General features: G+C 41.0%; 4 protein-coding genes across 4 annotated transcripts; 2 read left to right on the top strand and 2 right to left on the bottom strand.

The window, feature by feature from the left end:
- Positions 1-33,840: 33,840 nt before the first annotated feature.
- On the bottom strand, positions 33,841-35,693 carry LOC127755754 (uncharacterized). Its single transcript, XM_052281412.1, has 5 exons — positions 35,636-35,693; positions 35,468-35,554; positions 35,279-35,389; positions 34,119-35,194; positions 33,841-34,044 (listed from the first exon to the last, which is right to left on the bottom strand). The coding sequence occupies exons 1-5, from the start codon at positions 35,691-35,693 to the stop codon at positions 33,841-33,843; spliced, it is 1,536 nt and encodes a 511-aa protein (XP_052137372.1).
- Positions 35,694-38,080: 2,387 nt separating this feature from the next.
- LOC127755158 (uncharacterized) lies at positions 38,081-39,424 on the top strand. Its single transcript, XM_052280802.1, has 3 exons — positions 38,081-38,692; positions 39,023-39,204; positions 39,313-39,424. Exons 1-3 carry the CDS (start codon positions 38,081-38,083, stop codon positions 39,422-39,424), a joined length of 906 nt encoding a protein of 301 aa, XP_052136762.1.
- Positions 39,425-51,779: 12,355 nt separating this feature from the next.
- LOC127755157 (E3 ubiquitin-protein ligase BOI-like) lies at positions 51,780-53,802 on the top strand. The gene has a single exon (XM_052280801.1). The coding sequence runs from the start codon at positions 52,233-52,235 to the stop codon at positions 53,226-53,228; it is 996 nt and encodes a 331-aa protein (XP_052136761.1). The 5' UTR covers positions 51,780-52,232; the 3' UTR covers positions 53,229-53,802.
- Positions 53,803-56,743: 2,941 nt separating this feature from the next.
- On the bottom strand, positions 56,744-62,243 carry LOC127755156 (UPF0481 protein At3g47200-like). Its single transcript, XM_052280800.1, has 2 exons — positions 61,481-62,243; positions 56,744-57,677 (listed from the first exon to the last, which is right to left on the bottom strand). The coding sequence occupies exons 1-2, from the start codon at positions 62,165-62,167 to the stop codon at positions 56,946-56,948; spliced, it is 1,419 nt and encodes a 472-aa protein (XP_052136760.1). The 5' UTR covers positions 62,168-62,243; the 3' UTR covers positions 56,744-56,945.
- Positions 62,244-72,089: the final 9,846 nt, after the last annotated feature.

Here is a 72,089-nt window from a genome sequence, read left to right as displayed (position 1 = left end):
TGATGGAAAAAGTTGAAAGTTTGGATCCAAAGTTTGGATCTAAACATAGCCCTTTCTGTTCTAAAAAACTCCCTCCATCCCATAATGTAGCAATCCCAGATTTGTAGTCCTAGGATGGGTCTCATCCCATTCTAGATTGCTACATTATGGGATGGAGGGAATATCTTTTTATTTTAAATATTTTAATATAAATTAAGGTTTAAGTAAAAAATTACTATAGTATCCTTATTAAGTAATATATATAAGTTATGATCGGATTTTGGTAGTTAAAGGGTAGTATAATAGAAAAAAATTAAACGAAAGGAGAGACAAATGAAATAAGTAGTACAGTACTTTAGAGTAACACATATTTTAAGGTAAAATTTAAATAGTAGAAAGATAACTATTTTGGGACAGTGGTAACACTCACTTCCTTGGTTTTTAGGGGCTGGTTGGATCTATACAGAGGTTGCCGCTATGTGCCATATTTTTATGTTTGCCTAAATTGCGATTAACAAAAGGACACTGTTACAATACATTCTACTACAAACGGTGTGGTAGGATTTAAATCTAACTATCGATTTTCATGGGTATAAAAGTATTTTAATCTATACGCACTATCAAATGTAGGGTGTGTTAGTTCACGCTAAAATTGGAAGTTTGGTTGAAATTGGAATGATGTGACGGAAAAGTTGGAAGTTTATGTGTGTAGGAAAGTTTTGATACGATGGAAAAATTAGAAGTTTGAAGAAAAACTTTAGATCTAAACTCGGCCGTAACAGAGTACAATCAAATCAAATCCATTGGATCTAATAATAAAAAATTGGATGGCTCATAATTATTTATACCTTAGAAAACCCCTGATAAAAAGCAAATCACAAAAGAATATTGTGCCTCACATTTTCAAGTTGATGACATATATGCTGGAATCCTGCTATAAATATAGCTAAGTACGGCTAGGAATGAATTAAAGAATTAAAATGGTATGATAAACTTAGCAATGTTTGGAAGTAAACCAAACATCCCCTTACCATTTGCATGGCACCTTTGATCGGTATGGTTTAACTTTAATTTGGCTGTCTCGTTTTATAATTAGAAAAACCAATTGCAAAACCTGCCGATCCACTACCGTCTAGTAGGGATGAAAGTGGTTCGGATACTTTCCGTCCGTGACCAATTTTCGGATTCAGAAAAATTCGGTCGGAAATATCCGGAATTTCTCGGATTTGGAAACGAATTCGGATTTTTTTTTCTTGGATACGAAAACGAATACAGTAAGGGTGATATCCGACGGAATCGGAAAACGGTTGGAAACTATCCGGCATTTTTCATCGGATATCCGGAGATATTTTTCAGCAAAAAAAACCAGAAACCCTAGCCGGCTAGCTGGCCGCGCCAGCTGCCCGCTGCCGCCGCCCGTCGCCGCCGGCCGCGCGAGCCCGCCGCGGCTCCCACCCGCCGACGCCGTCGCTAGCCACAACTCCCGCCCGCCGCCACGCGGCGCGCCGCTCAAGCCCGCCCGCCGCCCGGCGCGCCGCTTGCCCCGCCCCGTGCCGCCCTCAGCCAGCCGCCGCCCGCCCCGCCCTGCGTCCTCTGTGGATGAGAGGAAGTGTGAGAGAGAGAGAGTAGAAAGTGTGTGAGAGAGAGGAGAGGAAGAGTCAAGAGAATAAGGTTGGGGTGAAAAAAATGGTGGATTTTTTTAATGTAAAAATCAATTTTTATTTTACATGTGGCTCTTTAAAACGAATTTAAAGGCACTAAATTAACTCATATGAAAAAAGTTGTTAAAAACAAAGTTGTATAAATTATTGAGATCTATCATTTTTATTTTGGTCATTTCTCCATCCGAGTTTGATTAAACTATATAAAATTTGAATTTAAAAATATAAGAAATTCAAATAATTTTCCGGGTAGTAAATGATTTCAAATGAAAAAATTGTCAACAACAAAGTTGTATAACGCATCAACATCTACAACTTTTGTTTTGGTCATTTTTCTATATGACTTTGTTTGAACCGTTTGAATTTAAATTTTAAAATATGACAACTTCAAACAATATTTTGAAATACTAAATGATTTCAACTGAAAAAGTCATCAACAACAAAGTTGTATAACTCATCAAGATCTATAACTTTTATTTTGGTCATTTCTTCATCCGACATAGTGATAGTAACATTGTTTATAAAATTTATATCTATATCATTTGGTTCTATAAACTATAAGAGAGATATGTAAACTTTGTAAACAATACTACTATCACTTTATCGGACGAAGAAATGACCAAAATAAAAGTTGTATATCTTGATGAGCTCTACAACTTTTATGTTCATGACTTTTTTTAGCTGAAATTAATTACAGCTTCAAAATATTATTTGAAGTTTTGAAATTCAAATTTTTAATTGATAAAACAAAGTCAAAAGAAAAAAATGGCCAAAATAATAGCAGTAAGAACACAATAATAATAATAATATGATAGAGCATGATTTTAGAAACATTTAGGAAAAAATCATCCAATTTAGAGTTCATATGACTGAGATAAATTAGTTTCAAATTTTCAAATTTTATTTTTACATACAGCTTCTTAAGTCACGCGTGTGGAAAAATCAACTTTTCCATGCGGGTCCTTAAATGGTCTACAAATAAACAAATGAAAAAAATTCAATTATGAAAAATAACTACTCAAATTTTTAAAACTTTCAATTGAAATGTTCAACCCAAAATTTAAAATATTCAACAAATTTTCAAAAATTTCAACGTGCTTACGAAAATTTCAGTGATACCCATTAATTTATTTGTTTCATGATAATATAAATTTGTATGGAAAGTAAACAAAACATTTTCTATCTCCCCTTGCCCTTATAAATAGAGATAAAATTTGAGAATACTGATGTTTTGTTTTTGAAAACTAATGGCTATATCTCTTCCTCGTTTTAAGAAGCTTATTTTGTGGGGTCTTGATATTTTGATAATTATTCGTTACTGTATTCGTTTCGATTCGTATTCGTTCCGTATCTGTATTCGATAATATTCGATTCTGTTTTCGTATCCGGGTTTCCGATTCCGATTCCGATTTCGATTCCGAGAAAAAAAAAATAAAAACGAATATGATAGAGCTAATTTCTGACCGTATTCGATCCGTTTTCATCTCTACTACCGTCTCTTTCAGCTGACATAAGTACGTCATGGACAAATTTCTGCATCCGTTCCATGCGTTTTGCTTGCGTGTCTGCAACTCCAAATGTCACACATGCATGCACTACTTCAACAGTCAAATCGATGATCCACAGGTCCAGACAAATCGATCGAGACAAAACAAAATTAAAGCAAATACGAAAGCAACGACGTCATGCATAGTAGACATCTATACCAATTCAAATACGTGCATTTTGAATTCTTCCGGTTATCATCCATCTTGGACTATATAATAATACAAACAAAAATACTTGGTCTCTTGTGAGGAAAACAATACATACATGATACATCTATCCATCTGCTTACGTAGATGATAGGTACACAACGACGATAAGTATATATACACGAACTTGTCCTTTGAATATGAAGTAACCCCCGTTTGAAAATATAAGTCAAGTATATATAGATAATCTTGGCTTTACTGGATAACAAGACCATGAAAATAATTTAAAATTTTGCGTTTTGCTAGTACTACTCTATTGTATACGTATATTGATTGATTGATTGATTGTTCAAATTTGACCTCGACTTCTTGGAGTTATATAACGTTTTTTTTCTCCATTGGACGTACGGCTTGCACATGTTACAGCGACATCTCTATGGGACAACTACTATTCATATACATATTGTACTATACTATGCATATACAATTTAAAAAATGAATTAATCAAAAGAATTGAAAATGAAGTGATCGAAACGGATCGACTGATCGAGATGGCTACGTACATTGAAAGCTACGTGCATGTAAAACGACGTCGTCGTCTTTGTGAATTGTGACGAAACGGACGGAGATGGAGACATGCATACATTTAAGCCATAATGTTTATTAGCAACCAACAAACAAAACTTTTGTATACTTGTTTTTAACCATAATTAATATTAAAACGGAGTAATATCTAATACATATTGGTTCGCAAGTCTTTATACGTATCGAATTTAGCAGCCGACACTAACTTATAGCACGAATGATATAAGTTATCGGTGAATGCTTATATTTAACCGATACATATAGGAACGTCCTTCATTAGAGTTCTATGCTAGTTTGAAAATCAAAATACTACACTACACGAAAGTAAATAAAAAATCATCTTAATTAAGATATACTAATATTCAATTTCCGTCAGCATCTGATGAATTGAACGGTTGTATTCTTCCCCCTCCTTTTCCAACTCATAAACTCAGTTTTTCGTACGACGATAACTTCACCTTCCGAACATAGCCATAGGCCGTCAACGTGTTCGTCTCCATGTACTGAAAGCGTCATGAGTCACTGTGTCAATACAAAAGTTGGAGTAGGTTTGCTTGGTTTGATCTTTTGATGCTTCTCGACAGTTCCAACACCGGTTTCCCAAAAATTCAGCTGTCCATATGCATTTTCCATCTTCCAACTAGCGTGAAGACAATTTGCTGGGACTTGCTCGTATGAATCCAAGGCGTGCATGGTCAGAACTTCAACGTGTGTTTCCGTGTTCCTCTCTATCTGCCCAGCACATATATATCCATGGTTATCTAGAAAAACATGCACATCACTCTCGTTTTCATCATTTGAAAATAATATGAATAACTAGTATTCTCTCATGTTTCAAACTTATCAACTTAATTTCTTTGCCATCATCCAAAAAATAAAAACAAAATTATCAACCATACCCTGATGTCCACTAATATAACGCACATATGTAGGTGGATTTTTAATAGGAATTTAGTGAGATTAAGCGGATGTGCTGTCGGTTTCCGTCTCTTAAAGTATGTGTTAGGGGACTATTCGCGAGAGAGTGTGAGTGTGGTGTTGCGTGTGTAGTGGTCTAACGTGCAATCTTAAAAATAAAGCTCACTAATGTATTTTGCCTAATTATCTTACTATTTTCTCATGAACTTTTAAGAAGATTTGGATGGGATTTAGGAGCTAGACTGCCTAGACTTGGCTCCGTCCTGTTTATAGACATTTGGATTTGAACACTAATAATGGTGTCACTAGTCTATCATATCAATTATGTCTCCTCGCTTTTTTTTCCCTTTCAATTATAAGTTAGTATATACACGCTAAGGGTCTGTTTGGAAAATGGTTAAGAGGGGTGGGATTGGGATAGGGACAGAGATAGGGATATGAGTGAAGGATTAGAATGAAACAATATATATGAAGAATGGATGGCTAGGATTAAAAAGTTGCCTTTCAGAAGGTGGGATAATATTTTCCCATCCATTATCAAACAGAGCCTAAAATCTCATGCTATATTTGGCTATAAATATTTGACGTTTAAAATAAGATTTATTTATAAACTTTTGAATTCTAACAAGCAATAATTCTGAAGTAATGAGTTTCTTTTTTAAAAAACAGTATACATATATTTGCCTCGAAACTACTACATTATATCGTAGACTTATTATTTTTATAAACATATTAGTACGAGGACTAGAGTTTTTAAAGTTTGACGAATTAAATTTTTGTGTATTTATGAGTAGAGAGAAATACTTAATTACAAATTACTCTCCCTCCATACCCAATCTACGACAATTCAAATATTTTCAGCTAGTCAGGTGCTTAAGAGGAGAATTCATGCAATTCAAAATTTTAAAACTGACCAATGAGATGGCTAAAAGGAATTGTTTTCGCATAACCTTTATCTTTGCAAAACAACCTATAGATGTTTACATTGAAACAGAGTAAGTAAGTAATGTATATTACGCATGTTAACAATTTGATTTTATCTAGATAATGGATAGAATTATGTCTTCTATATCCATACATGGATATATACAACCAGTTAACGATTTGATTTTTAATGGATAGAAATCCGTAATTTTCTTATCGGTCATCTGACTTCTTTGGCAGTAAAAAATACCCACCAAGTTTAGTCATTATCTTGGCGGTTGAAATTAACTAGTTGCCAAGCATACACATATTTTCTTGGCGGCTATGTAGAAACCACCAAGGTAAAGTGTATTCTTGTCGGTCTAGACCGTTAAGGTTATATTTCTTAGCTTTCCGAAAATTTGATATTCTTGATAGTTTTCTTGGCAGTTAGACCACCAATAAAACTTTCCCTTACGGTTAACAGTCAAGAAAATCTAGATTTCCCTGTTACCTTAGACTTGGTGGTTTTTGGGCGCTAAGAAAATTACGGATTCTTGTCATGTTAGAAAAGGAAAGCAAGTGCTTTCAGACGAAATTTCCCTGCCAATACTTGGCAACCAAGGAGCTAAGCCATAGTTAGCACCAGCTGGAACTCACTGATGACTTGATTCATCAACAAGGAAAATGCCGTGGTCTTTCCATTGATTTGGCTAGGTGGTGGTCAATCAAGCAGCTAACGCGTGCGCATGCATTTGCCGGTATCATCAAACACACAATGGCGTGGACTGACTGTGTGGATCAAGCGTGTAATCCTTGACCCACACCGAGAGACTGATCATATCGATCGATATGATGATCCGTATCATCACTGCTACTCTACATATCGGTCGGTTGATCGATCGGTTGGTCCACACCCACTTGTCTCCTGTATGCTCCTCCTCACCTGCAAAGATGCATGGAATCAGCTTAGTAATAATCAATCGCCAGCAGCAGCAGCAGCAGACAGTGCGTGTAGTAGAACAGTAGAGGCGTTCACATCACGTCGCATGTGCAGGTCGTCGTCGTCGTCGTCGTCGTGGTGGTGAATCGTCCACTGCTGATCCTGCAGCTAGCCTCACTGTCCAATGTCCATCCAGCTCCAGCATCGTCCAGCCCCAGTAGCGCCCTGTAACTGTACAGTAATGGACAAGAACAAACAGTACAGCAGTGTCCTGATCTTGAGAGAGGTTGGGGTCCATGAATGCATGCATATGCCTCTCGATCGATCCATGGCGATCGACATGGAGCAATCCGTGTGGGCTCACGGGAGCTGAGCTAGCGGCTGGCAATGGCTAACTTTCAGGGAATTGAAGAGGAAAGCCAAAAGGCAAAAAGCTAAACCCTAGGACAGTGGCAAAAGCGGCTCACCTTGAAATAGATTATTAAAGGGATTACTAACGAATTATATACTTAGTTATATAAGTAAATGAAATATTTTGATAAATAAACTTAAATAGCTTCCAATAAGTAGTTTAAGGCTGCGTTCGGACGAGGGGGTTCCCAACCCCTCTCTCGTATTCCGCGCGCACGTTTTTTAAACTACTAAACGGTGTATTTTTTTATAAAAAGTTTATATACGAAAGTTGTTTAAAAAAATCAAATTGATCCTTTTTTTTAAAAAATAGCTAATACTTAGTTAATCACGTGCTAATGGATTGCTCCGTTTTCCGTGCGAGGAGATAAGTCCCAACCCCATATTACAAATACACCCTAAGGCTGGGTCTGGTAGCTTCGGTTGAAAACTTTTCTCCCGCACACGTAAAATAGAGTGAGTTATTAGTGCATGATTAATTAAGTATCAGTAAAATTCACTTTTAAAATAGAATAATATTATTCTTAAAATTAACTTTGCTATATTTTTTTTTAAAAAAACAAACTGTTTAGTAATTTAGGAAACGCGTGGATGAAAAACAACAGTACTGTAGATGTTGTGAAAGGAAAAGAAAAAAAAACGCAGCCTAAGTACATTAAAAGAGAAACTTTCTTTTCGAGAAAATGTGATTTTTTGAAACATGAAGCAAACAATTTATTTCAACGATCCAATAAATAATCTGAAAATCAACTTAGGCCGAGTTTAGTTCCAAATTTTTTCTTCAAACTTTAAACTTTTCCATCACATCAAAACTTTCCGACACACACAAACTTCCAACTTTTCCGTCGCATCTTTCCAATTTCAACCAAACTTCCGATTTTAGCGTGAACGAAACACATCCTTAGCACTGGTCGGAGTACAAGTACAACCACCATCTAAGGGGCAGGACTGGCTACTGTGCGGCATTGGCATCTTGCTTGTACCATGGATCGATCTTGCCAAACATTTTCTCCTCCATCACCTGCATATATCCATCGATCCATCCATATCATGCATGGGTACTGTACTGCTACCTTTTCTGGTTGTCCATGGCCATCTCTCTCTGTTCATCACACGCTAGCTAAGCTATCAGCTGGTTAGCTATAGTCATCGAGATGATATGTAGTACAGATGGATCGCACGTCAACTTTTGCATCGTTGTGCCGGTCTGATGGGGATCGAATATGTATGTGTCGATGGTCAGTTCGTCACATGGTCGGTTCTATAGCTTGGTTGAGTTGGCCGCCTGCCTGCTTCGTTGGTTTGCTTGTGGTTTTCTTTCTTGTCAGTGTCGGAAAACCGAGACTTCTACTAGAAAGTTGTTCATCGGTGATTTCAGATTTAACATGTGGTTTTGTTAATTTATTGTGTCGGCTCAAAAGAATACTAGTACTAGTACTAGTTATCATCTTTCCCGTGGAGTTCCCAACTTCTCCAAAAGAGAACATGCCTAATACTTAATTAATTATTCAGTAAAAAGTTTTTGCAAAATTTTTTTTTATAGCTAATACTTAATTACTTCCTCCTTTTCATATTATAAGACTTTCTACATTCATATATATGAATGTGGACAATGATATATGTCTAGTTTCATTATCTCATATATATATATATATATATATATATATATATATATGTGGGTAATGCTAGAAAGTCTTATAATATGAAACGGAGGGAGTAATTATTTAGTAAATATTAAGATTTAAAAAGAAGTAACCATAATACCCTCTATTAAATGATGTATGGTTGAATGTAGGTGTGAGGACAGAGGTTGACACAAGTACACATATTTCGAAAATGCTATGCATATGATTTATGTCATTATTTGTACGATTGCTAAAGGATGAATATACATATGTTTCAAAAATGCTATGTATACGATTTATATATACGATTAAATGATGTATGCAGCCACACTAAACTATTTTCTCTATTTATAAATATAAGAGATTATTTTAAATTTTTGAAGAGATTAAAAATAAAAGGAAAATACTATATGCCTCTTATATAAGGGATGTTGAGAGAGTAATAATTGTCGGGGACAAGATATTAGGTGAAAATTAAGTCCTAAGTGGTTAATTGGTAGGGAAAATTGTACTATATAATCTTCCCTTGTATTTATTAACAAATTTTGAATCCTAAAATCTCTTATATTTACGGAATACCTAAAGAGCATACGATAATTTTTTAACACAAAACTTTTGAATTGTTGACCGTTAGATTGTTTCGAGATTTGTGCGCGAGGGAGAAAAAGACACAGCCAGAGTCGAACACATGACCGGTTAGATGCATATCATCATTGCTACTCCTACCCAATAAGGCGACATGTCGTATCTATTAGTTATGTACGAGTTACATATTAGTTACAGTGTAACTACAATAAAATTGTAATCACACAATAGTTATTGTTGAAAGTTTGTTTTAAAGAAAAACTATCAAATGTTCATATAGCTACATAACTATATGGTCCGCGCGCGTTCGTATAAAAGGGTGTTTGTTTTGATGACTAACCTTGTAGTAAAAACCAAATCTTAGGTAGGGAATATGGTCCATAAATGTGGTTATAGTAAAATGCTGGCCAAACTTAGGAAAACTTAATTTGCAATAAACGAGTCTTTGACGTGTGTGGGGGCATATACCTACAATTGAAAAGCGATGTTAAGTTACAATCGTGGAATTGCTAATTAAAGAAAAAAAATTATAGCACGACTAGGAATATTGTTAAGTTGGACAAACCACCACTACACATAGTACACTTCCACGTAAGTACGACAACATTATTCCATCTACATATAGAGAGATCATCATGAGAACTTAGATAAGACATTGACATAGATTTTTCACCTCAGGTCACCCGTGAGAGAACAATGATGTCGTACCAAAATGCGCACTGTATGTCCTCCACTGTTGACCTCACAAACTAAACGGATCCATCAGACAGCATCACACACATCTCGTGCCCTTCGCTCCAAAAGAAAAGCTACTACACGCTAAATCTTTTCGTCCACGATCTCAATTACGCGTTAAGTGAGTGACGTTTGTAGACGCACAGCGTAAAGGGTAGGCAAATGAATCATAAAAAAAAAAGGATGCATACATATAGCTTTTGTTTAATTCCCCTTTGCTCTTAATTTTAGTTTTGATGATTAATTTCCTTTTCTTTATTACAAGTTCTTTGCATGGTGCTTTCTTCATTCTCAAAAACCAGTACTACATCTGTCCCAAAATAAACGTAACCATGCATGAGTTTCCGTGTCCAACTTTGATCGCTCCGTCTTATTTGATTTTTTAAGATTAGTTTTATTAGTATTATCATTATTATTAGATTATAAAACATTAATAGTACTTTATGCTTGACTTATGTTTTTTAGTTTTTTTAAATTAAATAAGACGAACAATTAAAGTTGGATATAGAAAGTCATGGCCACGCTTATTTTAGGATGGAGGGAGTAACATATAAGAAGGTTGGACATATCCTACTACTGGTACTTAAGGGATAAGTCCAATTCAATCTTAAGTTAATTACTCCCTTCGGTTTTATTTTAATTGACGTTTTGGACAATAACACGGTCTACAAGATATATCTTTGACCTTATTTTACTATTATAATATATATAATAAATAAATGAATGTTTACTTTTATTATAGTACTTTAAAACACAAATCTACATATGTTGGTCTTATTTCTTTAAACTAAATATTTTTAAAGTTATTGATGTTCAAAGTTATAAAAGTTTAATCTTAACATTGTCCAAAATATCAATTAATATGAAACCAGAGGTATATTTTAGAACAAAGGGATTAGCCGTGTTTAGGGACTAAAGCACATATGCAAAGCTGAATGATGCAATCAATCATCAATCCATCAATCAATTAATGGTCCTAGATCTACACAAACATACATGTCGTGCATCATCATTGCCCTGTTCTTTTCACATTGTTTTCCCAAAGACGAAATTTGGTGGGCATTTTGATGCCTGCCTGCCTAGCTAGGTAGGAGTAATTCATCATCATCGTCGTTGTCGTTGCCACGATTGTTCGTTTCTCTCCGCCGGTCTTTTTATCTTCTTTACCTGACTACTCTCTTTTAGTTTTCTCCATCCTTTTGACGTTTTCGTGTTTGACGATCTTGTCACGCTTGTGTTTGAGACGTGTGAATCCACTCAAATTAACCAAATATATGCATCTACATGCACTGACAAACCACACACATACGATATGATAGCAACCTGCACATTGCAAAGGTGGCGACATGTGCATTATTATTACTAATTAATCGTCTTCGATCGTGTGCGTGACCACTTAATTTGCATCGCATGCAGCTAGCACCGTCTCTTTCGTTGATGTTACAATCAATCGATCGATTTCTAGGCTGGCTGGATTGATGGATGGCTGCTCATCTTGGTCTAATTTCCAAAGCTAGTGTGTGCGTGTTGTTCCCGTCAGAATTAAGCTTCAGTTTTCTCGCCTTTTGCAAATGTGTGCAAGTGACATGGAGACGTTGATGCCTATGAATGTGATTGCATGCTTTGCCCATATGTGGTTTGGCAGGTGATGATGAGGACAGTGGACGAGTAGTGTGCTTTGGCCATTTGGACAAGTCTGGTTAATTATGCGTGGATATAGATAGGTAGATATCACATGGGATGGGAATAATGTTGATACTGTTGGCTGGCCTGAACAACTGGGAACATTATTTCATTGGAGGTGATGAGTGTTTTACACTTTAGTGCTTGGTTAATTAGTATAGTGATAGATATATATGTAGATCTTGGCTATTTCTTCACTTATTTTCTCATGTCAACGAGTCACAATCACATCTCCCGTATTTACTCTAGACCTAGCTATGTTCTCATTCCCAATTACAATTACTTATTTGATTTTACTTCACTTCTTAATCTTCCTGAAAAACTCTAGAGTGTTTATATATTTAGGACATAAAGGAGTAGGAAGTGACTAATTTTTTACTCCCTCCGTCCCTAAATATTTGACGCCGTTGACTTTTTTAAATATATTTGATTGTTCGTCTTATTCAAAAACTTTTATGAATATTATTAAAAAACTTGAGTAGTAATAGTATATTTAACAATGAATCAAATGATAGGAAAATAATTAATAATTACTTAAATTTTTTAGATAAGACGAATAGTCAAACATGTTTTAAAAAATCAACAGCGTCAAATATTTAGTGATGGAGGAAGTATGTAAAAACAATTCCAACTTTTATTAGGTTTAATCCTAGATTGGCACTACTTTAAAGGCAAACACAGTACATGCCCAAACATTCAGTGGTTTCTATATGCGCATTTGATTCTTTTGACATTTGGCATATGTGTGCAAGTCACGATGGTGTGGTGTGTGAGTGTGGTGTCGTTGAGTATACATGTTCAAATAATAAAAAAGCTATGCTTGCTAAAATTGCACCAGGTAATTATATCACATATATATTTCGCTAGATCTCGGAAGAATTTAATTAAACATGAAGTACAAGCATGTCAATTGTCAAGAATATATACCCTGACCATTTTCTACAAATTTAACAATTAACTATTTCCTGTAACTAAAATAACAATGATCTCAGGTAGCATAGTCACAGCTTGGTTAATTAATTATTATATATCATCATCATGATGGGCGACAATTGTTTTTAGAGGACGAAGTGCAAGTCTATCTCGGTGTTCTTCCGGATAGGGCATACAGTGTATTAAGCTCTTGCCCTTGAACGAAGGATAGTATGATAGTATTAGATTAGACTTACATATTCCACTAAATAAATTAAAGTGATGGCCTAGCTAGCTGCCTCTTGGGATAGAGACAATCTCTGTCAAGAATATGCTTGCTAACAACAAATCAAACTTGGCCACCACTACTTCTACTTACTCCTACATCATAGAACTATTCCATATGCTAATTGAACATCTCATTAACTGGTCAATATGCAACTGGTCCACGAAAACTGGTCAATGCAATAAATTATCTGGTGCCCATAAGGTTAATTTAGTGGTCAATTTCTGACATTAACTTTAATTACTCGTCACTATAGTCAGCCATTAGAATAGGGGTCCAGGTGCCCCATCAATCCGGCCATCTAGAATAGTACACAATGCAAGATGATCTGCTGCTGAGTTAACTGTTTGACCTGACAAACTATAAATCAATAACCAAAAAAATTAATAAAAACCACACAATAAATTCAGTACTCCTGCTAATCGATCTAGTAGAAGTTTACTCCATCATCAGCTCTCTACAATTGTTAGGAAACAATAAAATAATTAAGAGGACTGATAGAGGATAGCACTTTAATGAGTCTGAACACACACCTCCTTCAACCTCTTACATGTTTGAGCTTTGGAGCTTCCACACATTCCGAGTCCCCCTACGACAAAAGGAGCGAAGCAGCGGTGACTAAGGCTGTGTTTAGATCCGGGTTATAAAATTTTAGCGTGTCACATTGAATATATGGACACACATTTAAAGTATTAAATGTAGACTAATAACAAAACAAATTAGAGAATCCGCCTGTAAACCGCGAGACGAATTTATTAAGACTAATTAATTCATCATTAGCAAATGTTTACTATAGCATCACATTGTCAGATCATGGAGCAATTATGCTTAAAAGATTCGTGTCGCAATTTACACGCAATCTGTGTAATTAGTTATTTTCTCGATTATATTTAATACTCCATGTATATGTCCAAGCATTCAATGTGACAGGGTGAAAAATTTTACCGGTGGATCTAAACAAGGCCTAAAACTAGAGATGGCAACAGGTGAATACCTATCGGGTTCCCTTACCCCCGTACCCACACCCACGTATAACAAACAGTACTGCTTCAATACCCACACCCGCTCTCGGGTACAGAAATCCCCCATACCCACACCCGTGTGGGTGATGGGTACCCGTCGGGTACCCATACCCATAACACCAACTTACAGCTAGGGAGTTGGCTGCAACAGTTCAGGGGAAAAGCAAATCGTAGCGTGAGCTCTGAGGCGATGATGGCGGGGATGACAGCGGTTCAGCGCGAACGCGTGGTCGCATGGAGGCGTCAACAGCGACGTGTGTAGGCGGTGACGACAGCTTGGCACAGGCGCGCGTGGCGTGGAGCTGAGGCAGCGATGGATGATCGGCTGCGTGGGCTCGCGGCGCGGAGGCAGCGGCCACCGTGGCAAGGAGGCCGCGACGTTGCGTCAGAGAAGGTTCAAGGCTGCCCCCTTAATCCTTAATTTGGATCAGATCCAGTGAGGCTTCCATACCTCCAATGCTTCTGCGGTCTGCCATACCGAGAGAGGACTGGGATGAGACTATGAGAGGATTAGAGAGGACAGGAGGCGGCTGCTAGCTGGATGCCTGGGTGAATAAAGTTAGGGTTTCTCCTTTCCTATACACAGGGAGGGAGTCTGGAGTGTTTCCATCTAGCAATTGGTCTTGGGCCAGGCACATATTGGGCCAAATATCAAAGATGGGCTACGTATATATACATTGCATATAAGCCCCACGGGTTAATGGGTATGGGGACAAGGAGAACGGACCCGCACTCGCTCCACCCGATGGGTGACAATTTTGCCCGTTAAGGGACCCATGGGGATAAAAACTAAACCATACCCTGCCCCTAATGGAGTAATTACCCATCGGGTTCCGGGTTTCGGGGGCCCATTGCCATCTCTATCTAAAACAAGGATGAGGAGGAAGTATTACTCAGTCCGATGACTAAATCGGGAAGAAAAAGATGAAGTGGCATTAAAGATGTCTAGTGGACTACTCCACTCTAGAAACACAGTTTCTATAGATAAAATTTTAAGTTAAAATGACATTTTTAGGGTTGGGGGAGTATATAGGATTATATTAGAGCCGATTAAAGATGTTGAGTTCAAATCTTAACTAAAACTAGAAAAATAAAAAAAGTACATTCCACGTGGATGCATATTTGATGCTAGAACTAGGGAGCCTCGACGTGAGAGGAAGGGATTGAGGCAGTGAGAGATGCTGAAGTATAATTAATTAAGTTACCAGCTGAAATGGCTGATGCAAGTAACTCAACTTACAATAAACTGCTCTTTAGCTGCAACTTAGAAATCCTTATATTTCAGTTAGCTATTTCTAGTTACGAATCTGAATTATCACTAATCCAAATTTGTAGAAAAAAAAACACCCACATTTTAAAATTGCTAAAGTGAGGCTGTGTTTAGTTTCTAAAATTGGGGAGAAGCTTAGGGAAAGTTGATAGTTTGAAAAAAAAGTTAGAAATTTATGTGTGTAGGAAAACTTTGGATGTGATGTGATGTGATGAAAAGTTGGAAGTTGGAGGGAAGTTTCGTGTTAACTAAACAGGGCCTGAGCTGGAATGGACAAGGCATTATTGGAACATATAGCAATATAGTAGTAGTATCACACAACCAAATGTAGCTGCCTTTGAGTATCACTTGCTGGTAGCAGCCTGGTACACCATATGCGTGACCACTATAGCTCCGTGCGTACCTTTGTCCCCTGCGTCTCGTCGATCAACCAGTAGCTATAAGGGGGGGTCCATGTACTGTTAGTCTGTACTAATGTTAGATCGGTGGCTGGTGTAGCAGCAGTGGCGACCTGCTAAATTATTAAGACATGGATGGAAGAAGCTAGCTAGGTCCTCGTCGATCAGAACTCGTCACGGGCCATCCGTGCACGCAAATTAAATCTCCTCCTCGATCGATCATCATTTCTGCACAAATGAATGGGCCATGCATGTGTATACGTACAGTTAATGAACAATGCTACCAGAGTAGTATACTCTACTTCTAAATGCTAGCATTTCTTTGATTTAAATTTCACACGCAATATAAATATTTGACCATGATTTCAGTCACTCAGCTGTTTAGGGGAGGTGAGTGATCCAAAACAATTTTGAATTCAAAATCTGATCAAATAAATCTCTGAAAGGAAAACTGTCCTTTAATATTACTTCTTCCGTTTCATAATGTAAGTTATTCTAACATTTTCCACATTTATATTGATGTTAATGAATCTAGACATATATATATATATATATACACACATATATATATGTATTTGATGTTAATGAATCTAGACATACATATATATATATACATACATATATATATATATATATATATGTATATATATGTGTGTATATATATATGTATGTCTAGATTAATTAACATCAATATGAATATGAAAAATGCTATAATAACTTACATTGTGAAACGGAAGAAGTATTATTTTAGACGTCTAGAAATACTCTATATTTCATATGTTCTAAATTATAGCAATATAAGATTAAATAAGATATATACATCACAATACTACCAATTTGAATAAGAGAAACTAAATATGATGTGACTGCTCTATCTATAGTTGTACTACTGGAACGTGTCTCATTCGCCGGCCGGTCACCGGCGACGATCTACTCATGTCTCCTCCGGTGTTTCGCCATTATTGTGGCCATATCTTGTCGGCATGTCCGTATTAGTGCCCCATATATCGTCCATGAATGGTGGATCGATTGGATCAAGATTGTTGAGCCCCCACAAAATTTAATTCCATGATCGGGTGTATAGTCAGCTTCCGTAGCTAGCGGGTGAATGTATCATTGGCCGGATCGAAAAGGCGTCGTCGTTGCCTGCAAGAGTGACAGCACACAGCACGACAAGTGAACGTGGGGAATCCGATCCTCAATGCACTGGCAGACACCAGAAAACAACAACAACAACAACAACAAAAAAAAAAAAAATACAAGTACTCAATTTTCGTCCAAAAATATTTTAAACCCTAGCTACGAATCTAGATGAATGATTATCTAGGTCCATAGCTGGGATTTAATTCTTTTTGAGACGGAGGGTGTACAAGATTAGATGAGAAAAAAAAAGCACCAATGAGAAGAGTTCGAAGTAGAGAGTGAATAAAAAGAGGCAGAAATGGCAAAAATAATATATTTGATAAGATACATACAGATCAGGGAAAAATAATATAAAATTAATGCCAGCGACACCCGAAAGACGATGCGGATCAATCCAAGATTTGTGCTACTATAGTAACTCCTAGGGGTGACAATTTCCTCGTTGGGACAGGGGTGGAGTGAAATTCGCACGTGTGGGGTTGCGGGGATGAGGCCCCGAAGCTATGTGGGGCCGGGGTCGGGGCAAGAGTTTCACTCGCAGGTGACTCGTGGGGCCCCGGAATGTAGGGATCCATAAAAAAACATATAACCCATTAGATTTAAGCCCATACAACCCAACATGTGGATACATATCTACCAACAGCAAATAAGCAAAGCATATATCCTAACCAATACCGTAACCCTTGCCATCCATCTCGTTCAGTCGTTCCTATCATGCCGCCGCTTTAGTTTCCACGCTACCTCTAAAAATTATGCCGCATGCCGCTTCCTCGCATCCCCAAATCACGCTGCACCAAATCTTCACAGCATTGTCACGAGTTGGTCCAGCACCATGAAGTGGCGACGGTCAGCGCTCCTCTCCTCCATGTGATGTTGCGCGCACCGTCGCTCCCACGGATGTCGTCTCCCCTGATCCTGCCAGCCGCAGGCATCCCTTGCCGTTGCCTCCCTCTCCAACCGCCGGCACCCCGTATTGCTCTCCTCCCTCTCCGGTCGCTCTTCTCTCGCTCTGGCTGCAGGTTTCCCACACCATTCTTCCCTTTCTTCCACTGGGCTATGGGAAACCGGGAAGAGTGCGGGGCTGGGGATTGATTTTGCCCAATTCCTCCCTTCGGGTCTAGGGCTGGGTGAACCCGCAAGGGAGCGGGGGCGGGGCCGTTCTTGTCAACCCTGCCCCTGCCCCGCCTCGTTACCAACCCTAGTAACTCCACCTCATATGTGCTTTTCCTAGTGACGCACCAGTTGTCCCTATTGGGAATTGCCCAAGGCCCTGCCCTCCGTGCGCCTCTTTCTTTGTATCGGTGGCACCGGATTGACTTTTCCCCTATCTTCTCTGACCTCCCTCCTTACTACTCTGCGCAATCCCCCTAACCCACTCCTCCATACGCCGCCCAATCATCCATATGTCGAGCGGCAACAAGTTGCATACCTTCCCTACCAAAGACGCCCCATCTCCTATTCACGTCAAATAGCACGCCCTCACAATTGACCCCACCAGGCGTCCTCCTCCAATCTCACAACTCTAGTGGTGGTGTCATCACTGCTATCCCGTATCCATTGCTCACCATTGGTCTACCACCTGCCCGACCATCCCTTTAAAAACCACCCTCACCTCAGTCGGAGGCAATGAGGTGCATGCGGTACATCTCTACCCTAAATTTTTAATTAAAAAACCCCAATATATATCCCCAATAATACATACATGTATTGTGTTTACATAAGAAGCCCATGGTAGAAATGATGATGATGATGATATCATTAAACGCTTTCGAGGCATGGCCACTGCCCATGTCCAAATTTAGTTTTCTAGCTATTATGTGCTTTCATATTTTGGCATGGTTGTAATAGATTCATATTACTGAAACTCTATAATATCTATGTCATTTTGAGCTATATTATTCGTTCATTTGGTCTGTAACGTTGCCTGCTTCTTCTGTATGGATATGTCTGAAACCCCATTGCCAAATTCCTGGCTCTGCCTGCACTGCCTCACCTCCCTCTCGTACCCCTCCTCCCATCACCTCCTACTTAATCTGGTGAAAGCTGTTAAAGTTCGACTGTCGGCTTCAAGGCTTACTGAGGTGGTGTTCTTTTCTCCTGAAGATAATGAAGATTAAGTTTTTTTTACGCAAAACGAGGTGGTATTAACGTATGATTGATTAAATCTTAATTATTAAACTTGAAAATAGATTAAGATGATATTTTAGAGCAACTTTCATATATAAAGTTTTTGCACAAAACACACTGTTTAGCTGTTTAAAAAACGTGCCACGAAAATCTTAATCTCCATCCAACTCTTGTTGAAGAATATAGTCGTCGCTGGTGAGTCCTAGCCATCCGTCTTCCTAGCTTCCTCTCCTAATCTAGAGGTTAAAGGTGACATCTTCAGAATTTCAGTCTTCTGAAATCTAGCGATCCCCTATTAATTATTAATTAATAAGACAAACAAAATATGTGCTAGACACATTAATGCCAGCAGCATCACTAAAGTTCACGAGAAACCCCAGCTTGAAAGCGCAAAGTTTCGGTAAATTGATGGTTATATGGTCATCTAGGTTAGACCTATTGAATTTTAATTATCCACATTTTTTAGCTTTCAATCCAAACTTTCATTACTTTCATACATGATGACAAAGAGAACTAAAATAAAAAAATGTGATTAAATAGTGCAAGAACTCAATTTTGAAAACTATTATTAGCCCGACTATTCTGAGGAGCTAGCTACATCTCATCTTTTGTATTTTTTTCATGCGGAAGGTGTAGATGTTATATACTCTTTCTGTCCCAAAACAAACCAATCACTTTCCAAATTTATTGTACTCCCTCCGTTTTAGGTTATAAAATGTTTTGACTTTGGTCAAAATCAAACTATTTCAAGTTTAACTAAGTTTATAGAAAAAAAATATTTTAGATCCCAGATAAATTTATTATAAAAATATACTTATTATTAATTTAATAAAACTAGTTTAGTAATGTAAATATTACTATATTTGTCTATAAACTTAGTCAAATTTAAAGCACTTTGACTTTGACCAAAGTCAAAACATCTTATAACCTAAAACGGAAGGAGTACTAGATAATATTGATCCGATCAAATCTTATATTGATTTATTTTGGAACGAAGGGTATATACGATGACTGTAGAATCAAATAGAAAGAACTAAGCCAACCAGAGGGGGGGTGAATGGTTGGTGTACCCAAAAACCAAAACTTTTAGCGGAATTAAAAGTTACCCTCAAATTCGATGAATCGTGGTCTGACCGAAGTAGTCATGCCGGTCTGATCACTTGGAAACCGTCGGTCTGACCGAGATTGATTCTCCGGTCGGACCGCTGAGATCAGCTGCCGTGCCTAGAGTCGCCGCCGGTCTGACCGTCAGTGACTCGCCAGTTTGACCGCCGCGATGCCGCCGGTCTGACCGTTGGTGTCTCGCTGGTTAGACCGTCGAACACAAGCAAACACAAATGGAAGAACTTTTGATGTAGATGACAACTTTATTACTTCTCTCTGTGTTTGTTAATGACCAAATTTGGTAATCCAAGTATCTGTTTAAAAAGTTCAACAACAGCACTCCTCACGAAAATCTCGACTAAACTCGAAACCCTAACTAAACTTACAACTCAATACTCTCAAAAGCGACACCGGGAGGCCTCACGCTCCTTCTCTATTTATACATGAGGTAGGTAGCCTAAAGCCACGAACCAAACTCACATAAGAAGTCCTAATCCACCTAGGAAACCTTCCCGTACAAGAAACAAACTTTACAAACTCCAATCATACCAAATTTGGACTCCTTCCAAATTCGACTCTGCATCCCATACGCACACAATACCTCCATCGTATGCCATATGGAATCGTCACCAACCACGTGCATTGAACTCTTGACTAAGTATCCCGCATGATATCTGACCGTCCGGACGTCGCCTTATTTCCAAGTCGACTCCCGATCCATCACCGGCAATACTTTCTCGAGGCATCAAGTCACCTACACATGAATTAAACAAAGACACCATATTCCGAGCCCAAGCTATCTCCAACTTAACTCATTGTTAGCAAACAACAGTATTACATACGTATAGTATCCATCTAGAAGCCATAAACATGAAACAATCATGAATATCCAAACAAACAACCCAAAACCGAAACCGACACAGAGTCGGCCGGTCAGACCACGGGCTGGCCGGCTGACCGTCCGCATACCGCGGTCTGACCGGACCCGACAAACAGCAACACCTGTAAATCACATGCAAATCCAATCATCTCCAAAACCACTTCGTCGATAATCTCCAAATATCCAAACCAATAATCACAGAATAAGAACCAAAACGCACTTTGATTTTACATATAGGATGAAGACACAAGTTCCTTTTACTCCTAGTACTAGTATACTATATTCTCCATCAACTTTACACAACATAGGCACACGGGTCTCTCACTTCAATGATTTTTTGCTGTCTGCACTGCACAGCACGCACCATGGCCTGTTTGTGCTTTGCTTCACTACCTCACACCACAAAACATCGCTTCAATTTCACCTTCTCTCTAGCTAACCCTTCATTAGTGGATGACTGCTTGTGTTGTGTCTATTCCCATACATCATCGAACCACTTCAGTGCGCATATTATTCACCATCATGTCTATATATCTTCCCAAATGGCGACATTTGTTTGCGTCTAGTGGTGTAGACCGACGTGTAGTCTCATGTATCATCATGGCTGCCTGCCTAGCTCGATCTACTTCCAAAATTAAATGATCTTCACATATTCTATAGGTGCCTTAATTTGAAACTGGAAAGCAATTAGTGGATTCATAGACCGGGTTTTCTATTGTTAGACCAAAAATAAAAGAAGAGAAAAAGCTAGCCACCGGGATTGCTGTTTTTATTCTTAAGAATTACTTGTAGTTGTAGATCGATATCGATGTGGTCGATCTCAATCTGCCATATAATTACAGTGATCTGATGCATCTATATATGTATAAAAGACTATGTGCTGTTGCTCAATGCTCACCTCTCATGCATGGTGTTGTGTGTTGTCGATATTTAATTATACAGTCCAATTTTATACAGTATAGTACTACATAGTTCGTTCCCCAAGAGTTTGTATTGCAACTTTGCATATGTTAATTTTGCACATGCAAGCACATAAGTAGGTCTTTTAATATATATATATATATATATATATATATATATATATATGTATATATATATATATATATACTTCCTCTGTTTTACAATGTAAGACTTTCTAGTATTGCCTATATTTATTTAGATGTTAATGAATCTAGACATATATATATATATGTGTGTGTGTAGATTCATTAACATCTATGTATATGTGAGCAATGATAGAAAGTCTTACATTGTGAAACAGAGGGAGTATTAATTAATACGTGGAGCTAGGCAAAGGACAGGAAGGTTCCTTATCAAATTAGGCGGTAAGTACAATTAAAGTGATCACATTGCTTAATTTGTTCTTCATCATATATATATGCTCTTGCATATGCACCAACCCATGTGAGAAATGATGCGCTAATTGATGATAGATGGAGTCAGGTTAACAACACATTGACTAATAATTTGTAGGCAAGCTTGGATCAGCTTTCATTAACTTATGTATACAATCAACACAGATATTTTATTTGTGCAGTCTAGAAAACTAGGTACGTATACCGATGGATCAAGCATCGATCAAACGATGACCAGATCGATTGACCTCGAGCGAGCTAGCATAAATTTTTTGATCGGGAATCATTTTCTTCCCAATGCTGTTTAGCGTTTACTTAGGGCAAGTTCAACCGTTGATCGAGCCACATTGAACTTCTAACTCGTGTCCACATCAACAAGGCAATCTAAAAATTTTTATTGTACTTTATCACTTATTATCAGGTAAGCGCTTTTGTATTATGGGCTCTTGCAATTAATTTATATCAAATTTTGTAGTCACCTCCGTCCAATTTATTTGAGTATGTCATTCCTGCGTTACCATGTTGCGCGTAGAGTCGAATTCGACTCTCAGCTTTAACAAGAAGTCTAACTGACAACACTACGAGACTGTTCAGATTGATACCATTTTCAACTATATCATTTTTTGATAAAGTTATCAAAAAGTGTCTACGTTTAGTTTGTTGCCAAACTTACGTATATACATAAGAAATCTTGTAAAAAATTTGACAATATTATTAACTTGTCAAAATTTTGGTATTACCAAAATTTGGTAAGGTTTATTTTAGTTATAATCTTATCATGCTCTATATGTACCGGTTATATTCATAAGTGTCTCTTAATTGGCACGCCAATTTAGATTAAGAGAAAGATTTGCTTGACAGCAAGATAGCAACTTGAAGTACAGTCTATTTTTTTTCTAATTAACTATAGTAATTTCCAACATGATTATACATTATAATATAATGGGTGATGCGTGGAGATCTGTGTGAAAAGAAGCAATATCAAGGCAATGATGTATATGTCCTAATTTCTAGATTCCAATCATATTCTCCAATGTTCTTTTGCCCCTAGAAATAATGACATAATGGGATCCAACATGATCGACAGCTACGACCCCTTTGTTAACTACGAACAGAGGGTACTTGTGTGTGTGTCATGTCCTTTGCTAGTGCTAGTCCTCGTGATAATTATTATGATTTCTTTGAAATATTAACTGAGAAGAGCTAATTCCGTTAATCATGTTGATCCTTAATTATATATTTGCTGGCTAGTTTGGCCGCCACCACGACACCGGTCTAATTAACCGCACTTGAAAGTTGAAACTCTGTTTTCATACAAACATTATCCATCGTATTTTGCCGTACCACTTCACCAATTATCCTCCAAATATCAAAACCAATATAATTTACATGTCAATTGTTCATAAAAAAATACATAAATCAAAACCATTGATTTCATAAAATATTGTGAAAATGATGTGAGTAATGATAATTTTAACATGCTTATATGTTGAGATCTAGAATTTAAATTTAGCATGTTTGTATTTTAAGTTTTAGGTGCTTCCTCGGTTGACGTGATATGCTTGCATTTTAGCCTTTACAATTAATGTACTAATAATTAGTATGGTTGTATGGTGAATTTTAGGAGTTTAGTAAGTTGTAACGATATAAATATGCTGAGTAAAACTAGTTGTATCTTACTCTAAAAAATCATAAAAATCTTCAAGTTAAGATATTAATTATATTATTATTCTGATTTGTTTACATTCATGCATTCTCTTCTGAAACATAATATGTAATACTATTATTCTGATACATTTTTATTATATTTCGCTTCATAAAAATAAGGTACTGCACATCATCAGTAGTTTGACTGGTCCACACACTAACAGCTAAATAGTTGCACGAGGAAGCACGGCAGTTCACATTCATCTATCCATTTTAAGGAAACACCAAGGATTTATTTAACAACATTGCTGGATTTGTTTAACAAAATTATGGTTTGGGTTTGCTAAGACAATTAGTATTTTGGTTTGGTTGGCTGGGACCACCATGCACACATGACACATGCTCTTGCAATCAAATCCATCATGTGTCCCCAGCTAGGTAGATTCAGGAGCACTCTTATATTGGGGATTAGTCGCAAGCTAGGCATCTTACAACTCGTCTTTTATTTGATTCGACAAGCTCGACTGTTGAATATATTAAAGGTATGTTAATCTATCATATTTCAGTTTATAATAATATCTCTTTGTTCACTTAATTAATTATTAATCCCAGATAAGCTCAAATTAGTTAATTGGGATTGGAACATGCACAAGTACCGGTACCAGTGTTAACTACTCAAAGATATTCCATCCGTTTCATAATATAAGGGATTTTAAGTTTTTTTTACAATGTTTGATCACTCGTCTTATTCAAAAAAATTTGTGCAAATATAAAAAACGAAAAGTTGTGCTTAAAGTACTTTGGATAATAAAGTAAGTCATAAAGAAAATAAATAATAATTCTAAATTTTTTTTAATAAGACAAATGGTCAAACAGTGCAATTAAAAACTTAAAAACCCTTATATTATGAGACGGAGGGAGTATATGGCAGTTAGCAATTTGGATCTCAGTCAAATAACAATAACAATAACAACTCATTTTGCTCGATAAAAATCACTACGAAAAAGTAGGACCCATATAGAGTTTTTATATAATTGATTATTAATTAGTAAAAACCGGTATAATATGTTTCCCATGTTCCAAATTAAGCCCTGCATGGTTAAAAAGCAATGCACTGGAGTACAATCCCGAAAAGATACAGCACTGTCGGCACAAAATATTCAGAAAACAAAACACAGACAACATTGTTTTAGGATGCCAAGATTGACTGAATAATATCTCCAACAGATTGATACAACAACACTGTCAATACTGCCATTGCAAACAACTTTGCTGCAGGCATCTTACATGTCCTCATGTGGGTATTTAACCAATTCAGCTAGCTTCTCTCCACAACGAAACAAAAGCCACAAGCATACAATGCAAAAGCCCACCATACCTTAAAGCCGTAGTACTGCACAATACATGCACATTCATGCATTGCTCCAACACATGGATGTGATCGATCTATTTGCAATTAGTACAACGACAACAGCTCAATCAACAATAAAGAAAAAAAAAAGGAAAAAAACACAAGACAGATATGTGTCCTGGAATGCAGGATATAGTCATGTGCCATATGGTGGCATGAGACACTAATGGATGTCACTTGTTGAACCACCAATAATTGTTTTCTATCGTGATAGAAAATAAATATATTATGGACAATGGATTAATGATAGATGGCTTGTCAATATATATGCAGGACCAACTGTGTTTGTGGCCTGTTGATATGTAAAAGAATACTACCTTCATATTTTAATATATGACACCGTTGACTTTTTTCTAACGTTTGACCATTCGTTTTATTCAAAAAATTTATGTAATTATTATTTATTTTATTATAACTTGATTCGTCATCAAATATTTTTTAAGCATAACATAAATATTTTTATATTTGCAAAAAAAAATTTGAATAAAATGAATGGTCAAACGTTGGTCGAAAAGTCAATGGCGTCATAGGGAGTATAAAATTAGGAACATGTTAACTCGAAGAGGAGTACATACATGCAAATCAACATGGTCATCGATGCTTCCTTCTTATACTAAAATTATTTAGTTGCAACATGGATTTTAGCAGTTTATATTATTAGCATGTCGTGTTTATCTCTCGTTCTAACTTGGCCCCTCCAGCTTAGCTTCTTCGTTGTTTCTAGTGTTGCCGTGTTGGTGTATACCTTGTCATGTTGTGCTGTTCAAGATCCAGATGATTTTGTGTATCCATCTGCTATACACATATAGCTCCAGGTCCACGGCCAGCTCGTACGTGTACTATCACACATGTATACACACCTTACCGACAAAACAAAACTTCGATTAGCGGATTCTCACAATAATATATAATTCCAGCAAACTAAGCTTGAAAAGTAGTAACATACACATTATACTCTGTTTAGGCTAACCCGTGCATACACAGAGCCGAAATGGCCTATAAACAGGTTCATGGGCCAACTCTCTTGCATCCATATGTGAAACCTTTAACTATGAACCATAGCCCAGCCCATTGAAAAAAAGGTTAGCTACATTAATTCAACTGAATCATGTAAAAAATGTCTTACACAATAGCTAAAATCTTGAGTTGCAAAGGAGATCTAAGGTTGTACTCCGCATGCCATTGTTTACTTTTAGACATACGTTTAATAAGTCGTCTTATTTAAAAATCATATAATTATATGATTAATTAGTTTTATTATGAAATGTACTTTATAACATGACATATTTTTCCTATTTATATAGCATTTTGAATAAGACAAATGGTATTTGAAAACAACAGAGTCATATCTTAAAAGAAAAATTAGAGGGAATACATTTCAACTTTACGTTCCATGAACAAGAAGATCCACGTAAGTGGTACCCTATGTTCTAAAATATATCTATATTTAGCATTCAAATATGGTAAAAAATTAATAACGATTCCCCATCTGAACTAATTAAGCCATTCCTAGTGGAAGGTTTCACTTTTATGTTTACAAGAGTGCCCCATAAGCAATAAGAAATTTAATTAATGGTTGAAATAGCCCACACAATTTATTGTTCATTTTGTCACAGAGAACACATGCAAGACAAGTCACGTTGGAAACAGTGTATACATGGTTTCATCTCTTTCTTTACAAATTACTTGCCATATCACTAAAAATGTTAACGTGACACCCTACTTAATAAGAATGAAAGTCTCATCGGAAGTGGTCTTACAATCATCCCTCATTTAATTTATTCACATACTTTCTCATATCGACCAATCATAACCATCCACCGGGTTATACCTACTTTTATTAATATTAGTACATAGCTCAAAATGTAGCTATATTTTGTTAATCCGTAATAGCTCAAAAGATAGCTATATTTTGTGACGTGGGAAGTACATGTACACGTATAGATACACCATGACAAGACTATGCCATGCCATTATATATGCCACATGATATGTCTGCTGCGCTGCAAATAGTTTTTGTACTTCATTTTTCAATGTTGTACAGCTTCATTTTTCCATATCACTCTCACCTCCCTTAATTACTTTCATGGCAGCTAGTGCATCCCTGTATCCCTATCGACCCAGCAGCACCAAGATCTGAATTTTCTTATATACTACAAATGCAATTATGTCGTTTTGCATGTACCTTTCTTGGTGGTCTTTTTCTGCCCTTGCATACAGCTGATTGCAGATCACATCAATATATATGTGCGGTACAAGCATATACTGTAGAATGACCTTGTAGTTTACTTTGTTGTTGCATGACAGGTCTGTGTGTTGTATTGTTCTTCACGTGGAGAGAGACGCTGGGATTTTTTTTCTTTTTAAGAAAAGGCAAAAGCTTTGTCTAATAAGATGCTAGGGCGTTTTTTTAAAAAAAATCTAAAAGAAAAAAAATCTAAGGGCGGTTTTGGTTTAGTGAAAAATGGCCCTACTTAATATTTGGTACTTAAATAGTACTTGTGGGGTGTTTAATTAAATTGATTGCAATGTTTTCCAAACCAATATAATTTTCTAGTACCAAAATGCACGTTGGTATAATGTCAAAGTTTTGTCTAAGGTTTGGCTAGCTCTACCAATAAATTGGTAAGTTGGAGTTCCAAACCTGCATTATTATTAAGATAGTATAAAAGCGTGCAATTATTATTGGGACGATTTTGGCTTGATTTTGAAATTTGAGATGCAAAGCATATATCGTGCTGTCAATTTGTTTTTCTCGTTTTCTGAATAACTTTTGGCTTTAAATTGGTCTGGTAGATCTGGGAGAGGAGTTTATTTCAATTGTGTTTAGCTTGTTACGCTAGGTCCAAGGCAAGATCTGATCGATGCATCTCAATCTTTTCCAATAAGTTTTATTCATGTTGAGATTTGTCAATACCTGCAGGACATGGCCTGCTAGCTCGATTTAGAAATATAATTAAACAGAGATGGCATATTTTGGATTCTATAATTTGATTCCTGGATTAATCAACTCTGGAATCATTGTTCATGGGCCGATGCACATAACTCTAGATGCCTGGCCTGTTCTTTTTCGTTATTTGGATCTAGCTACTAAATTAAATTACTGTTATGAATTAATTAGGTAAACACCCACCCTAGCAGTGTTGAATCAGATGCCAATGGATTATTTTTAAGATGATCAGATGTCCATTGCCAGCCTTATTAATCAATGCAATTGTCTACAATGACTTGTTTTATTATTGTATTAGATTTCCCTTTGTCAAGCAATTAAGTCTAGCCAGCGAAGAGTTGAATCTTACCACATACTAATCTTTATATCTAAACTTAGTTTAAGCAAGAGTATATAGTGCTGATTAGAGAAGTGCGATGCTGACCCTAGATCAGATATATTATCCATATATTTTGCACAACTTATCTTATGATCAACAAGTAAAATAAAGAGTACTACTACTACTGATGTTGAACTATAGATTCATATATAACTTGAAATATATTTAATACTCAAAGCTAGTGGGATCAGACAACCAACGGGTTAAGAGATATGATGTGTTCTTGCAAGCATCAGTACTTTGACATATTATTCCATTTGTTTACATATGTGATGATCCCCTCCACTCCTGATGATCTGTCTGGCTATCTAACACAAGTTGGATTTAATTTAATTAGCAAGAACATGTGCATATGCATGGTGGGCACTAGCCAACCAAACCAAAAGTATTTGTCTGAGCATACCAAATCTAATCGATCTGGTTAAACAAATCCTGCCAGCAATTAAGTATCTCCTTGATGTTTCCTTAAATTGGATTAATTGATGTAATGCGAGCTGCTGGGTTAGCTACTACCTCGTGCAATTATTTAATTAGATCCTACTGGTCCAGTCAAGTTACATACGGAATTAGATGGCATTACTTTAGTTTTTCTCTCGGAGGGTATATTTAGAAGAATATATATCATCAAGAGGACAATAAGTTAATTAATTATGTAAGTGGAATGATGGATCTGGAGTATCTTTTTGCAGAACCTAATTAACTTAATTCGATTAAGTCTTAAATTTAACTATACTTTGATGAATATGTAAAGCAACTTTTTTGTTAATTTATTTTTGAGTTAACATGGCGACCATTATCAGCTGCATGAACACGTCTCTATATATATAATCAGGCGTGTTTCTGTGGGAGTAATATACATAGAGAAACAAGTTGGTACATATATAATTCCATCTTTCGATGGATATATAATTACGACAATTATTAGATACTTTTGGCTCACCATCTATCTAAAAAGAGGCCGCAGCGGTAGCAACTCCGGAGGCATGACGACCATGGCTGTCTTGCTCTTTTGCCGCTGTGGTTTTTGTCTGGTTTTCCTTTTTCTAACTCACCGCGTATGTATGTAAGGTTTGGTCTCGTTTCTCTTAAAGTGAGACAACATTTTTTTCTTCTTATATAAAATACGCTAGCAACGGCCGGTTGTCATTCCAAAAGAAAATGCAAGTGGCAGTACAAAATTAAAGGTCCATGTGTGAAGTACCCTGTCTATCTATTATGAATTTACGATGCACATGCTGACATATGCATGTACGTACGTAGTTTCGTGTATAATTTCAAGGGCAAATTGCTAAATATGTAGAATCTATTAATGGGACAGATATCATATTCTGGACCATTTTGCTTTGTTAACACAAAGCCCACATTGTCATGATAGTTCATATTGGAACTAATTCGCGTTAACTGGTCAGATCAAGGCCGCTAACTTTCTTTGTCAACAAGTTAATTAGATGATCGATGTTCTCTCAATGATGCGATTTTGTCAAGGACAATCCAGTTACAGACACGAAAAATAAAGTGTCAACTAATCAAGGAATGCCCAGTTACCTTTTACGACTTACTCATTTACCATTTACTACGCATGCGGTTCCCAAACTATTAAAACGATGTATTTTCTTTAAAAAAATAATTTATTTAAAAATCAAATAAACCATTTCTTAAATTTATAATTGCAAATACTTAATTAATTATATGCTAATGGTATTTTTCGTGTCACATTTGCGAATTAAATTTGAAAACATATTTTTTTTCAATAATTTGCATTTATATATCTCGGAGAAAATTTTTTTGCAGAAATATACCTTCCCCGCACGTTGGATATGTGGGAACAAGATGGTAACGCGGAGCGGCAGCGCGGGAACGCGGTGGCGCGGATTGGCATTGCGGGACCTACTTGGTCGCGCGGATTGAAAGTGCGGAACCGAGTCGGTCCTACGGCGCGGCTGTGCCAGCAGGTGCGGGACCAAAACGGTCCTGCAGCCCCGATGTGCGGCATCGAGGAGAGGCCGGTCACGCAGTTTGGAGGCGCGGGACCAAGACGGTCCCGTAGCCCCATTCTGTGGTACCGTGCCGTCCCGCCTCACCGGCTCCCTCCCTCCTTTCCATTTGTGTAACACCGGCGCACTTCTTTCCATTTATGTAACGATATTCCATATTCCCAAATCAAGTGCAAAGATTATTTTCCGTGTCCACCGGCTCCCTCCTTTCCATTTGTGTAACGATTCCCAAATCAAGTACAACGATGGGGCGGGAAGGCACGGTGCTGCAGAATGGGGCTGCGGGACCGCTTCAGTCACGCGGCCTCTACTCGGTGCCGCACATCGGGGCTGCGGGACTGTTTCGGTCCCGCGCCTGCTGGCCGTCCGATCCCCGTCCGGTCCGGCGGGCAAAGCCTTCCTGCATAGCCGCGCCGTGGGACCGACTCGGTTCCGTGCTTCCAGTCTGCGTGACCGAGTCGGTCCCGCAATGCCAATCCGCGCCACCGCGTTCCCGCGCTACCGCTCCGTGTTACCATCTCGTTCCCACTCATCCAACGTGCGGGGAAGGTATATTTTTGCAAAATTATTGAAAACAAAAATATATTTTCAAATTTAATTCTCACATTTGGTAAAAAGCTAAGCCAGACTAGCTTGGATATATATTAATTAAGCTAGTTTTGTAAATTAAGCAAGCACTACGTACGTATTAAAATATAATATATATTGAAAGTCAAAACGTATTATAATATATATGAAATGGAGGGAGTAATTCTCCATTTCATATATATTATAATATGTTTTGACTTTTTTCTAATCAAATTAACTTCTGTAACGTTAACTAAGGTTATTGAAAAATTAAACAACAACTACAACATAAAATTAGTTTTATTAAATGTAACATTATATTGAATAAATTTGGACAGAATATTTATTTTGTGTTAAAAATTTTGCTATGTTCTCTATAAGCTGATCAAACTAAAAAAATTGACTTAAAAAATTTAAAGCGTCTTATTATAATTTGAGAGAGAGGAGTAACATAGTAGCTATATAGTAATATATGGCTCTGTCGTAAAAGAATGAATTTGAGCATAACACTAACTTTCACTGTTTCACATATATAGGAGTATATCGACTTGGATGCAGGTCTATGACAAATGTCCTTGCTAAAGTGTCGTCATCTTATGTGTATGCATGCATGTGTGCCCACACATGTAAAGTTGCCAACAATATATATGTACAGTACATTGGTTGACATCACATACCTCTCAGCCCATATATATATATATATATATATATATATATATATGTATATATATATATATGACAGCTCTATTATACACCTCCCCCTTAGAATAACTATTCTACACCCCCTCCTCCATCTTACCTAACCGAACCCCACCTCCCTACCCCATCCCCCGCGCGCGGCCCCCCTCCCTCTTGCGCACCCTCCTCCCGATCTCTCTCTCCTATCCTGCCACCTCCGTTTTTCTCTCCCTCCTCCCTCCACCCCTTCCCACTCTCTCCTTTCCTCCCAATCCATCTCCCATCCTGGCGCCCCCTCTTTTTTTTCTTTTTTTTCCATTTGCTTCATCCGGGAAAAGAAAATTAAAAATTAAAATATCAAACCAAGACTTGAACCCAAGATCTCATGTTTCATAGCAAACTCTTCTAACCAATTTTATTTATGACACTACGTGAGTACAGATCATTGTTTGTTTGCTTTGTATGTATGTCCAAATTTTGTGAGAACAAATTAGTTATGTTACTGTAGAAATCATACCTCGTTACTATGATTCGGTAGTAACATTATAAAAAAAAAACACAGTAAAATGATACTCCCTCCGGGCTGGGTTTATTTGTCGTTTGGGCTCACTTAGCTCTGGATGAGAAAAATTGTCATTGGAGCATTTCTCCCACGCATGAGACGAGATTGCCCTTGTGCATTAATGGCGTTATTGTTCCCAGATTATCTCCTCGTTACTCCTTTTAACGCTTCGTTCCCATCTCCTTTAATGGTGGCATGCATGCATGCAAGCACACAAAAGAACTTAAACATGATTACATCTAGGCTTTGAGCAAAAATCAAACAAGAAGCCATGGTTCCTGTTCCTGACATCATGTATGAGGCAGACGATGAGGACTCGATGGCCAGCGACTCCATGGACGAGGCGAGCGAGGAAGAGCTCGTAGTCTCGGACATGCACGTGGTCGCCGACGACGTCGTGGCCGGCGAGGAAGTGCACGTGGTCGCCGACTCCATGGACGACGAGGTCGGTGAGGAAGTGCTGCTCGTGGTTGCCGACTCCATGGACGACGAGGTCGGCGAGGAAGTGCTGCTCGTGGTTGCCGACTCCATGGACGACACGGCCGGCGAGGAAATGGTTGTGGTTGCCGACTCCATGGACGACGAGGCCGGCGAGGAAGCGCTGCTCGTGGTTGCCAACTCCATAGACGACGAGGCCGGCGAGGAAGCACTGCTCGTGGTTGCCGACTCCATGGAGGACGAGGCTGGCGAAGAAGCGCCGCTCGTGGTCGTCGACTCCATGGACGACGCGGCCGGCGAGGAAGTGCACGTGGTCGCCGACTCCATGGACGACGTGGCCGGCGAGGAAGTGGTCGTGGTCGCCGACTCCATGGACGACGTGGCCGGCGAGGAAGTGGTCGTGGTCGCCGACTCCATGGACGACGCGGCCGGCGAGGAAGTGCACGTGGTCGCCGACTCCATGGACGACGTGGCCGGCGAGGAAGTGGTCGTGGTCGCCGACTCCATGGACGACGCGGCCGGCGAGGAAGTGGTCGTGGTCGCCGACTCCATGGACGACGTGGCCGGCGAGGAAGTGCACGTGGTCGCCGACTCCATGGACGACGTGGCCGGCGAGGAAGTGGTCGTGGTCGCCGACTCCATGGATGACAAGGCTGCCGAGGTGGTTGAAGTTGAACAAAACAAAAAGGTACATTCTGATCACGAATTTGATGAGATTAAAACAGAAATGTGGAAGCTTCTTCTACCTTGGTATTTTGCGAAAGAGGAGTGTGTCACTACCGGTGCTGGCGACAACAACGATGAGGTGATTGAAGAAGAACGAGACTTGCATAAGCAAAAGGTGCATTCTGATCATGAATTTGATGAGATTAGAACAGAAATGTTGAAGCTTCTTCTACCTTCTTATTTTCCAAAGAAAAGAAATGATTCAAGTTAGATATTCATGCATGGCAGAGATTCTAATTGTTCACACCTGAGACATCTTGGTAGACTATTCAGATCTGAGACATAGCGGTTTCTACCACTGATGGCTCACACCTGATCTGCAAAGGAAGGCAACCTTGTCTTTCAAGGGTCCCTTTCTTCATATGTGGCATCCTGTAGTTGTTTCCTCCTTGTACTCTCATTATCTCTTTCATAACAAGTTGAAGTGTCAAGAAAATTCTATTGGACTTGTGAACCGGGTAGTCCTGGAAAGCCTGTTTCATGTGAACAACATTAGCTCCAACCAAATTGTTGTGAATTTAAATGGAAAAAAGAGAAAAGGCAGTACCTCTTCAACGGCTTTAACTAGATCTGCTGGTGTTTTCGTAACTTTCTTATACTGAATAGATTGTATAGCACGAAAAAAGCCCAAATCTAATATGTTCAAATCCGGTGAATTTGGCGGTTGACATATAAGTTGAATATCAAATCCATCTTGTTGAGAAGCTTCATGAAACAATTGATCAGTTGGTCCAAGGTGAGGACGAGCATTGTCTTGCTGAATATAGATAGGTTTGTTCATATCTTCTTGTGGCCACTTAGCTCGAATGGCAGGCAATATCTTGTTGATCATGAAATCTCTAATAACTTCCTTCGTAATAGATGCGATAGGTTTCATTTCCATTGTCCCTGCTGGCCGGTTAACGCTACTTCTTTTAGCGGGTTCATAAGTAACTAGAGGAAAACACCCAATCTTTCCATCAAAAGTGCAATATCCATTGGCATCAAATCTTGGACGACTAACGGCAGTTAAGAACATGATTTTAGGGATGTTGTTCTTGCTTCTACACGTACGTGTAGGCTCTACTTCATTTTTACGCAAATAATAGCTCTCAGATTTCCTCGTAAGATAGAACCATTTTTCATCAATAAAAACAACATCAAACATGTCCTTAAACATTGGGTTATTTGGCATGCTACCTGGATCAAGCATGGATACACACCATTGCAACCTAGCTTTCTTGTTTGCATCTGTCAAGTGTGACTTTATAGCATTCGAATGACGCCTAATGAGACCTTCTTTTATCATATTTTGCACCTTGTATTTACTCAAATGTAACCGAGCACAAAGATCTTGAAGCGTTGTTCGTTCCTTTAAAGGAATGCTATCTAGCACAGATAAATCTACTTGAACTCGCTTACGGCCGCAATTGCGTCTTCTATTATCAACATTGACATCAACCGTAATGCCTTGATCAAGATAACTTTTACCTTGCTTCCAAATGCGCTGAACAGATCGAATGTGAACATTGAATAACTCAGCAACCTCCCTCGTCACATGGCGCTCTAGTTTTCCATTTTTGCTTTTTGTTAATAAAGCATTAAATATTTGTTTTCGTTTTGCATTTGGCACATCTCTCCTGCCTGAAAAAAAAAAGGTTTTTTCAGCATTGACAAATCAGAAAACTCTATGATTTAAAATGATTTAAAAAAAATTGCAGTACTTACCACCAACATCTTCCAAGGGTGGTTCCAAGTTCAAATCAATCCCACCTTCCATGTTAAACTCAATCTCAGCTTCCAAATTGACATCAGATTCAGCATCCAGAATGACATCATCTAGAGTGACAAGAACATGTAGGTGTGATGCAAAGAAGAATACTCTACGGATATAAGATGAAAGAAAAGACTAGTTACCATTAGCATCTTCTGTGTGTGGTTCCAAGTTGAAATCAATCAAATCTTCTGAATTGAAATCAAGTCCATCATCCAAGTTTAAATCACCTAGAGTGCCAAGAATATGTAGGTACGCGGCAGAGAAGCTGGTATGCACCAAAAGAAAAAAAAAAAGACAATGCTTCATACCGTATTCCATCTCATCAGCAAAATCGTCGTCATCCTGTGGCTCCATGTTCAGATCCATTTCTCTATTCAACCTACTTGATGTGAACTCGTACATTTTGGTGTGTCTACAAGTACGGGTGTATACGGTATAAATACACGCGCAGCGCGCAGCAAATTAGCGCGGCAAATAAGCAGAAACGAAAACTTTTGGCGGTAAAACGCGCGCATAAGCACAGATTGAATAGAATTGCCTGGTTTAATTTTCGTATGCCCTCGCGCGCTATCTGCACTGAAGTTGCATGGGCTGCATGCATGCATGCATGATGCCATGCATAATGGCCACGACAAAAAACAAAGGGGTATAATATGTGTCTAGAGCAGGAATCGAACTCAGGTCCCAACACACAAAGATGATTGCACTAAACCAACTGAGAGGGTAGTAGTTGCTTGTTTGCATGCTACACCTAACCCTATTTAATAGGGACAAAATAGGAAATAAGACCCCTCCTTAATGACTTCTTGGTTTTTGAAATCATGTCCGAAACGACAAATAAACCCAGCCCGGAGGGAGTATGTTAATACAAAACTTATAACTTGCTACTGCAAAACTTAAAACTTGTTACTGCACTTTTTGTAGTAACACCATATTAAAAATTACAGTAACATTGACATGTAACAGTAACAACAGTGCTATAGTAATAATGCTTGTGTATATCTAAAAACTTTTATATCTCAATCTGTAGGGAGCAATATCTCTCACATCATATCTAGTTTTTCTAATTCGTTTGCACCATGACATTCGTAAAAAAGTACTTAACAAAACTAGATCTATCATGACTATTTTGTAACGTCGTTACTGCGAAAGTACTCGTGTTACTACACATTGACTGTCGCGCTACTACGTCGTTCCAGTGAGACGAGGACTAAAAAGAGGTAAATCTCAATCTTTAGACAGCAATATCTCTCACACCATATCTTGTTTTTCTAATCCGTTTGCAGTATGACGTTCATAAAAAAACGCTTAATGAAACTAGATCCATCATGACTATTTTTTAACGTTGTTACTGCGAGAAAGTTGTCTTGTTACTGCACGATGATCGTTCTGTTACTGCGCGGTTTCTGCGAGACGAGGATAGCAAAGTGGTGGGCGGAGGAGGGAGTCAATGGGCGGGTTTGACGGGCGGGAGGACGCTTTGACCGAGGTGGGAGGGGGGTTTTGGGCCCTAGAGAGGGTAAAGGAGGTGGGTTTGACCCATAGGAGAGGGGGGTAGAATAGTTATTCTAGGGGAAGGGTATAGAATAGATTTACTATATACGCACACATGTGCATGATGCCTCTGATTATTCGGATCAGGAACATGCATCATGTGAATACGAAAGCAACAAATTCCGATGGCAGTTTGCTTTCAAGTTTCAACGACACCTTTTAGAATCAATATTTGGAAGTATGGGCGATAAGAATGGAAGAAAATTGGGGGGAGGGGGGGGGGGGGGTTGGAATCACTTGAGAGGGACACCAATACTGTCGCCATTTTGGAGATACAGACAGGGGAAAGCAATGTATATGAAAATTGGAGTTGTTTCGTCTTTTTCTAACTTGTAAGCATGCACATGTGGTTGGAAAAAACGAGGACAAAAGTTAGTTTAACTAAAACACAAGCAATCGATCGTCAATTGAAGCCGGTTTAATTGGCTTGTTTGTCTTCATCTTTGAGTGAAACCAGCAATATGTTTGGTGGAATTAATTGAAGGTATGGTCAGGCAATATAATGTACGTAAGCAACCACACATGATAAGCACGTACCGGTCCCATGAATTAGATAAAATATATGTTAAGTTGTAGTTAACAGTTAGAACAAACTAATCAACCAAACAATTCTCAAAACCATACTAATTCAAACAGCCAAATTAATACTCTCGGTGCTTACGCACACGACAGTTTACCGATTACTAGATAGCAACTGCACCATACACCCAACCACCTATCGAGATCAATCTACATACCATCGGCACTTATGGAGACTTGGTGTCCAATTTTACATATCCTCCTTAATTTATATTATCATTCTAATTTAGTTGACATGATGGATATTATTTTTTTTGGAGAAAGTATGAATTACCCTATGAACTATCGTGATCGACCGAATACGCCCCCCCCCCCCCGGTGCGTAAAGCTCGAGAATCAGATATTTTACAACCCCAACTATACAAACTGAACAGATGACCCCCCCTAGGCAGAGTTGGGAGCGGTTTTGACTAGGAGATGTACACGTGGCCGTCCAGCATGGTAAAATTCTCTCTCTTCCCCTGAATTTTTTTTGTTCCCTCCCTCTCTCTCCTCAAAAATTTCCTCTTTCTTCCCAAATCCCTAGCACAGCAGCGACCACGGGGAGGGCGCGCGGTGCGGTCCACGATGGTGAGCGGCGGCGAGGGCGCTTGGCATGGTCCACGGCGGCGATTGCGGCGATGGTGCGCTATGTGCTGCGGCGACCTCTATTGAAGCCGAGCACGAAGAGGATGTTGCTGATGGTGTCATCCTTGCTAATGTCAAGCTTGTGTGGAGGCAGCGACAAGCCCGCCGCTGTCTCGAGCTTAGTGAGGGCGTTGGAGGTGGCGTCCAGCGGCGGAGCTGAACGTCGTTTGGGGAGGTCAGCGGAAGCGGAGCTTGCGTGGAGGCAACTGGAGTGGCAACAGAGATGGAGCTCGCGGGAAGGAGGCGACAAGCCCACCGCTATCTCGAACTCCCTCAATGACTCGACCTCGCCCTTCACCCCGACCGCTGCCGTTGCCCATTCCATCCTCCCCGAGACAGGCGGTCATCGCGCGTCTCGTCCCCAAGCTCCGCCGCTTCTCCCCATCCTCCCTGAACTCGGCGGCCTCCGGGCACCGGTATCATCTTTGGCTTCACTTAGCACACGGCTCCTCAGTGGTGGTTCGGAGGAGCTCGGAGCCATCAATCCAAACGACGGCAACGTGGTCCTACTGGTCGGCGGTGCAGGAGGTGGAGAAGGTGAGCACAGCGAGGAACCATGGTGCCGTCCCACCTCGCCTTTCTGGCCATGGCGGATAGGGAGAGAGGTGAGAGAGAGAGAGAGATATGACAAGTGGGCTCCATCGAATTTTTCTAATAAGAACCGGGATTAAAGATTGTTTTTAGTCCCGGTTAAAAAAATTTTAATCATCTTTAGTCCCGGTTTGTAGTACCAACTGGGATTAAAGATCTAAATAATCTTTACTCCCGGTTGATATTACCAACTGGGACTAAAATTCAACTCGTCGTATATAATCCCTAGGACTTATTCTCTGGAATGCAAACTCCTCCTCCTCATCCCCTTTCCTCTTCTCTCTTATCCTCTCCTTCTCTTTTTTTTCTCGTTGCTTTCTTATACTCTCATTTTTTTCTCGCAGCGAACGGCGGAGGCTTGTGGGCAACAGCCTACGCGCGGTGGCCCGCGTGGGAGCGAGCGCCAACAGCCGGCGTGGGAGCGGGTGCCGGCGGCGGCCCCGCACAGCGGGCGGCGGGGACGGCCCCACGCGGTCCGCAGCGGCGGTGGCTGGCGCAAGAATGAGCGGCGGCCCCACGCGCGGGCGGCGGGGGAGCGAGTCGTGCTGGCTAGAACGGGCGACGGCGGCGGTGGCCCCACGCGCGGCAGCAGCAGCACCCTGCGCGGCTGGCTACGGTTTGGCCCGCGTGGCCTATGGGGTAGCGAGCAGCGCCAGCTGGAGTGGGCGGGGGGCGGCAGCTTGGCTGGCGCGGGAGCGAGTGGCGGTGTGAGGCGACTGCGACAGTGCAGTGGTGGATTTTGTTGATTTATTATCTGTGAACGTAAGGATTTTGTTGATTTGTGATGTCTTTGGATTTGTATATTTGTGATGTGAACTGTGAATGTGGATGTGAATTCTGTGTATATTTAGATGTTTCTATGAAGTTGCAAATGAATCTGTGATGTCAATTTGTGAATAATTTTGTCTGTGTGGATGATTTTGTTCTTGAGTTTGGTACGAAATCAATATGAAAGTAGCAAAAAACAATTAAAAAAGAAAAGAGAAAGAGAAAGCGCCACGTGGTGCTTATATTTTTACTTCCGGTTGGTGACTCCAACAGAGACTAAAGATCCATCTTTATTCCCGGGTATTTCAACCAGGACTAAAAATGGCGATCTTTAGTCCTGAATTTTTCTTACCGGTTTGCAACCCAGGACTAAAAAGGTTTGCGAACCGGGAGAGATGTGGGGTTGTCCAGTAGTATCGGCTAGCCCACCACCTTGTAGAGCGAGCTAGAAAACCCCTGGACGTTAAGTTTCTCCCTACGAGGATTATTAATTAATGTGCTTACTTCAACCTAAGAGTAGCTAGTGGGATTCACACAAATCTCACCCATTAATTCAGTCCCCAATCCCGCAAAAAAGTTGAATCATCATCGACCATGCATATGCATATTGTTCCAGGTTAGCTACCTGGACTTATGGTTACTTTCTCTTTAGACCAAACCATCGACAGGACCGTACGTCCACACACGTGATATTCTTTCGTAGATGTTGATACAAGGTTTGTGCCAGACAAGCAACGAAAAAGGTGCCAATGTGATCACTTTGATGTCATCAAGAGTGGTCACAGATCAATCGATTTGTCGATCATCTGCAGTAGATCAAATGGATGTGTGTGTGGCCAGCTGCCTGGAATTGATGGTGGGTTGATGGGGGACCTGCACACCCCTGTTAATTCTAATGGCTGACTAATTATTGAATTGAATTAACGTCTATAAAATTAACTGACCATCAACTTAACCAGCTGGACACCAGTTAGTGAGATGGTTTAATTTAGTATATGTAGAGTGGGAAATGATGTTGAGTAGAAGTGTCGACCAAGTTTGCTTTATTTGTTACTGTTTGTTTGTTTTTTTTTTTTTTTGGCTAGACAGAGTTGTCTCTATATCTAGAGGCAGCTAGCTAGAAGGTCAACACATTATGTAGTTGAATATGTATGTCTCCAATCCTTTTTCTTGGGTTATTTATTATAATTCTATGCCCTTCGAGAAGCACACCGAAATGGACTTCAACTTTCTCAAAAGAATTATTGTCACATCAAAGAGGATATATAACCTACAGTTAACTAATCATAACATTGTTTTCGGTGAAATCATCATCATAAGATAGTAGTACTAGTTATGGGAAACAGTTATCAAACATCTGTAAAATAAGCACGGCCGGTTTTTTGGAAACTGGATCAGCGTATATGTTTCTTCCTGTGTTGTGTGTGTGAGAGAGAGGAGTTAAAGTAATTGTGGTTGCCTTAGCTATGTAGAATAGTTAATTTTGGTCGGCCCTGGTTTATCGAAATTGTTTGTTTTCAAATAATTAATTAATGTGGTTATTTAGAACTATTTTAATATTGAATATTATAGAGTATCACTCTAAATTTTGAATTGCACTTTGTTGAAATTTCAATTCTAAAAGTCTTTATACGCACAGTGGCTAAACCAACCGCCGGGCCGATGTCCCAATATAATGCACCAGCCTGTTGGTGGTCTAGTTTGGGTTGTGTGCATGTTGTATAGGGTAATAGATCAAAGTGTTCGTTTGGTGGAAATAGACCCACATGAAAATTTTAGATAAGTTTTGACCAGTTTGTATGCTCACTTCACTCTAATTGTAACACCTTTAGATCAATTAATCGTTTTACACAAAGCAAGAACATACGAAACTATATGCGGGGTGCTATGTTAACATTAGCCGGATAGCCCCCATCAACATGTAGAGTAGACTAATATGGATTTAGAGGCTGGAATGTTACACCCGAGCTCATCGACAAATATATTAGAATTTTGATATTGTTATAAAAATTAACGGTGGAAATTTTTATAATGTAGTTAGACTTGTCTATACTCTAGAATTTTTTTTAGCTCCGTCACTGTCTATGAGCCCTATTGAGTATGCAACTCAACCTAAACATGTTTTTTTTTTTGAAGGAGATGCATGCATGGTGGTGGGGAAAAAGGTGGTTTAGTGCTGATCTACTCCAATTACTCATGCAATAAGCACTCAACTAATCAGTACTAACATATGACCAATTATTAAGGCCGGCAACAAGCAGCATTTCCATGTGCTATACTACCTCTTTCCATGGATAACAACCAGACTTGGTTCAAACTTAATGGGCACATAGGGAGAGTCTCAGTCGTAATCATCACCAACTGCCAAACCATATATGGGTACGCTTGTCCATTGTACACACACATGCTTGTCCATGTCATGTACGTACACATTTGTAATTTAATTAGGTCGCACGGAAGGTCAGATGCTTAATTTTGACAGTAACAGGACGCAGCAGCAGGCACAGGCAGGCATCCAGATTTAATTAATTAAAGAATTAATTAATCAAACATCATGAACAAGAGAAAGAAAGGGACATTTGCAAGAGGTGGTCACACCACACAGAATATTGCGTGTCGGAGAATGGTTAATTCATCAATGGATTCACACGTCTCACAGAAAAGGCAGATACAGCCTCATATATATCAAAGCATGCATCAAACACGAAACGCCAAAAAGGATGGAAAAGAAGAAAGACAAAGGCATTCAGCTGGATAAAGATGTGTAGGAAAAAAGGGGGAAAAAGATAATCAAAGAATGGCCGGTGCCAGATTAACATTCAGCAATGCACCTAAGCATCCAATTATCCCCAATGTCATAGATATCTTTGGAAAATGAGATGACAAGAAAGAAAAAGGCAGTGATGGATCTACATATCTGTAACGTGTAGATATATGACTTTTATGTGTGTTGATTGATGGATTGCATTATTCAGCTTTATGATTCACTCTGTACTAACAAGGCTGAAGAAAGTCGTGTAGTTGGGGTGAAAGGAACCCATGGAAACTATCAAAGGGAAAGAACAAACTAAAGGAAGAGAGAAGCTTTGCATATTGCTCTATGCATATGCATATGGCTACATCTGCCTTCTTTAGGACTTTAGAGCCTTTTGATATCTGCGGCATTTTTTTTAATGTTTTGTCTAGTTGGTCAGGTTAGAATAATTGAGTTTGATCCTTCGCATGATCTAGATGTGCAAGTGAATTGGATTGTACCCACAATGGACTTTTTGCCACCAAGCTAGCTTAGAGGGTGGATAAGCACTAGCAAATGCAGTACTTCAATTTTTAAAAGATCGATTATACACTGCTACATAAACGATTTTTTCATTGTATAAAAATTGATTGATTTTTTAGATGGATGAGTGGCCCGCCTGCACCTAGGTGTCTGTGAAAATCTGTATTTCTGCATGCGGTTCGAGCAACTGTTTGACAAAATTGTATTTTTGCTGTGGGCGCTTAAGCGATCAGACAGCAAAAAGAAAATAGGCAAAAGAAAAGAATTCTGAAAAAAAAATCCAAAACCCTAGCAGCTCCCATGCCCTGCGGCCGTCGCCACCATCAGAAGAAGTGGACGTTGGCAGCTCCCGCCCACCTGTCGTGCTCCCGTCCACCGCCGGATCACTCCAGCGCCGGCCACTCAGGCTCGCCCGTTGCTGACGGATAGGAGAGTAGGAGGAGACAAAAGGTGGAGAGGAAGTGGAGAAGGTGAAGTGGAGAGCGGAGAGGATGAGGATGAGGAGAAAGAGGTGACCTGATAATTTAAGGGTGAGCTCGATTTGGTGGGATGGTGAGAGACCCGTATGTGAAAATTGATTTTTTGCATGTAGTCCTTGAACAACGCTTTTTGTATGAGGGAGCGATTTTTTGAATGCGGGAGTAGTTATGGTCTGCGTGTGACCTAAAGGCTGTTTCGTTCGGAAAAATCAATTTCATAGTAGTGATTTGCTTACTTCCTCCGTTTCAGTTTACTTATCATTTTAGCATTCAATTTTTTTAAATAATTTCTACATTTAAATCACTTTTAAAGATATTTTTCCCTTCCTACCCTTCGTAAAATGCAACTATATCAGTACTATTACTCTTTCAAGAAATTTTAATGCTTGCTTGGGTAAGATGATTAGTATGTCATCATTAATGAGGGTAGCAAATTAATTTGTCACGCCTTCTAGTTTAATATAAGATTTCTAGAACAAGTAAATCGAACCAGAAGAAGTATTGAAAATGGAGAGTAGGCGGGCCGTATATGTTAACCATATATACTAGCCAAATACTCAGGAATTGTAGAGAGAATCCATTATATGCCACTGACTTTGTCACATGTCTATGATTTGCCACTGACTTTATCACGTTCTACAATATGCCATCGACTTTTGCTTAACTTCTACAATTTACCATCGCCGTCCGGTTAGTCTCCGTGAGTACTGTACAAATTTGCCAAAATGACCAAAATACCCCTGGGACAAAAACATTCAAAATTTGGATAAAAATTCTGAAATATAAGATTTTAAGTTGTTGGCCAAATTTTGGATGTTTACAATCTTATGTTTATAATATGATATTTTGAATTTTTTATCCAAATTTTAGAAGTTTTTGTTTTAGGGGTATTTCGGTCATTTGGACAAAATTGTACAGTACTAAATGAGGCTAACCGGACGGCGATGGTAAATCGTAGAAGTTAAGTAAAAGTCGATGGTATATTGTAGAATGTGACAAAGTCGATGGTAAATCGTAGATGTGTGACAAAGTCTGTGGCATATAATGGATTCTCTCGGAATTGTAACTATGCCTAATAAGCCGTATGTCATAAATTCCAAATTGTAAAAAAATATATCTAATTTTCAGTTCAATATTCTCAGAATAATTTTATTACGAACCATACATTTGAAAAAGACACAATTATCTAGGGAAGATTCTTCAACTAATAAAGACATGCAAGTGTGTCTATACATATATACAAAAGAGCTAATGGTGGTGGTGGCCGGTTACTCATCACCACCACAAGATTCTTTCACAACAGTCACAAATATGGGTCGTTATTAGAGAACTTTCAATTCAAACAATTACTAAGACAGAGACCAGAACCAAACCAATCTAGCTACAAACCGTCCATCCACGCATGCAAGCATGTGACCACATGTATTCTCCCATGAGGCCGGCAACAAATGAACATCTATATGAGATGGACTATATGGAGACAGCTCTCTTTTTCAAAGTAAGATTGATGGCAAGTTGAAGGAGAGATCGAGGTTGACACCAATGCTGCACAGTGGCTACCACACATGCACTAACTCTCCCTTGTTAGCTAGGGAATTGAAGCTTAGCTTTTCGCCTGAAAGCAATATATGGCCGGCTAGCTAGCTAGCAGCCTAGCAACTCCATCGACCCGCCCTAAAATATAGTTACCTAGTATTTGTGAATCTAGATAAAGGCATGTTAAGATTCGTAATGCCAGATTGCTATATTTTTAAACGCTATCTCTAAATTCATTATACTAGCTAGACAGCTATATTTTAGACGAATAAAGTAGCTTCCATAAATCTAAAAAATAGATGGTAATCCTTTGTTGTGCTGCACATATAATATAATAGGTGTCAGTGACATGTGTAGTACGGTAGAGGACTTGTGTCCCACAAGAATTGCTCCATGTCGCCATGGATGGACCCAACCTCTCATTGATCTCTCTTTAGATCTCTTTGTCCTTTTCTCTTCTCTCTCTCTCAAGGGCACTACTACTATATATTGTTCTTGGTCATTGTACACTGTTGCTCTTGGTCATTGTACTGGTAGAGAGTAGTGGGGCTGGATAGTGGCATGCAGGGACCAGTACGTTGATCAACAGTGCTTCAACCATGGACGGCGACCTGCAGCAGGCGATGTGTAATGTGATGATGTACAACTAGATTGATTCCATATATCTTTGCAGGGATTGAATTGAAGGAGAAGGACATGGCATTTGCAAAGGGGGGCAAGTGGGGTACATACATATATATATGGTCCTAGTGATATACTATTACACGCATATATATATATCATACAACTCCATGGTCAAGGTGTACATGTATTACTAAGATTCCACACCACAGCATTATTTCATGTTTGCAAAATGTACACACACATGTGCACGCACGCGTTGTTATATGTACTACCTGTCCACCCATGCCTGCTATAGCTATAGCTAGCTGTGCCCTGGTTGACCAGCCACCTTGTGAAGGAATCCTAATTATTGTTTTCCATGTGGGCCTTTGGATGTACATGTATGTACAGGGAGTTGTGTTACTTCTACTTGCTCCTTTACTTTGAAGAAAAAACAAACTAGTTGGGAGAAAAATAATATTGGTGTTTTAATATTTGAAAATTAAGCGTACCGTTTATAATTACACACGCCACATCACACTCATGCTTTGTGTATACATGTGTCGACGGACTATACCTGCCACGGTATTTGTAAAGTATGGTGATTGGTAGTGGCAGGGCATATGTGATATTGAGGTAAAAGAAACGGGAAACGGGAAATTTTATATAGGTTCTGGCCCTCTTACTGATGGTTAATAGCCCTACTCCTGTTGACTGATCGAAGTCGTGTTACCTTTATATATCAATATCTCAGTAAAGTACAATATTTGGGATGACCTAAGCTAGACCATGTTGGCCTAGCGGCATGTAGCTCTCACACATGATCGATGCTAGTGTAGTTTTCTTCCTCAAATATGAACTTGGCGAGGTTAGAGTTGTCTTGTAATGGCTTGTATGATGTATTGGTCTCTCCCGTATTCTCTAGGAGGTATTGTATTTATACACTCAGACGCCCCCTCACAACTACATGAAAGATTTTCCTGGACATCAGACCCTTTTGTTTCCAGGCAGACCATAAGTACAACCGCACAGGAAAATGAGGGATGGGCGCCGGGCCATCGCCCGCACAGGAAAATCAATTTTTGTGGGCGGGTCATTTAACAGACCAGCATGCGAAAATAAGCCTATTTTCGCGTGCGGGCCTGTTAAGTTACTTGCACACAAAAATAGCGCACCCCACGCGATGCCCATCCTCCCATCTCCCTCTTATCCTCCTCCCCATCCTCCCATCACGTGCGCGCTACCATTAATCCTCCTCTCCATCCTGCCCATCCTGCCCTCTCCCTCTCCTCCTCCCCATCCTCCCATCACCCTCTCCCTGTCCCTCTCCTCCTCGACGACGGCGGCGCCCTCGGTTAGGGCTGCGGAGGCGGCGGCATCAGCAGGAGCGGCGGTGGCATCGGCTACGGTGGTGGCGGCGGAGCGGATCCATCTCCGGCCGCTGTGTGGTGGCCGGATTCGTCACTAGCCACCGCGGGGATGCTGGATCCGTCACCGGCCACTGCAGGGAGGCCGGATCTGTGGTGTGCCACCGCGGGGAGGCCGGAACCGTCCCCTGCCACCACGAGGAGGCCGGATCCATCGCCGGTGACCGCGGGGACGACGGCGACGGGCCTCGGGCATGGTGGCGACGATGACGACGAGCCTCGGGCAAGGTAGTGACAACGGTGATGGTGGTGGCGGCGACGGCGGCGGCAGCGTTGGTGTTGACGGCGGCTAGGTTAGGGTTTGCGGGTGGATTTTGATTTATTTTTTAGTTTTTTATTTTTTCCGTGCGGACGGCCTAAGTGCCTGCACGCGAAAATTGATTTTCGTGTGCAGGTGCGTCACCCACACAAAAAAAAATCGGGATTTTCGTAGGCGCCGCTTTCCAGACGGGTGGAAGCTCCGCACGCGAAAATCGATTCCACCCGCACGGAAAAATCTTTCATGTAGTAGTGCCTGGTCCAAGTAAAAGTAGGAAGGCAAGTATATACTGGTAACATGAAAACTTTGTTTTAATTAAGAGGTTACAAATAAAATATATATCACATTTTTGTCAGTACCTACAAATTTAATGTTAGTACCTATAAATATCACATTTTTGTCAGTAACTATAAATTTGTCACACATTTTCGGTTACTTCCATTTTATTAATTTTATAATTCCAAGTTTTAGTGGGGGGTACAAAATCATACTTTTGATGTAATATTAATTTTAGTTTTCTTTTGATAAATAATTATAAATCAATAAATGCAAAGTTTTGAGCGTGACTAGGATAAGTTTTATTATTTTATTAATTCTTAAAATTTAGAAAAAAAAATTCGAAACACAGTACAGACCCGAACTCGTTAGCAACGTATAGTAAGTCGTAACTGACATGTGGGTTTGTAATTAACACTAGATACAAAAATATGTTGTTATCATTTTTCTTGACACGTACGGTGAAAGTCTAAACCACGGGTAGCTATATATTGAATCGTCGGCATCATGTTGCATGTGTATATATTGCGTTTCTCTTTGAATACATCCACCTTCTAGTCTACCTTTTACCGGCCTAGCATAATGCATGAGTAGCTAGTCGCGATCTGAGAGTGTACCGGAGAATTAAAACGTATTCCTTGGGTTTGAATTTTGCGAAGAGAAAAACAAAACTCTTTGTTGAATTTTGGGATCGATAACAAATTGACGAGGGCGAAGAAGACGATCGATGATCGAGAAAGATCAAATCAAGGACGAATCGTGCGAAGAAAAGCAGCAGAAAGCCACTGTGTGTGGGCATGGCAGCATGTGAGCTACTAGCGACCTTTTCACGGAATTGTACTAGTACTACTTTGTGGAGTCAAAGCTGGACGAACATACGCGTTGACGGCCGATTCAGAGAGCAAAATTCAGACTTTATCCTCTCCCTGACCGACTGATGATCAATTCAGTCGCGTCAAAAACATGCAGGTATAGGTCACCATCTCAATCAAGCAAAGCTGTCTGTGATCTATATGCATTTTGGAAAACCTTTTTTGATCTGTTCCTCGATCGATCTGATTCTCCGAGACCATTTGTCAATCCGGACACACTGCCGTCAAGAAACTAACAAAATTGACGAGAGAAAACGTCTTTGATGCGGCGGCGAAAGAGCATCTCGATCAATGGCCCTGTTTGGGGGAGCTTGTCCCAGCTGCAGCTTTTCTCAAAAGCTGCTTCTGCTAAAAGCTGCCCCAAACTATACACATCTTCTGAGAATTCTGAAAAATGAACTAAGAAGCCAAAAGCTGGAGAAGCTGTGTTTCAGAGCTTTTCCAGATTCTCATAAACTGGCTACCAGATAACTGCTTCTCAGAATCTAAAACTCTTCCAAACAGACCCAATATCAGATAGATCCAGTAGACACCAATATGATCTGCATCCATTTCGGTGGCGTCATGTGGGAAAACATATCCCTGTTTTTTTTCTCTGAATAGCTGAATGATTGTGTGATCACTATATATTATTCAAAGGTGAAAATTAATTAATTAATTACTATAAAGCTGAAGAGTTGATTTAAAATAGGAGTAATATATATATATATATATATATATATATATATATATTGTTATATATATATATATAACAATATAGTATTGGTAAAAGATGATTTTTATAACTAAACTACCTATATATATGGATCAACATCCTGCGGCCAAGACCCCGAGTGTGGTATTTTTGTAATTAGCCTCCCGACTCCTCCACTTATTTTTATGGAAGACCCCTCCACAACTCTCTTCTTCACTCACGCAATCCATTTTGCAAAAAAAAAAAAAAAAAAAAAAGAAGAGAAAACTCATCCCATTCTGGATCTGGCACAACGGGCACAAAGCATGCGCATCATCGGGCTTCATCGGCAGAAAGGACGATTTTGAGCGGCGCCGTATTCGGACTTCGAAGGTGACAACTACAACGCATCGGCGGAGACGACGACCTCAATCAGCATGGCCGACGGAACAGTGACGGCGAGCCTTCGGAGCTAGAGATTTGGAGTGACGGCTCGTCTTCAGAGGCTGCCGCTGCTCTCATCGTCGTAAAGTTTGTGAGGAGAGTGGAAACTGAGCTCGGCTGGTGCCTGGTGAAGATTGGAGCTGGATGTTTTTATTTTGTCAAGATTGGATCGTATCCTTTTATGGGGTTCTATTGGTTTTTTTAGCTTGAGATTTATCATCTTTTGGGTTCGGCTACCTGTGTGCTTGTCTAAAATGAAGTCTGAATTGCCAGTCCACTTTTTTCGCAGAGAAATTTGTTCTTTTAGTTGTATTTGGTAGAGTTTCAGAACCAGTAAGTTGTGCTGCTTATCAATCATCAGTTCATCCCCAACTGATAAGTGAGAAGATATTTAGCCATTAGCTACATGCCAACTAGTTGAGAAAGTTTTTTTCCACTAAACTTGAACAGAATCTCTGCCACAGCGATACTCAAGAGTAGCAGCACTGCGGCAGCCTCTCCGGATGCGCCGTTGCTCCAGATCGCTGTCTCCGCCGGCGAACCGTTGATTGAGGTCGTCATCGATGGCCAGCATGTTATTTTCGCTGCCTACAAATACAAGCCGTTGCTAGAGATTTTTGTCTCCGCTGATGGTGGGAGTGCTTGTGCAAGATCCAGAATGAAATGGGCGATTTTTTTTTCTTCTCTTCTTCTTCTTCTTCTTCTTCTTCTTCTTCTTCTTCTTCTTTTGCAAAATGAACTGCGTGAAAGAAGAAGAGAGTTGTGGAGGGGTCTTTCGTAAAAGTAAGTGGAGGAGACGGACGGCTAATTGCAAAAATACCACACTCGAGGTCTTGGCCGCAGGATGTTGATCCAAAGGCTCAGGATGGGTGTGTGCATGAGTGCATCTACCTAGCTGTATGCATATGATACGCTGCCTATATACATACATACATACATGCATGCATACATACATACATATATATATATATATACATATACTTTTTTTTTTGAAAAAAACATACTGTTTAGGAGCTCAGAAAAAATGGCGCGCGCATTAATTCATTCGGCTTGGTATAATGCACGGATGAGTAAGTACGTACTATGTATAGTTTATTTTATTATTCGTGTATAGTACTTAAAAAAATGATATTTACCGTCCGATCACGATCGACGACAAAAACCAACATATTATCGCTGTATACCTTATACTAGCACAGTGTCAAAGTATATATAGTATATGCATTATTGGACGTACGGACACACATGCTAAGCCACTAGGAGCCTTGGTCTAGACGCAAACAGTTAGTCGTACTTGCTGCACCACCACCCTTAATTAATTGATTAATCTGATCACCCCAAGTTTAAGAAGCTGCAGGCCTTAATTAATTAACAACTAATCCACACTCACCAGCGGCAGGATCACTACATGTTAACTAATCTCGTCGTGTTCTCTAGCTTGGTACGGTTGTCATAAGATCATCGAAAACTAATTAAATCTAGCGTGCCTCGTGGGTTGATTGATTGATTGATTTCCATCGATCAAACCAACGTCTAGCTAATTAAGCTAGCTAGCCGTCCCTTTACGTACTCACACTAACCAAAACAATTTATATTCAAAATTAATTAGCGAGCAGTAGCTATGTACGTCAGGTTAATTGCATTACATTATTATTGATCAGATTGGATTAGCTAGGTTAGGTTAACGAAAGAGAATTAATTAATTACGTCGTCTCTTCTCCCCGGTGGTTTGACTGACTCGATCCGTGGACGGACCGACCGATCGGACCATTTGGACCCACATACGTAGGTAAAATATACTATCCACTTCGTACTAAATATAAAAAATTTTAGATGGATATATCACATCTTTTAAGATCTTTTATATTTTGGGACGAAAGAAGTATAGTGTAAATTAATACAGAAACCTGTATAAATTACCATTGAACGGAAAATATACATATCGAAGATTTATTCACGTCATTAAGAGTAAAACTATTACACTTAGATTTTATCATAAATAAAATTTTACTTTTGATGATTTAGATACATGTTAAACTTTAACTTGGTTAGCACTCATATATATATATATATATATATATTTATTTATTTATTTATTTATTTCTATATATACTATACGCGTCCTGTCCTCTTCTTCAACATGTGCATCATGTCGTACCATGTCTAACCAGGCAGACCGCCCTTGCATTTCGGGTATTAATTATCTAGCTTTCACATCCTTTGATTATAAAATGGAAAGGATTAATAAATTAACTAGTTAACCCATTCACACGTCGTCACATTGTTATCTACTCCTGCTTAATTTGATTTTGATTCTATCAACACACAGTTGTTTAATATACTCTTTTTAAAATATTCTGCTACTCTCATCAGACGTCGTGCAGCTTGTGCAGACCGAAAGCTGGATCAATATTCTGCTCACTTGATGACCGGATCAAATGGGACAATTAACAAGTCGATTAAATCACAATAATATACTACTAATATAATCCTTGCATGCACGCATGCACTGATGCAAGCAGTACACTAAAGCTAGGAGTGAGTGAGTGGCAGATGCAGGCTAACTGCGGGGCCCACCACGAAACTTTCCCGGATTTGCTTGTCGCGACCGTTGGGACAGTGGGTGGCCATTATTGCGCTAATTAAGTGATTATACGGGTCAAGCCATTAATTACGGTGATTAATCGCTAATCCCCATGCGTGCGTGCATGCATGCAAAACCGAGTCACCCACTCGCTTTCGTCTTCTTCGTTGCTTCCCACCTCCACCCACCCATCCATGTCGCCTCGCATCGCATCTCCTCCCATTTATATACCTCTCCTCCTAAGCTCGCATCGCCATTCTTATCTTAATTTGGCTTCTCATCTCGATCGATCGGTGTTTCGATCTTGGAGAGGTTAATTATATTAGCGAGCTCTCGATTCGGTTCTTGGTTTTTCCATGGCCGTGCAGGCCGGAGGGGGCGAGTTCGTGGTGATGGCGGAGGAGTACTACGGTGCGGTGGTGGCGAAGGCGGCGATGGCGAAGAATGGGTACAACTGCGGCGGCGCCGCGGTGGTTAGCGGCGGCGCGCAGAGCGGGCTGACGTGCAACAATGGCGGTGGAGGTGGGGTGGTGGTGTCGAGGAAGAGGGGGAGGGAAGTGGAGCAGCAGTACGTGCCGCCGTCGTCGGCGGCGCTGCTGCCGATCCCGGGGATGGTGGTGGCGGCGGCGGCGGCGGACGCCGCGGCGAGTCGGTTTGTGGAGTCCGGCATGGCGTGCACCAGCGGGCGCGCCGCCCCGGCGGCGGCCGCAGCGGCGGCGTTCGGGGACGCGCTGGCGTCGGAGGTGTTCGTCCAGAGCGGCGAGATCGACGCGGTGGTGCGGGCGGAGTGCGAGCGGCTGCGCGCCGGGGTGGAGCAGGCGCGGAAGCGGCAGTGCCAGGCGCTGGTGCGCGCCGCGGCGGCGGCGGCGTCGCGCCGCCTGCAGGAGACGGAGTCCCAGCTCGCGGCGGCGCGCCGCCGCGCCGCCGACCTGGAGGAGCGGCTCCGCCAGGCGGCCGCGGAGAGCCAGGCGTGGTGCGGCCTGGCGCGCAGCAACGAGGCCGTCGCCGCGGGGCTCCGCGCCACGCTCGACCACCTCCTCCTCCGCGCCGCCGCGGCGCCGCCGTGCGCCCCCGTCGAGGGCTGCGGCGAGTCCGACGGCCCGAACACCGCCGACGACGACGCGCAGTCGTGCTGCTTCGAGACGACGGCGACGACGAACACGCGCCGTGGCGGCGCCGGCGGCGGGAGGTGGGGGTGCAAGGCGTGCGGCGAGAGGGAGGCGGCGGTGTTGCTGCTGCCGTGCCGGCACCTGTGCCTGTGCAGGGCGTGCGAGGCGAGGGCGGAGGCGTGCCCGGTCTGCCTCGCCGTCAAGAAGGTCTCCGTCGTGGCGCGTTCGCCGGCGGATGTGTGAATATTGTGACCGATATTAATTGTTCTTTTTAGTATTATTTTCAGAAGTTGTTTGTGCTCAATGTGAAAATTTTGAGATAATTTTGTCCATTCTCTAGATCGATCCCCTTCTCACGCTCTCTCGGGTCTCGGTCCAGTTTTGCAAATATGAAAATGTTTTTTTTTAATTTTGTGTTCCGTATTCTTTTATATAATCTTATATTTCATTTATTATTTTAAGAAATATAGATGGTAGAACATACAGTATATATGTATTTGATTACTTCGTGTTTAGTTCTCTACAATTGTGACTGGTATGAATTTTTTAGTGCAACAAAATACTCCTAGTAAACTTGAAAGTTTAGTGCTGACATTTTCGATGCTTACCTTCATATGGGTTACAGCTTTGTCCTTCCTAACAATTTATTAGGAAAGGAATAACCTTTGAATACGTAAGCAAATTGTTCAAAACTCCACGAATATCCATTACTGCAACGTATGAGTCCACCAAAATTTATCACCGCGGAGCCATTGAAACTTCTTTCTCAAGTATACTCCATCCATATCATATTACAAGTCTATTACAAATCGTTTGACTTTTTTTTTAATTAAAATATTTTAGGTTTGACAGTTTATAAAAAAGTTAGCATCGGGTACAATACCAAATCAATTTTGTTAAATTCAACATTGAATATATTCATTAAAAATGTTATTATGAAATTTGACTAAACTTTAAAAAGTTTGATTAAGAAAAAAAATCAAACAACTTGTAATATGAACTAGAGGGAGTATATAACTTCCACTGCCCAAAGCTCCACTTTTTCCCTATGGCTCTGAGCTCACTCCGTGACTCGTCGCTTCTATCAACCTTATACCGTTGGCATCTCTTGGATAAGATCACTCCTTTCAGGCTATAAACGTTTCGATTTTAGTCAAAGTCAAATTAATTTTAGTTTAACTAAGTTTATAGATAAATATAGTAATATTTATGATACTAATTTGTCATCAAATCAATAATTGAATATATTTTTATATTAAATTTATCTTGGGTTAAAAATATTAATATTTTTTTATAAACTTAGTTAAATTTATAATAGTTTGATTTTTCCCAAAGTTAAAACGTCTTCTGACCTGAAATAGGGCGAGTATTTCCCTCCCCTCACCAGTGATCTCATCTTTTGTGCCCGTCACCCTATTCTTGAGGTGCGATATGCTCACAAGTCATACGGCCTTGGATACATCTGCTCCTTCTATATCAAACATTGGATCAGGCAACTTGTGCTTGTCCAATTTGGGCTTTTTGCCTCCTTGATGCAAGTATGGGCCTAACTTTGGGTTTATATGGGCTAAACAACAAGACACACGGCCTAATTAACTGGCATGCACATGGGCCTGTCATGTGCAGCGCCAAGGCCGCGAGCCACGCTAAGCTCTGCTAGGCCGTGCGGACGTATGAACCTAGCTGGCCCAGGGGATTTTAGGCACATCGAAAGTCCAAAGTCCAAATTCAGCCCATACCGTATGCACAGATGCACGATTAGTCGAAGAGGAAGCAATTGGGCTAGGCGTGGCCATCGTCCATACATCTTGTCATCTTAAACCGGTGTAAAATGACATCCTCAATAATATTTGATGATTGTTTTTTCTCACTTGATACCTATACGTGCCACATTGACCTAGTTGTCGTCCTACATAGTGCTCATTTACATGAAACAACAGTTAGCAAAAGATTAACAAAGAACAAATAAGACCGACATGTCGTTAGCAATATTTCACAAAAGATCAAAATAATACGTGGAGTCCATGTGTCAGTCACAACGTTGGTCCCATATACTCCTTCCGTTCCAAAATATTTGACGCCGTTGACTTTTTTAAGTTATGTTTGACCGTTCGTCTTATTCAAAAAATTTAAGTAATTATTAATTCTTTTTCTATCATTTGATTCATTGTTAAATATACTTTTATGTATACATATAGTTTTACATATTTTACAAAAAAAATTTTAAATAAGACGAATGGTCAAACATGGCTAAAAAAGTTAACGGCGTCAAACAATTTGGGACGGAGGGAGTATCATCCTTTCTCTCATCCTTCCTCTCTCCCCCTTGATCTCTCTTTCCTCCATCTTACTCATTCCTTCTCTGGCCCACCCGAGCGCAGTGTGACAGAGGGAGAGACGATGGTAGCTGGCGAGCCCCGTCATACTTAAGGAGCTTGGAGGCAAGAGGAGCAGGGAGCTCAGAGCCAATCGCCATGGTGACGCCATGATGGGCATCAAGCTGGATACCTAAGCCGGGCAAACGACGGGGGTAGTGGATGAGACCAGAGCGGAGAAGACGGCGAGGATGAGCGCATCAAGCAGGAGAGACCCCTGTGCCCCCTCCTCGCCACTCGACGGTGGCCATCCCTAGAGCTGCACATCGGGATCCCCATCACTATATAGCACGATCTGGAGGGGAGGGAAAGGGGTCGAAATGGTGGGAGACTGAGTAGGAGTACGACGAGGAGACCACGTGGGGACGATCGAGGGCGATGGTGATGGCAAGGTGGAATCGGAATTGGGGTCGTCAGTTTCGCTGTTAGAGTTCGAGCTCCGCTATCTCCGAATTGTCTCTACCATGGAGGAGAAAAACAATAGTCGTTGATCTGATGTTTGTCGGCTCCATGATATCTGCTTTCTTTGGATCTCAGCTTCGATGACGCCCGTCTCTCCGCCACTATCCCCATAACGTTTTTCTCCCCACTGGTGGTCTCTGTTTCCGTCACCACAACCACAACGTCATCGCGTCGAGCGCCCAACAGAGCTCGTCGACCAAGATTCGACTCAGACGAGGCTTTCTGAGTGACAATGGATGGTGGGAGACAATGCTGTCGGCTCAATGAAGGTTGAAAAAGAAAGAGAGGGTGATGACACGCAGGACCCATGTTTTTCCCTTGCACTTACGTGTTGACCCATGCCTATTTTTAATTTTTGCTATGATTAGACGGCCACGTGGACGTTATATCAGTGAAAACCATGTTGCAAACCGTAGAGGGAGGTTAAATACCTAGTTTTATCAGTCGAGAGTTAATTTACTCAGCCTTGCAATTGAGAAATGCGAATCAGATCGGATCAACAGGTTAGCGAGTCAAAACGGACTTTCTCAAATCTCGGATGCTCTAGCTGCTAGGGCATGAAGGCCGTGCAGTGGATGCTCGACCTAGTTATGCTTACTTAGTACTCCCTCCGGTTCTATAATAATTAACGTTTTGAACAAGATTGAGGTCAAACTTTTATGACTTTGACCATCAATAATTTTAAAAATATTTAGTTTAAAGAAACTAGAACAACATATATAGATTTATCTTTTAAAGCACTATAATAAAAATAAACATGCATTTATTTATTGTATATTATTATAATAGAAAAATAAGGTCAAAGATATATTTTGTAGACCGTGCCATTGTCCAAAACGTCAATTAAAATGAAAACCGGAGGGACTAGTATAATAGTATTAGCTCAATTTTCCAACACTACATTCGTGCTAATTAAATAGAATTATATTACGTAGATAGTAACATTTAACCAATTATTCAGCCACGCACATGCACTATAGAGTTTTAAAATATATGGATGTTTACCATCGACAAATGACCCACATGCGAACAATTATTAGAGCACCTAATTAAACGTCCATATATATATGCTGGCTTCGGTTCTTTCCCTCTGCTTAATTTTGGCCACCATGGAGCAAATTAATTAGCTCTTGGTGTAGAATGGGATTACAGTGTAGATAGTCTGCATGACAGTGGCAGCGAGCAGGACGAAAGCGGCGACGAGGGAGATGAACACCCAAGGGTTCCTGAAGTAGCTGTGCACGAGGCTGGCTCGCCACCTGTTCCTCCTCTTCTTGCAGTGGGCGATCACCTGCCGCTGCACGCCGTAGAGGCTGCTGTGCGGGCTCATCACCGCTCCCCTGCTGAGCTCGTTGAACAGCGCCGCCACGGCCTCGTCGCTGCCGAACAGGTTGCTGATGATCCCTCTTGATTTCAGCAGCGCCACGTCCCTGGCCGTGTCGATGAGGTTGTCCAAGAAGATGACGGCCGCCATCGCGTCGTTGCCGGCGCCGGGGTGCATCCTCTCGAACGCCATCAGGTTGAGGAACATGCTCTCCGTGGAATCCATCACATGAAGCAACGGGATGGTTAGCATGCCGCCTCTGAAGGTTATCGCCCCTGCGAATCCACCACCAGCATCGGCGGCGGCCACCTTGAAACGGATTCCTGCTTCTTGGAGCTCCGCAGCACATGGAATCATGAAAACCCCGTTTGATCGTCGTCCACTGTTTTGGTGGCAGGTACCTCGGATGTTTCTCTGAACAACATCCACGGGGTGGAGCCCCAGGGGGCCGTCGATCGCCGGCGCGTCGTCAGACGATGAGAAAAGAAAAGAAAGCACTGAATCATCGTTTATCCTTAGACATTCTTCCTCCTACGGTTCGCATGACAGTACGGATCAACGCGAACCACATAGTATTAGAGCAGGTATAATAATTAGTCAACAGACTCCAAAAGAATCCACATCAAAATGAAGGAGATAGAAGTAAAGAAAGAGAATAGAGCAGACGATAGGTGTGACGCCGGGGATAGCACAGATACCCATGCGCAACAGCCAGCATGCATGTAACGATTAAAAATATGTTTTGTGGGTCTGATACGAACCAGAATCGTTTTGGGCAGTTCTACAGACGTCGTCGCCAACAGAAACCACGCCTTGAGGAGTCCGGTTCCGGCTAAATCGGTTGAAGCGATGGAGTTTATTGGCTAGTCATTATCTTTAATTAGTTAGCGTATTGTTTCAGGATAAATATTAGTTATCTCTAAGTTTGTTAGGATTAATCCCTTGACTTATAAAAGGGAGTTCGGATGTCTGGTATAATGAAGCAAAGATTAATCTAATCAAGTTAGGCACGTTCAGAGCCTCTCGCTGGCCGGGGAAGAGCCCCGCGTTCCGCCGGAGGGCGACCGTGAGTTCCACCGCTATCTCAGCCGCCCGCTCGAGCATTCGCCGCTTCGGTAGCCGCTGCAACACCACCGCCGACGAGCTCGTATCAGGGTCCCACAACCAATCCATCCGATCTATAGAAGGCCATAATGCCCGAGGTCCGACGGCCCAGACCAAGGCACAGTATTTTGGTCCAGCCCAAGCACGGCACGGCCTGACTGGGGTCGTGCTCGTGCTGGCTCGGCCTGACCGCCGGGCTGTGCCTGGGCTTCCCCACCAGCACGCTGGGCTAGCACGGCATGATGGGCCGGCATGGCCAGGCCAGGTACAAAGTTCAGGGAGCATAATAGACTTATTTTCAACCATATGTAAGGCACGACACAAGGAATAGAGAGCAAAAATAGACGTATTATATGGCACGACCAAAAGAAGAGGGACATAAAATAGACTTACTTTAGTTATATATATGTCACAGCCTAAAGAGGAGGGAGGGGAAATAGATATATTTCAAATAAGGCACGATGGGCCTCCAGTGCCTTCTAGCTGGCCCGGCCCGGCCCCACTGCTGGTGGGCCGTGCCTGGGCCTGAGGTATTGCACGTGAGCCGGCACGGAACGGCACAAAGAACCGACCATGCCATGCCGGTCCGATTCTACTTGGGCCGTGCCTAGCCCATGCCTGGGCTGGGCCGTGCCGGGTGGGCCGAATGGCCATCTTTAACCAGATCCTGTGTTTCTCTGTGTAGGCAACTATATCCATAGGGTGCCATCGAATTTGAGGTTACTTTTGATCATGTCACTACTACAAAATATCAAATAGGTGTTGCCACTATAGGTGCCAGAAGTGCTAAAATCGGCACATATAGGCCTTTTCCCCACCTCCATGGGTTGAAATTGTAGAAAACCGACATCTTTAAACAATTATAGGTGCCGATTTTTTTATAAAAACTAATTCCTTTAATATATTATAGGTGTCGGTTAATTAAAAACTGACACCCACATAAATCGAGCCGAACCGACCTCCACATCGATCTTATCCTATCCTCCCCTCTCCTCTCCTTATTCATTCCCTCTCTATCTCTCTCTCTCTCAGATCTCTCTTTCTCCACCTCGTTCGTCTCTCTCTCCACCGAATCGGCGTGTGGTGGCTGTGGGATGGCGGCGTGAGGGGAGACGGTGGTGGTCTTACGGCCCGGTGGCGACGCCCACACCTCCGCCAAATATGGCGGGAGGGGAGGTGGCGTGGGTGGCCCGACGGCGAAGGGGATGTGGCGGCGGCTGGTTGGCGGCATGAGGGCAGACGGCGGTGGTCCGATGGCCCGGCGGCGGCACACTCCCTTCCGCCAGATATGGCGGGAGGGAGATGGCGGTGGCGACCTGGCGGCGGAAAGGGATACGGCGGCGGCAGCTCGCACTACTAGAAAAACGATTTTTCATGGCGTTTGGAAGAAAAATTTCATGGCGGCTACAAGATTAAATTACCATCGCAAGAAATAAGGGGGGTGGTGGGTCATGGGCCATCAGTGAAAACCTATCTTCGCTGGTGGCCGACTTAAGTTGGCCGCAAGCAAAGATAGTGTAATTTCTCTGGCGGCCTTCTTAACTTGACGCTAGCGAAAATACAATATCTTCGCTGGCGGTATGGTGATGTGGCCCGCCAGCAAAAATACTTACATCTTCGCTTGCGGCCCACATAAGAAGCCACCGCCACCCCTAGTTATTTTTTATGGTAGTGCAACTCAACCGACATATGTTGACCACCAGGAAAAATGCCATCACCTATATCAATCAGCTACAGTAATTTGGGGAGCCATTTGAGCACGATTTTTCTCTCTCCTATGAACACATACACAGGGGGAAGGTTTTGATCTCGAATCTTTTAAAAGATATATTGCACCAAAGGTTAGTTATACTTTCTCCTACTCTATTTGTCCAGTTTTTTTTTCATTTTCGTTGGTTGTTCGTTGAGATTTTGCATGGCAAAAAGTATGTGACACGGAGGAAGAAAAGTGTATTTTATTTGTTATTTGGAGCTCGAAATGGACAAACGTTATAAGAAATAATGTGCATGATCGATGTTCCATATGAATATCTAGTTTTGATAGGTTTATTCATAGCAGATCTATATATTAGTTATCTGCAAAGAATGAAGAAGAAAAGAAAGAGGGGTAGTTTGGTAATTTTTCTAGTTGTATGTAGTTTCCATGTTATATATATGTAAATTTTTGGCTAGCTTTAATTATCTTGTCTAGATTATACTAGTTATATGCATTAATTAGTAGGATTTTAATGTGACATATTGTTAAAAATATTTCAACTAACTAAATTGTATTATTTTTTTTGCAATTAATTAATGGATAGATGGCGGACAGAGCATGGATATATAGAGAGATATCGTGCGTCATACATTGAAAGAGTCAACATATTCATGAAAGCTACTAAAAAGAATGTTGCATCTAAGAAGACGAAGGAAATTAGATGTCCATGCGCGCACTGTAAAAATAAGAAAATTTGGATCGATCCATGTGTATTCGAGCATCACTTGGTGACGTATAGATTTATGGAATGCTACACAAATTGGTCACATCATGGAGAGATCCCAAGCAATCAAGTTCCCATCCAGGCGACAGTACGGGATGAAGTGGTCAATAGGGACGAGGATTTCATGGTAGTAGTAGGAGAAGAAGAAGAAGAAGAAGAAGAAGAAGAAGAAGGAGCCCGTTGATGATGACGTTGTTGGCGACGATGGTCAGCACAGTACAGTTGATGATGTCGATGATGGTAATGTCAGTGTACATGATGGTAATTTTGATTTGGAAGAGATGTTGCGTCATGCTGAACTTGAGGTTGTAGTTGGGTCCGCTCATGTGTTGGAGAACTTCGAAGCATTATAAAAGGCAGTGAAGGATCTTTTGTACGATGAGGCAAAGGGTTGCGATAAGGATTTCACATTGTTGCGGACGGTGCTTGAACTTATGAGATTGAAGGCCAGAAACGGATGGAGTAGAAGATACGTGGGTGTCGATTGCCATGTCGGCAGCACAAGTCAATGACAGTACAAGTAAACCAACTCGGTTTTGTATGGTTTGAATATTGAAAGATGAATAGCTAGTGTTTGGTTTTAAAGATTTCTTATATATAAATAAATAGATATTTTTTCCCGTTTCAAATGGTAGAAATATTAAACGAACTTGCTACATCATACTGTATTAATCATAGAATTTTGAAAGCTCATAAGCTTCTTGTGCGTGCGAATCGGAATTCAGTGGAATAGGGGCCGGGTACATATACCTGAAGATTGTCCGCGTATGCGACATGGCAGAGCTTGTCGAGGAGGAGCAGGGGAAGTTGGTTCTCCATCACGAGCACGTCGGAGATGATATCGCAGCGCAGGTATAGGTACCCGTGCTCGCTGAAGACAGGGTCGTCAGCCTCGTAATCTCCCCCTTCTTCTACCTCCTCCTTCTTCCCTTCCCGCTGAAGCTGAAACGCCCTCATCACCTCCAGCAAGAAGCAGCCGTCGGTGAGCATCAGCTCCACGAACTCCTCTCCGCTCCACCTCTCGTCATCAAGGTCCTCGTAAGCGGCTCGCAGCTGCTCGGCGATCTCCTCGACGGCAGCCATGAATTCTCGCAGCGGCTTCCCGCTACGCTCGACCAGGTGCGCCACCGCGCGGTGCTTGTGCTTCTCCATGGGCTGCAGCTCGGCCTCGCCGTGGTGGAAGGGCCCCAGCGACACCAACCGCGGCCGGTACGCGTCCGGGTTCGTCATGTTCTTGATGTGGTTGGGCACCCGATAGATGGAAGGCCTCGGCCGTGTTCTTCGTGGCGCCGCCGCCGCCGCCTCGGCGTCGTCGTCGACGTCGATCTCCACCACTGTACAGCTACAGCTGCCGGAGCCTGCTGCCATGGCCGGCGCCGCCTCCATCCCATTCGTCCCGGCGGCCGCCACGGTCGTCTCCTTGTCCGTTCCATCCATGGCGTAATTGCTAGCTGTTCCAACTTTAACAAGGAGCTCTAGATTGATGGTGAACCCTCGTACTCTTGTTGGATAGATAGAGATGATAGTTGGTATAGATATAGATATATATATAGGCACACTCTTACACATTTAAATCATCACCTAATAACAGCAATACCCTATTAGATTTTTTCATACATAACAAATAACAAATCTAGTATGGAATGTGAAACATTTTAATACTACGAATCTGAATTAACATTAGACTGTTGGATGGGACTAAAAATTTTTTAGTCCGTGTCATGTGTCATATCAGATACTTGACACTAATTAAAAGTATTAAACGTCGACTATTGACAAAACCCATTCCATAACCTTGGACTAATTCACGAGACGAATCTATTGAGCCTAATTAATCCTTGATTAGCCTATGTGATACTACAGTAAACATATGTTAATTATGGATTTCTTAGGCTTACAAAATTTGTCACGCGAATTAGCTCTCATTTATGTACTTAGTTTTATAAATTGTCTATGCTTAAGACTCAAAATTAATGTCATAACATCCGCTATGACAGCGACAAAAGTTTAGTCCCTGGATCCAAACACCCCCTTAAGTTTGTATTTTTAGTAAAAACTACGAATTACCCCCCTCTCCCCCCCCGAACTATTGCGGTCGACAGAATTACCTCCTAGAATCACAAAACCGGACATCCTTCACCCCCAACTTTACAAACCGGACAAATAACCCCCTCCCCCAGTTCAATCTGCAATGGATTTGATCCTACGTGGCAGTCCAGTCAGCAATTCTTTTATAAAAAAGTAGGTGGACCCCACCTGTCAGTTTATCTCTCTCTTCTATCTCTTTCCTATTCTGTCCCACACACTCTCTCTCTTCTCCATCATGGGCGACGGCGAAGGCAGCGGTGAGGCGAGGCGAGCGCGGCGGCGGAGGAGGCGAGGCGAGGTGGCGGCAGAGGATGCGAGGCAGCAGTGAGACAAGGCGAGCGTGGCGGCGGAGGGGGCAAGGCGAGGCAAGCGCGATGGCGGAGGATGTGAGGCGGCAGTGGTGGCGAGGCAGGGCGGTGTAGGGGGCGGGTGCAACCGGCGGCTGGGTGGTGAGCGTCGGCGGAGGAGGCGAGCATGGCGGCGAGGCGAGCGGCGACGTTGGGGTACGGGCGCGGTGCTACCACCAGCTAAGGGAGGTGGCGCCGCGTTACCGCTGCAACGTGCTGTGCGCCATGGTGGAGGTGCTCGTCGACGAGGAGGAGGCGCCGCCGACGTGCAAGAAGGGGGCCATGGCCGCCATCACTAAGGGGCTTCCCGCCCGCGATGAGTGCGGCCTCGAGACACTGGTGGTGGTGGTGGCCGGCGCCGTCGTCGCGGCCGCGGCAGGCGACGAGGACTACTATTGCTGCTGCGGCGCGTGCGTGGCGGCTGGGTGCGAGCCGGGGTAGGGCGTGGTGCCGAAGGACCCGCTGCCGGGGTGCCGCGCATACCTGATGTGGCGGTGCGCTGGCGGCAACCCGCTAGGGGTGAGGGCGCGGTGCTGCCACCAGCTAAGGGAGGTGGCTGCCCTACCTCGCCGCCGTTGCTGCCTCGCCTCCTCCGCCACCGCGCTCGCCTCGCCGCCACCGCCGTGCTTGCCTCACCTCACCACTGCCTGCACCGTCGCCCGTGATGGAGAAGAGAGAGAGAGAGTGAGTGAGAGATTGGGAGAGAGATAGAAGAGAGAGAGAAACTGACAGGTGAGGTACACCTACTTTTTTAATGAATGATTTGCTGACTGGAATGTCACATAGAATGAAAACTACCGCAGATTGAGCTAGGGGGTTATTTGTCCGGTTTGCAAAGTTGGAGGGTGAAGGATGTCTGGTTTTGTGATTTGGGGGTAATTCGGTCGACCACGATAGTTTGAGGGGTAATTCGTTATTCTTCCTTTTTTTTATGGGATGTATAGAGTAGTTTCGGTGAAAGCTCGTTTATTGGGCGACAGAAATTGGCACTGTCCAATTCCCCGGTCAATATTGCTATTCACTGATACCCACGCTTTTGTCTAGTACTACTCCTATATGCAAGCTACTAACTCCATTGACCTGTGATCATGATCAAGTCGTTATGATCGAGCTGGCCCTGCACGTACTCCCTGTACGCAATTAATCCCAGCTAGCAGGGTTTTCAGCAATAACGAAGATTTGTCTACAACTGTTTTTTTCTGTCTTCGGGTGATATTTCTATAAGGCAGTCCTAACCCTCCATTTAGAATGGTGTCTATGTCATTAACTACATTGCGATGTAGAACTTTTAGTTTATGTACATTGCGATGTAGAACTTTTAGCTTATGTGGCACTATATTAATTAAGAGAGAGAGTGAAGAGAGGAAGAAACTAGGTCTCATGCAAGACACAGCTTCAACACGAGAACCTATGCACTAGACACTATCAAGTTTTTGCATTGGGGGAGAATAGTGTCTTTATAATAGATGAAGAATAAATATGATTGGTAGAGAAGAGAGATGATGTATTTATTAATGGCCCACTTTAAGAAACCATGGGTTGGATTGTAGAGTGTAGTTTCTATTGTGATGTTTTATTGACATGGCACCATAGACACTGCTTATGGACACTATGGGTTGGAACTGCCCTAACACAAATAAAAAATCGTCATTGGCACGTTTGGCCATAAATTTAATATATGTCACCATGCGATGTATACCCCTCTCCAGTCACCCATCAATGTAGCTAGCAAAACCAAAACTAGATACAGGAGTGGATGTAGATGACAACACTCTGGTCGGAGGCATGAAAGGTAGAAGTAGGCCATAGTCCAACAAGTGGCATGTGACACGTCAACCAAATTGTGATGTGTTAGATTTCAGCTTATCCGAGCCACACATTTGTACGTAAGCCAGAGATTTCACCAAATTGTAGCCACGTCTGTACGTACGCCAGAGATTTCACCAAATTATAAGTAGAAACTGTAAAATCCAGGATCATACATATGTGGATGGGACATGGTATAGGAGTTGTTTTTTAGCAATAGAAGAGCGGCATTATTCAGCTCTAAGGGCTCAAGGAGGTGGACCCCGGGTTTCCTAAGGATCAAAATATGTTCCGGCGAAAATACTTCCATAAATTTGTTAAATTCTAGTCCATTCTAGTAGCTTTCTTTGACCTAGCTAATGTGAATAATTTTACGGGATTATTAAATAATTTTATGGAAGTATCTATACATTTGGAGTTTAATTAAATTGTAACATATACCATTTTCTAGTTTTTCTAAATAAGATAGACATATTTGTAGTCTTCATTCATATAACGCTTAATGAATGAAGGGTTATCTTTTTGTTTTAGGTACTAAATTAAATTGTTAATCGAAATCCAAGCAACCATCTTAATACTCATGCAACTAATGAATACTAAGATGGCTGCTTAGGCCATTCTTAACCCAATGACTAGGATGATGTCCATAGTATTAAATAAGCTGCTACCTAGAATGAAAAATGATGTGGCAAGTGAATAAATGAGGAAAAAGTAGAAAACTATGTCTTACATGAGACATGGTTTCTACACAACATCTAAGACATCATGTGAGATAAGTAACATTAAATTGAAGTATGGAATAGTGGTGTTTGTATTGGAAGAGTAGTATATAGTACTAGTTTCTTGATGATGTGTAGTTTATAAAAACTATATCTAGTGTCATGGGTTGGGAATGGCCTTAATACTCATGCAGGTGGGAAATGACCGAAATCTAAGCAACCATCTTAATACACAGGTTCTATTCTACCCCCTGTGTGCACTCATGAATTTTTTTTCCCACCCACATGAATCTCGAGGCGATCGGATAGTTAGAAATTTAAAAGTTTTCAAAGAAAACAAAATCTGCCAAATGTTCTCTAGCAGAACAAGGATAGTATTGCCCTGCGCATGAATCTAAAGAGAAGATGTATGGATATTGATACTCGGTGCGTGATCTGCAACCGATTGGATGAAGATGGGGGGCATCTCTTTTTTAAATGCAAAGAGGTGAAGCATCTTTGGAAAGAGAGATGAACTTGGAGGATGTGAGATGCAGGATAGGATGGCAGGGTTACAGTTCAGCGATGGGGACCTTGCAGTTCGTAACGCAGTTGGAAGAAAAACAAAGTATTCGGGTTGCTCTGCTGTTGTATACCTGGTGGAATGAGAGAAATAGAAGAAGAGAAGGAGAGAAGGGAAGAGAACGGCTGGCATGTTGGCGTATCTGGTGAAGAAGCAATCAGATGAATTCCCTCGAGCTTTGGGAGCGATCAGGTGGCGGGAGACAGGAGAGACCAGAAATGTGTCCTTACGGCCCGTTTGGTTGGAGGGAGTTTTTAGGAGGGATTGAGAGTTGAGAGGGATGAGATTATTAAGTGTTTTGTTTAGTTGGGAGACATGGGAATTTTGGTGGGTAGGGGCACGTAATTGGGAGGGAATTCCTTTTTACTTTGTCTAAGCAAATCTCAGCCATCCGTTTTTATTAATGACCTAATCTCCAACTAAACTTTCTACCAATTTCTATCACCTTTACCAAACCAAGATACATAAACGTTGATGGGGCTTCCAGGGCGGATGATTATATTAGCAGGGTGGTTGGGGTTTTGTCATTCAAGATGATGAAGCACAGGTGGTACATGCTGGAGCTGGGAGATCGACAAGGTTCCAAGATGCTTTTCATGCTGAAATAACGGCGGGCCTGAAGGGCTTGCAAGCTGCGGTTTCCAGGGGAATAACGCATGTTCATCTCGAAACGGATTCTCTGCTGTTCGTTCAAGCCCTGGAGAGTGGAGGTTACCAGCAGGCGACGTTGGGTGGCTTGCTGAATGAAGTGAGGAACATTATTTTGACGTCTTTCCTGTCTTTTCGAGTGAGTTACTGCTCACGAGAATGTAATAAGTTTGCTGATGCTTTAGCATCTTTTGGGTGTAATAGTCCCTTAGATACTGGTCTCAGTTGGGACGGCACCCCCCCCCCCCCCCCCCCCAGTACCTGGTCGTTTTCCCTAAAAAAAGAACAAGGACCGGAGCTATGGGCGCAAATGGTGTCGGGATGAGCGGTGCTACGTGCTAAGGGGGAGGTATCTACGATAGTTTTGTTGTCAAATGTCTTCTTTTGAAATATATTCCCTTTGTCCCAGAATAAGTTAATCTAATACAGGATATAACATATTCTCGTAGTATCAGGATATGCCATATCCCGTACTAGGTAAACTTATTTTTGGATGGAGACTTGGAGAGAGATAGTATTTTAAAAATAGAATCCTATTGACGCGAAAATCACACACTGGTCTAGGAGATCTGCTTAACTCCAGTGCAGGTCCAAAGATTGTTGAGATCAAGGTTGTCAATATCCCGATTCGTATCCTAGTATCTTACGATACTACGATCCTACCAAACCGAAACGATACCGATCCCACCTAGTATCCTAATTTTCATAGTATCTCGATCCTACTATTCATGACTACACCATCCTACAAAATCTTAGGTGGTATTCCGATTCTACAATCCCTAAGATACTACAAAATATTATTTAAAATAACATGGTTTGAAAATAATATAACTAAATATGCTCAAATTTATATGAAAATTGGTTAAATATATCAAAACCAACGTGGTTTCTCTTAATAAATGTCTCTATTTGCCAGTCGGATTAATAAGCCAGTCGGCTGTCAAGCCGATGGAGTAGTTCCAGCCGATGCCGATACCAGCCAATAGCGATAGGGTTTTGAGCTATCGGCTATAATTCTAATGTAGATTCTGACGCTTGATGTAAATAACAATATAAAGGCAATCGGCTGATGATAATACAAGAAAGCAACAATATAATCGAGTAGAAACCAATCGGCTAACAATGATATGATAGGATAACCACTTATCCAAAGGTTAAAGGTTACATCGGCTGGAGGCCCGATGTCATTAAATCCACAAGATTAGATAAACATTAAAATCGTTGTTGCGATTGGCTAAATCCAATATGTATGCAATCCTTGTAAGCCGATGCAATGTCCAGATAACTCATCGGCTGAAACCCCGATGAAACCCTTATTGGCAATCAGGAAGCAGGCTAGAGATTATGGTTCTAAGCACACCTTAGTAGATCAAACTTAACTGATGCAGCACTAAGTATGAAAAGAAACATAATATCAAGACAATCAAGCCGTTGACTGAGTTTTCAGGGTGGTATATGTCTAAGCTAATCTAATCTAGCAACACGATTTAGCCGATACCAGCAGAAACCCTAAAACGAGAAGCAGTCGATAGAGCTAAATCGATATGCTTAGACTACATTAACAGAGACATATGATAAATAGGTAGGCAAATATATCAACCGAACCAGAGCAATCCAAGAGGTCGAATGTACTGATGCAGCCTTGAACGACGCCGATGAAGCCAATACAATTGCCAGGGCTGGCGAAACGTAGGACTTACCCCTTCACCGGAGATCGAACTTAATCGATGCAGCCCTGCGTCAGGTGCCAAATTCTGCCGGTTGATAAGTAAAAAAACTCAGAAAAGAGGGTGGCGATGCGCCGAGAGTGTTATTGATCGAGGGATATTTGCAATGACCCCGGGTGTACATATTTATACCCATGGGGAGATACTAGTCCTTGTAGGATAAGTAAGAAACTTTTCTAAAGATAAAAAGAAAACATAAAGTCCTTATAGGACACTAAACACACTTTCCTAAAGATAAAAGGAAACTAACAAACTATTCCTAATTAATAGATAACTTGTCATGCCGCATCCTCCTTTAACTCGGTCACTTCTGGATAAACTTCCTTTAATAGATTAATTTCCTTAACCGAATATAGCAGGAATTCGACTATTGGCAATGTGATAATTTTCTTAGGGGCTTACCAAATTTCACCGTTAACAACCCCTAAATAATTATTGCGGATATAAATCTCTTAGAGGAATGCTGGCGCTAAGAGGGAGGTCTCTGCAGTAGTTTTGGGGCCATCCTTTATCGCTTATAGCCTCATTACCATCTCACATTGTAAACATTTGCTGTTTTGCAAACAAATATTATTCTTTTGTCACTACTCTTATCTAAACCTTATAATACAAAGTTAACACCATAGATCTCATGGAGATCTACAACTTCCATATAGATTTTAAATCCATCAGAATCGTTTAGAAATTTCAAAAATTCGATTATCCAAATAGATCATCTAATAACTTATGAAACATCTCAACAACCTCAATTGAAAACGTTAACAATTATAAAGTCGTTGATCTCATCGAGTTCTATAAATTTGAAAAGTTTATATTCATCCAGCTTGAGAGAAATACTAGCTAGCTGTAAAGCTGATGGGCGATCGATTGCCACTAGCGATCGACCCTTCCTCCTCCACGTGGTTTCATTTTTCGGCACTGCATTACTTTCCTATTTTAACAAATTTATGCACCTAAAGTTTATATACACCTCAAGTTTACACACCTAAAGTTTATACACCTAAAGTTTAGAGAACCAAAGTTTATAAGTCAAAAGTTTATATATCCGATTCAAATTTGAATTTGAATTCAAATATTTTTTATATAGTATTTTATATATATCTATAAACTATAGACCCAAAGTTTATAAGTCAAAAGTTTATATATCCGATTCAAATTTAAATTCGAATTCAAATATTTTTTATATAGTATTTTATATATATCTAAAGTTTATAGACCCAAAGTTTATAAGTCAAAAGTTTATATATCCGATTCAAATTTAAATTCGAATTCAAATATTTTTTATATATAGTATTTTCTATACATTTAAAGTTTATAGACCCAAAGTTTATAAGTCAAAAGTTTATATACCGAATTCAAATTTAAATTTGAATTGTTAAATTTAAATTTAAATTCAAATATTTTTTATATATAGTATTTCTATATATAAATTTTTCTAACTGTATTTTTTATTTTTTAAAAAAATTTATGGTGTAGTAGGAAGAAGAAGAAGGGGAGGAGAAAGGGGGAGAGGAGCCGTATAGGGGAATGGGGGTAGCGATCGATCGCCCATTAGCTTTTCCCACTCGCTAGAGCGTAGTGCCTATGGACTTGGGACTACCTGGTTTTAACACATCGACACCTCCTCCCCCGTAATATATCCAGGCCCAACACCAACAGGCCCTAGTCCAAGATGGTAAGGAAGCGAGCGCTAGGATGGATCCGCAATTCCCTCCACGGTTCGCTCGCTGGATTCGCCGCGTACCTCTGCTCCGTTCCTCCTTCGCACGCGCGGACGCGCCGCGCGCCGCCGATCGACTGCGCCCCTTTCCTCGCCTCTCCTCAGCGCCTTGCAGATAGGCCTCTCTCCAGCTGTCTGCTAGTCCGCCTCTCCCCGTCGCCGTACGTCTTCTCGTCATCCGCCACAGATATCTCCGATCCTAGCTCGTCAGCCTTCCCCTGCATGCGCCCGTCGACCATCACCGGATGAGGCCGTCAACGACCCAACCCGCTTTGTTCACCCACAACCCTGTAGGTACCTTTACTCCTCTAGCTAATAGTAGTTTCATTGTTCTCAGTTTCTCATTATGTTTGAACGATATAAAAAGCATTTGTCATTACCAATTCTGAAATCTCTGAATGTGCAATATTTATGATTAGGTAATGTGCCACTGTTGTTTGTTGGCTATTTTCCATGCCGAGTCTAGTGAAAATCAAGTTGATAAACCGTAATAAAAACTTCCACGGTTAAAAGCAAGCATAGAGAAAGTAGTGGCGTTGTAATTTGCACATTTGGAAATTAGCTTGATAAGTTAGTTGATTATTGATGTTATAAGTCATTATTGCTATATTTATAATTTTATGTCACCTTTTAACTAGAGTTAAATTTTTATATGGGATTGATGGTGTTTGGAAATTTTATAATGTGACGTGAATTTGTGGAAAGGACTACCCAGCTAAAAATTCTTGGCTACGCCACTGAGTGCTCTATTTAGCAAATGAGCAATTTTACGGTCCTTGAGGAGGTACAATGAGGTACCACTTTTTCTATTGTAAATTTGGTACTTTTGGTACCTAGGTACTATGAGATACTATGAGGTACCAAATTTTACACTATACCTCATGGTATCTCCTCAAGGACTGTAGAATTGCTCTTAGCAAATAGAGCACCCCATAACCTTCCATTCGATTCCATGCACCCCACTCACCGTTCCTTACGTGAGCAGTAATTTGTTTAGTAGCTTGTTAGCAATGTATCTATATATACTCGTTCGGTCCACAACGGGACCCACCATCCTTTCCATTCCCCTCCACCACACGAAATTTTTGGATTCTAGGCACCATAGGGGTTGTTTCCGGTTACGACGACATCAAGGGGAGGCCGTTGCCAACAATGGTGACAACATCGTAGGGTGTTGGAAGCTGCAACTGGGACCTGTTGCTGACCATGTTCAAGCCAGAAGAGGAGTGTAAGCTGTTGCTGTCAGCCTCATCCTGCTCATTGCTACAGCCAGTGGTGGAGGGCCGTGATAAGGAGCGCGGCGGTTCGGGCTCGGTCGGTGGTGGCGTAATATAATGGATATGTTCTCATCGGTGGTGCTTCTCGCATAAAACCATTTTTTCGACTGTAAACCAGGAATCATGAGAGTAAGGATCATGCATCATTACCACTTGACACGCCGAGCAACGAAAGAAGAGTCGAAGCATTCCAGTTCGGTGTAGCGTGTGTCAGTGTAGATATAGCAGTCTATCTCAGCATCTCAATTGTCTCCTCACGCGTCGTCTCCTGGCATTCCCACGCCAATCATCGCTGCAACGAAGAATGATGGCTAGAGTTTTGGCCACTATTGGATGTTCATCCTTTATCTTGTTCCAACCCATTAAATGTTTCTCGTAGGTTCATGCATACTTGATTGTAACCCAAGAACACATTTTTGTCCACGTGTCAATAGCAGCCCTTAGCAGGATATATTGACCCACCGA

Source organism: Oryza glaberrima, chromosome 11, assembly GCF_000147395.1.
Source record: "Oryza glaberrima chromosome 11, OglaRS2, whole genome shotgun sequence".
In the NCBI taxonomy this organism is placed as follows: Eukaryota; Viridiplantae; Streptophyta; class Magnoliopsida; order Poales; family Poaceae; genus Oryza; species Oryza glaberrima.
This window is presented reverse-complemented; position numbering and strand designations above follow the sequence as displayed.

Excerpts from the sequence above, each read along its gene's own strand:
- LOC127755754 (XM_052281412.1), bottom strand. The coding sequence starts at position 35,693 with ATGGATCTGAACATGGAGCCACAGGATGACGACGATTTTGCTGATGAG. Across the intron at positions 35,555-35,635 it reads TGCTGATGAGATGGAATACG|GTGATTTAAACTTGGATGAT; the intron begins GTATGAAGCATT and ends TTGGCACTCTAG. Across the intron at positions 35,195-35,278 it reads ACCCTTGGAAGATGTTGGTG|GCAGGAGAGATGTGCCAAAT; the intron begins GTAAGTACTGCA and ends TTTTTTTTTCAG.
- LOC127755158 (XM_052280802.1), top strand. The coding sequence starts at position 38,081 with ATGGTGCGCTATGTGCTGCGGCGACCTCTATTGAAGCCGAGCACGAAG. Across the intron at positions 38,693-39,022 it reads CATGGCGGATAGGGAGAGAG|CGAACGGCGGAGGCTTGTGG; the intron begins GTGAGAGAGAGA and ends TTTTTCTCGCAG. Across the intron at positions 39,205-39,312 it reads CGGCGGCCCCACGCGCGGGC|ATGGGGTAGCGAGCAGCGCC; the intron begins GGCGGGGGAGCG and ends CCCGCGTGGCCT.
- LOC127755157 (XM_052280801.1), top strand. The coding sequence starts at position 52,233 with ATGGCCGTGCAGGCCGGAGGGGGCGAGTTCGTGGTGATGGCGGAGGAG.
- LOC127755156 (XM_052280800.1), bottom strand. The coding sequence starts at position 62,167 with ATGGATGGAACGGACAAGGAGACGACCGTGGCGGCCGCCGGGACGAAT. Across the intron at positions 57,678-61,480 it reads CATACGCGGACAATCTTCAG|GAGGAAGAATGTCTAAGGAT; the intron begins GTATATGTACCC and ends TGCGAACCGTAG.